Here is a 72,089-nt window from a genome sequence, read left to right as displayed (position 1 = left end):
AAACAGAATATATGACCGTTTGACAGAGTTTTTTTTATTCACACATTTATTTTAAAGTTTCATGTAGAAATAAAATCCCAACACAGATTAACATATTTTATTATCTTTTCATTTTAATTTATTCTAAAATCTTGGGAATATTTAAGTTAACATCATTAAAAAAACACCATTATAAGATTTTAAAATTTATTTTTGATATAATTATTTATAAAAAATACTTTTAACCATCATATTCACCAAAAATATATTTTTAATTAAAATATATTTTAAAAATCTAGTATCAGAATATTTATTATGATTTTAGTTATAATTTTTTATAATCTTTTGATTTAATATTGGATTTCTTTTTATTATAAAACATAGTAAATAAAATCTAAAATCTGTATCAGTTTATTTGATACAAATATTTAATTAATTTTAAGATATAATAAATTTAATATCAAAATATTTATTATAATTTTAGTTATAATTTTTATAATCTTTTGATTTAATATTGGATTTCTTTTGATTATAATATTTTAAAGCATTTTATTTGAAACATAAGTTAACATATTTTATTATCTTTTCATTTAAATTATTGTAAAATAATTATAATATTTAATTATCATTCACTTACTTTATTAAAAAGTGATAAAATATAATTAATTTTTAATTAATTTAATAAAATAAAAACTTTAAAATATATATCTAAAATCTGTAACAATTTTTTAAATACAAATATTTAATTAATTTTAATATATACTAAATTTAATATCATAATATTTATTATGATTTTAGTTATAATTTTTATTATCTTTTGATTTAATATTGGATTACTATACATAATTATTTATTCCCTTTAAACATACAAATAGGTAAAAAGAAAAATACTTAATTTTGTTTTACTAAAATATAGGCAAATCTAATTAAATAAACTTTATTTGATTCTTTTAATAAAAAAAAACTCTATTTGAAATAAATATGATTAAGTATATTTGATATAAAATCTAAAATTTATACACTTCATTAATTTTCTTAATTTTTAAAATTTGTATTTTTACTCACATATTGATAAGTATATGTAAGAATATGATAATTCGATTTCCATATGTTATGTTTCTTAACTAATTTAAAAAGTATTATCTATTTTTTTTTAAAAAACTTAATTTCAAATTGAATTTTTTTGGACATAAAACCCCCCCAAGTTCCCCTAAACCCTAATAACATAACACGCCGCAACAGAACACCACAGAGGGTCCCCTCCTAGACGGGCGTTCATGCTGTTCTGGCCGGCGTCGTCGTTCTGGCCAACCGCCGCAGGCGCCGCCGAAAGCCTCTCAAAGAGGACTTTGGTGCATTCTTCCAGCATTTCGAACTTCTTCCCATTTCCCAGCCCTACCAAATGCAGAACCTCTCCGCTCTAACCTTCGCCATCAAAGACGTGTTCGTTTCTTCCTCCCTCACTTGCTTATTGTTTCAATGTTTGCATCGAATATATGTTTAGTAATTTTTGACGAGTCCTGTGTTCGCGGCAGATTCGATGTGAAAGGCTACGTGACGGGGTTTGGAAACCCTCAGTGGAAGAAGACTCACGGTGAGGCTGGGAAGACTGCGATTGTCATCACTGCTCTTCTCTCCAACGATGCCACCTGCGTTGGCAAGACTGTTATGGATGAATTCTCTTTTGGGTATGTGATTGTAAGTGAAACCCTTCATTATCATTAAGACATGCATTAACCTTTTCCATTCTGAACTTGTTTACTTTACTCACTGTGGGTGCCATCCATCATCCATCGGCATGCCAGGATTTCCGGTGAGAACAAGTTTTATGGAGGATAAAACTTGTTCCTCTCATGCCCTCGTGTATCCCTAGAGGCTCTTCCAGTGGTTCAGCAGTGGCTGTTGCTGCTCGCCTCGTTGATTTTGCCATTGGTGAGTTTAGTTTAGTTTAATAGCTCATATTTCATTTGAAAATGCTGTTCTCTCAATCACTTATTAGCCTGCCTATTCAATGTAACAATCAATCAACACCTCTATTTTGTTTGGGGCATTGGGATTGTTCTTGTGTTCAACTGTATTCCTGGAAAGTGCTTTTTGCTTTTGTGTGTATTACTTGGCCTTTCCTGTAGTTTAAGTCGATTGTACTAATAATTAACTTATGACTTTAGTTCCAACTATTTCTTAAAGGTTAAAAGTAGTATTTCACTCACTGCATTTGTCATGCATAATCCCACCTGGATTAATTTTCAATGAGATGACGAGGTTGCATCTGTCATCTCTATTTTATTGTGTCTTTCTGTTTTATTTGTCTTTTAATGTATTGTTTAGGTATAAAATGATAAGTTCTACCAACCGAGTGATGCATATTCATGATAGGTTATGTTGTTTAACTTGAGTTATTTTTGGTACCTGTTCTTTACTATCAACATCATCTTTTAATTCAAGCTGGTTCACAGAATATTACTAATAGCAGGTGTTTATCATACTTCTGATTCCACCTACTTTATAACAGAACACAGGTTATGTTGGATGCTGCAAAAAAACTCCAGAAGTTATTGCAATGGATGAAGCATCTAAAGGACTAAGAACTCAAGATCAAACAGTGACTAAAGTGGATGGATTAGAAGATTTTTGGAGCAGCAGCACCTTTGCATTAGACCATAGTGCAGCTCAGTCAGAGAGAAGCATTTATGATCCTCAAAGCAGTGGAGGCAGTCAAAGTGGTCCTCCTGAATTTATCAACCATGGCAAGTTTTCTCTTATATGTTTTATTATTTGTTGGATCCTCAATTTTTATTACTTGTTCTCTAAAACTTGGATTGAAGTCTCTGGTTCATCTGCTAGAGATGTTGCAAAGTAGTTAAAGGTAACTAACATGCACTTTTTTGTGAATTTTATTATTTTATTTTCTAACTTTAGTACTTCAATAATATGACAAGAATCTAACTTTTATTATGTGTTCATAATAAAAGTTCACATTGTTTGATAAGCTGTGAGATGTTGCGAGTCTTGTTTCCCACTTAAATTGATGTTGGAAATTTCTACTTAAAACACATGAAGCAGAATAACTAGGATTTAGTCTAAACCTTGACAGCTTTATCATTAACATCAAAAATTTAATAGAAATTATTGGTAATCTAATATATTTATTTTCCTAACATTCATTATTTTTCTATTAGTGTTTATTCTTTTATTATATCTTTCTGTTTCTCTTTGTTAATTATTCCTTCAATTACACCAATGTGCGCTGTTATTTTATTTATATTTTTTGTATTCAAACCTTGACAGCAAAAGTAGAGAGACATGTGTAAATTATGTTATCTACTAATTTTTAATTTCCATTATAGTTTGTAATTTATATGTTTTCTTGTTTTTTGAACTGAATCTGAATCTGAATTTAATTTCCTAAATTATTTTGATTCCAATAATTTGACCTTGTAATAGTTTACAAAGAAAAAGAGCAGGGAGCATAAAAGTAGAAAAATAATGCGACCAGGGTTTTCTACTTTTATGTTCCCTGCTCTTTTTCCTTGTCTCTAGATTAAAAGTAGGGGAATCTTGATAATTCAAAAACTGGAATTGGTGAGTACCTAAGTTGCTGGAGTTTTGTTGTTGTGTTTTTGTATTATTTACTCCGTATATAGTTTTGATTAATTGTACAAATTAAATACGCAAGATCTTGAATCAATAATTGTATCATTAACATACTATAAACGCATTTTTCAATGATTGTTTGCATCTGATAGGATTATATAGCACACTTAGTTACTTGTTATTAAATTTCAGAAGACAAATGTTATTGTTTAGTCCAGAATAATAGGCTCTGGTAATCGATTACAAGACTTGGTAATCGATTACAAAGGGTTAGTTTCAAGTTGTAAAGTTTAAATTCAAATTTGGAATTTTCATCTTCTGGTAATCGATTACAAGAAATGGGTAATCGATTACCAGAGAACCTTTTAATAAGTAAATTTTGAACATATGATTTTCATTGTCTAGTAATCGATTACATGTATAGGTAATCGATTACCAGACTCTTAAAAACAATGGTTTCCTCAAATTTAGTCATCAACAGTTAGTGAGGGATTCATCCCAGTTAGTGACGGATAAAATCCGTCGCAAATTGTGACGGCATTCTGGCGTCGCAAATTGTGACGAATTCTACTTAATTAAAGTCATCACAGTTTGTGACGGATTTAATCCCTCGCAAATTGTGACGGATTCTACTTAATTAAATCATCACAGTTTGTGACGGATTTAATCCCTCACAAATTGCGAGGGATTTAATCCCTCACAAATTGTGACGGATTTTTATTAATTTCTAAACATTTATTATTAGAAATTAGTGACGGAAATTATATTGTTTGTGATGCCTTAATTCCGTCACTAATTGTGACGGAGAAAATAATTCGTCACTAAATATTTTGTGACGCCAAATTTTGTGACGGAATCATTTCCGTCACTAATTCCGTCACTAATTGATTTGTGACGGATTTTATCAAAATTAGTGACGGATTTGTTCCCTCTCTAATTTTAATTTTTCTAGTAGTGTCCCCCACTTGAAATTACATGTCCTAAGAAACTCACCTCCTCAAGCCAAAAATCACACTTAGACAATTTAGCATAAAGTTGTTTCTCCCTGAGGGTTTGTAGTACTACCCTTAACTGTTCTTCATGCTCCTCTTTAGTCTTAGAATAAACTAGTATGTCATCTATGAAGACAACTACAAATTTATCCAAGTACGGATGAAGAATCCGGTTCATGTAATCCATAAAAATTGCAGGAGCATTCGTCACACCAAAAGGCATTACTAGATACTCATAGTGTCCATAACGGGTCCTAAATGCTGTCTTAGGTACATCTTCACTCTTAACTCTAATCTGATGGTACCCTGATCTAAGATCGATTTTACTAAACACACAAGCACCTACCAACTGATCCATAAGATCATCTACACACAACCGCATACTACCATCCTTCTTTTTGACTAGAAGTACGGGTGCTCCCCAAGGTGATACACTAGGCCTCACAAACCCCTTTTTCAACAAGTCTTCTATTTGTTTCTTTAGTTCCACTAACTCTATGGGTGACATCCTGTAAGGTACAATAGAGATAGGTCCTGTTCCTGGAACTAAATCTATGGAAAATTATACTTCTCTTCTGGGTGGTAAGCTAGACACATCAGAAAAGACATCCGAAAAGTCACACACAACAGGCAGTTCATTTACCAAAACATTTTTCTCGAAATTCAGAGAAGCTAACAACATGTACACTTGGGCATCTTCTTGCAAAGTGTGAATAATCAATTTTATCCGAATTCACAAAAACAATGAAATGCACATCTACCATGAAGAGAAGGAATTTCCAAAGTGTGGAGGCAACACCCTATGACAACCAGAGAGTTAAAAAAAAAAAAAAAAGGTGAAGTAGCCCAGAACGGCCGTTCCAAATTTGGAACGGGCCGTTCCAAGTTACAAAAAGACACCACAAACCTAATTGAGAACGGGCCGTTCTGAAATGGGAACGGGCCGTTCCAAGTCAGCAGAAAGGCCTACAACCCTAACCCAGAGTAGGGCGTTTTGATCTTAGAACGGGCAGTTATTTTTTTAGAACGGGCCGTTCCAAATTGGAACGGGCCGTTCTAAATTGGAACAGGCCGTTCTAAGTGACTAACAAGGACCTAAATTCTTTATCTGGAACGGGCCGTTCCAAAATTTAGAACGGCCGTTGCGCGTTTAGAACGGGTCGTTTTGAATTTAGAACGGGCCGTTCCAGATTCACATTTAACACATAACGTCCATTTTCAGAACGGGCCGTTCCGATTTTGGAACGGGCCGTTCTGAGTCAGGTCTGACGTCTATAAATAGACGTCTGGGGCACAGTTTTCAAACCTGAAAAATTTCGTCCAGTACTCTTCAGAACTCAAAATTTTTTTCTCTCTCTTCCCCCTCTCTTTTGTATTTCTTAAAATCTGTGAGACACCTCTGTAGTGTGAAAGGTAGCCAAAAAGTACCTTCTTGATCATCATATTCAAAGATTCAACTCATTTGGTATCGTTTCTTCTCTTAATTTTTCTTTTATTTATTTATTTATTATTATTATTATTTTATTTTTGTTTGTTTGTTTATTTATTTTTGCTTATTGTTTGTATATAGTGAATACGATTTGTTGCCTTTAAGATTATTATTTAAAAAAAATATTTAATATACGACCAATAATAATGTTAATTGAATAACATTTTTATCTTTAACATTATTAGGTCCTGGGGTTTAATGACTAGTCATCATTTGCTAGCTTAAACTCTCATATATGAAATTTCTTTCTAAAGAGTAAAGATCTGTTGCAACCAATAACGTTAATTAAATAACATTTCTATTTTTATTGTTATTGGAGGAGGGATTTATTGATTAGCCATTTGCTAACTTGGATCCTTGTGCAAAATCTATTTCTTTAAATAAAAATATAAACATAATTTTTCTTATGTACATTTATTTTTATGGTTAATGATATTAATTGAGTAGAACTTCTACCCTTTAATATCATGTAAATCATAAAAGTTAATATAATACTTATTCATTGTCCTACACTTTAAACATATTTTAGTATCAACAAATAAAAGTCAATAACATGGATTGAATAGCAATTCTATCTTTCATGTTATTGGAAGGGTTTATTGATTAGCCATTTGCTAACGCAAATCCCTATAATTTCCTAATAATAAAAAATAAAAAAAAGGGGCATCTTAGATTAAAGAAAATATATGTCACATACGTTTTTGAGGAATAAATTAAATATTTATAAATTCATATAATTTTGCGCAATTAATTAAAGGTACTGTTTTTACAGGCGTTGTAGGGTGCTAATACCTTCCCTACACGTAATCGACTCCCGAACCCAACTTTAATTTTAAAGATTATCTTTTAAAGGGTTTTCCAATGTTTTTCCCTTAAAATAAAATATTGGTGGCGGCTCCATTGAAAAATAAAAATGTTAGCGTCATCCCGTCGTTATCCCGGTTACGACAGATGGCGACTCCACTGGGGATGTTTGAGAGTCAGGCCGTATTAAATTAATTGCGCAAAATTATGAATTTATAAATATTAATTTTTTTCCCTTTCCTTTTATTTTATTTTTTATTTATTTATTTGTTTTGTTATTTTTGTTTGCTACGCATGTGTTGTTTGAATTTAAGTTTAAATTATAGTTTTATTTATTTTATTTGCATCTCTACACCCACTAACACTTGTACCTCACACACTTTGGGCTCTATACCCGAGCCTGTGCGAGCATAGAAGAGAAAGTGGCTTGATGACTGTTATTGAGGGGCTTGATGCTCACTTGACCGTTGTTGAGTCACTACTCAGGTTGTTACTAGTAGCATGGGTTAATCATATTGAGAGGGTATGTTCCCTACTTGTGATTGGTTCATGCGCTAGGTCCTTATTTATATGATAAGGGCAACCTGGGGACCAATAATTCTTGAGAAGTTTTTTGATCCACCCACAAAACCATGCACTAATAGGTGGACTTAATGACCTTCCAAAGTAGGGTGTTAACCTTAGAAATTTTCCTTCCCTAGGTTTACCGTAATAGGTCACATCGCAGTACTCTCTATCCCTCTTTTGATATATGTTCATACTAACAAAAAAAATATGTTATACATTCATGCATCATAAATTTATATCCAATATCAATTTTTTAGGTTGTTTTTCTTGCCTAAAATAAATTTTTTAATAAATAAAGGATAGATGATAAAAAGTCATGCATACATGCATATTAGGGGCATAGTAAGTCACATTTTAATTAAGTCTTCATCTCATTTTTTTCTTTTCTTTTAAACCTTAAAATAATTGATAGTATTCAATATGGAGGGGATTCAAAATCATACGAGCAATGCATCAGTGTTAAGCAAGAGTATTAGGATAAATGTGCTAAAATAATAGCACATTTGACTTGATAACTTGTTTTAGACATCATTTATTGAGGAGAGAATTCTCCCTTTAGTGATTGTTAATCACATTTTGATCTTGAAATGATTGATCCTTGTTTGAAAATGTGGTTCGTACTGCTGCATTGCTAGTAAGATGACCTTATCCATTGAGGAGTGAATGCTCCCTTGAAATAAGTGTCAACCGTTGTATAACCTAAGAGATTTTGCCTCTAGCGTTAAGATATGGGGAATCACTCTTTAATTTGAATACAAAACCAATATTTTCAAAAAAATTAAATAAATAATAATAATAATAAATAATAATAATAATAATAATAATAATAATTTGTGTCTTCTTTTTTCTTTTATACTCATAAAAATTTACTTTGTATTTTGAAAGCAATAAAGCAAAAAAACAAAGTGTTTCCTCGGCATCGTTATAGAACACGCTCTCAGGCCAAGATCATGGATGAGATGGAGGAACGCAACGAAGAAATGAGAAATGATATCAATCAACTGAAGGAACAAATGGCCCAAATTATAGAGATGTTGCAATCTATACAAGTGAAAAACATGGAAGGGACCCCTCCAGTAGCTAGAGGAGAATCATCAACCTCTCCTGCGTATCCACTTGGCTTTACCCCAGCCCCAACACAACCATTAACTCTACATCTTAACAATCCCGACCAACATGTTGACCCTCCAGAGGTCCAATGGCCACAATATGGCCTTCCGCCCAACTACACACCTCCAACAATCATGGATCCTCCGGATAAGCACCAACCATTGGTGAACCAGCCGCCTAAACAAATGCCACCAACCCAACATGAGGTTCCACCCATGAATGCCACCTCTTACAAACATCAAGTTCCCTACCAAGCCCAAAATTCTAATTTCACCAACCAAGGGAATCCTCACCAAACTTCTGGGGGATATCAACCAACCTCAGGAATTGAGCATGTTCAGTCTAGCGAAAAGTTACAAATGCTAGAAGAGAGGCTAAAGGTTGTGGAAGGAGGTAGCTATGATATTGGTGAAGCTGTCGATCTTTGTTTGGTTCCAGACATAGAGTTCCCCCCAAAGTTCAAAGTTCCTGAATTTGATAAATATAAAGGAACAAGTTGTCCAAAGAATCACATGACCATGTACTGCAGAAAGATGGCAGCGTATGCTCGCAATGATAAGTTGCTTATTCATTGTTTTCAGGATTCTTTAACTGGGGCAGCTTTAAATTGGTATATGCATCTTGAACGGGCCTATATCCGCTCCTGGAAGGATTTAGCTGATGCTTTCCTTAAACAATATAAGTATAATCTTGACATGGTTCCAGATAGGTTTGAACTACGTAACATGTCTAAAAAAGATGGTGAAACGTTTAAGGAATATGCTCAGAGATGGAGAGAAGTGGCAGCACAAGTGGAACCTCCTTTGTCTGATAGAGAAGCAGTAGCCCTCTTCATTGATACTTTACAAGCACCGTTCTATGATAAAATGATTGGGAATATTGTATCAAATTTCTCTGATATAGTCATCATCGGGGAAAGGATTGAGAATGGCATGAGGAGTGGGAAGATTGCGGTTAACTCTATTGAAATAGCTGGTTTAAGAAAATTTTCAAATGGTGCAGGAAAGAAAAAAGAAGGAGATACAAATGCAGTGACATTCAACTCCCCTAGGTCACCTAACAACCAACCTCCTTATTTTTATACCCCTCACATGGTCTACCCAAATATCACTGCCGTCTCATCACATCCTCAACAACCTATCCATCAAGCTCTGCAAGCTTCACCCACAATACCTACCGCACGACCACCTCAATCTACCCAGCCATGGAACCAAAATTCTAACCATGTGAGGTCACAAAATACCCAAGATCGGAAACCAATTGAGTTTGACCCTATCCCTATGTCCTATACTGAGTTGTTCCCTCTCCTACTACAAAATTCACTAGTAGTACGTTGCCCGATGAAGCCCATAGAACCACCATATCCTAGGGGATACGACGTTAATGCCAAATGTGATTATCATGCGGGAGCTATTGGTCACTCCATTGAAAATTGCAGGGCACTAAAAACCAAGGTACAAAGTTTGACTAAGGCTGGGTGGTTAAACTTTAAAGAGGACAATCCTAACATTGGGAATAACCCTCTACCAGGTCATGGAGGGCCGACAGTTAATTCTATTGAGGAGAGTAGATGGGGTCCCTCTCAGTGATCTGTGAGAAAGCTTTTGGTGTGATGGGTTTGAGTTTCCAAACTCAATAGCTATTGTTGAGCAAGACTCTTGCGAGAATGAACATGCTAGTCTGGTTCACGCTTGTCCACTGAACGTGGAACTTAACAATTAGGAGATTGTCAAGCTGCCTGTTGGTTTTTAATTCAAATTTGAAGTAATTTTCTTGTAATGTCAGTCTTATTGCTCTGCCCAAGGCTTTAAGATTTATTTATTTGAATAATGGCTCATGTATTTCCTTTTAAATATTAAATAAAATGCATTCATTCTTCTTTCATCTCTTACCCTTTCCTTTCTCCTTAATCTCAAAAAAACATTCACTCATCTTTCACCTTTTACCTCTTCCTTTCTCTTTAATCTTTTTATTCAATCTTATTCTAACTTTAAAGAATGCAAAGAAATGCGCTTGAAAGTGATAATGCTAGTGTTGCATCAAATAATTTTGATTGTGCAGTTAATCAGACTTGTGAGGAAATAGAAAATGATTGCTTTAAATACTAGATGTATGCTGATAACATCAATGCTTTGCCAACTTTTCCCACCACCTTGTCCATTTTCAATGTGGGGAATGAATGTATTGGCCCATTGAGCTGAAAGCGTCAAATGGACATCGCTTCATTTTGGTTGCTATTGATAATTTCACCAAATGGGTTGGTTGAAGCTGCTTCATATGCCCATGTGACTCGAAATGTGGTTGCAAAGTTCATTAAAAGGGAATATATTTGTCGTTACGGTATGCCAAGCAGAATCATCACTAATAATAGAACCAACTTGAACAACAAGATGATGACAAAATTATGTGTTGACTTCAAAATTCAGCACCATAACTCTTTCCCATACCGCCTAAAGATGAACGGGGCAGTTGAAGCAGCAAACAAGAACATCAAGAAGATCATTCAGAAAATGGTGGTGACATACAAAGATTGGGATGAGATGCTTCTATTTGTTTTACATGAGCAGCAAACAGGAATATCAAGAGGGTCATCAACTGGGGCAACCCCATTTCCCTTAGCTTATGGAATGGAAGCAGTCCTTCCAATTGATGTTGAAGTTCCATCTTTGAAAGTAGTAACGGAAGCCAAATTAGGAGAAGCAGAACGTGTCTAAACCAGTTTGGATCAAATTAAATCTCATTGAGGAGAAAAGGTTAAATGCAAATTTTCATTGCCAATTATACACAAAAAAAATGCTCGCTAGATTGAAAACCCGAAAGGGTAATCTAGGCAAAAGTTAGAGCGACCCGCTAGATTGAAAACTTGAAAGGGCAATCTAGGCAAAAATTAGGGTCAACAACAAAAAAAAGGGAGGCTCACTAGATTGAAAACTCGAAAGGGCGATCTAGGCAACAGTTAGAGCAGCTCACTAGGTTGAAAACTCAAAAGAGAAATCTAGGCAAAAATTAGGGTCAACAACAAAAAAAAAGGCTCGCTAGATTGAAAACCCGAAAGGGCGATTTAGGCAAAAGTTAGAGCGGCCCGCTAGGTTGAAAACTCAAAAGAGCAATCTAAGCAAAAATTAGGGTAAAAAAAAACAAAAATAAAAATGGTTAGATTGAAAACCTGAAAAGGCGATCTAAGCAAATTGAAAGCGACATGCTAGGTTGAAAACTCGAAAAAGCAATCTAGCAGATAAGCATCATGCCAAATTTCAAGGTATCAATTGGGGCCAGACACGGTAGAGCAAAACAAACTGGGGCAAATACGTTGAATTATCCTCTCAAGTTTATTAGCGAGCAATCAAGGTTATTGAAGTGTAGTACTAGCATTGTTCATCTGGAAAGTTTCACTCACAACAGAGACCTCCTATTGTTACCATTGTACATATTTATCATTCTTGTCATACAATGACTTCTTTTGTAAACACATTCTTACTCTCTTAAATAAGATTATCCTATCTCTTTGTTGCCAATTCTTTTTGCATTTTATGATAATATATTGAAAGGAAATGCATGTTACATCTAAAAAAGAAAAATTCAAGGCATTACAAATTATTTTTATGAGTTTTAAAAGCCACAGTATGCTTGATAATTTCTTGATAAATGTTACAAAGTGCAACCAACAGGATAATGTTGTTTCAACTCATAAGTGTTTACAACAGCTTAAGGGTAACCCACAGGAAGTAGCCAACTATCATTCAAGACGAAAGTATCCAAAGACCTCACTCATCCATGATCCTTGACTGTGTGTCACGATGAGGAATTTCTGAAAAATAAAGCAAAAGCAAAAACAAAAAGGGAAATAAACAAAAGTTTAAGTCTTGAAAGTTGTGTCTCATAACATTTTGCATTATTGCATCACATTTCATTTGCATCTCTTGCTTCCTAGAACTTATGACGTAGAGTTTTTAGGTTAAGCACTTACTTCATATATGACTTCCTTTTTAAAGCCCAGTATCTGCCTGGCACCAGTTATATTTTTCTTTTTTTATAAGCCCAGTACTTACCTGGCACAAGTTACAACTTCTTTTATATAAGCCCAGTACTTACCTGGCACAAGTTACATTTTTCTTTTTAAAGCCCAGTATCTGTCTGGCACCAATCACATTTTTCTTTTAAAGCCCAGTATCTACCTGGCACCAGTTATATTTTTCTTTTAAAGCCCAGTATCTACCTGGCACGAGTTACATTTTTCTTTTGTATAAAGTCCAGTACTTACCTGGCACAAGTTACAATTTCTTTTTATAAGCTCAGTATTTACCTGGCGCGACCCATCGACTAATCCAGCACAAGCATTTGGTCGATCCAATATCAACATTCAATCAACCCAGCACCAGCATTTGATTGAATTGGCACCAACAATCGGTCGATACAGCACAAGCATTCGACCACTCCAGCATTAGCATTCAGTCCATCAACATTCAATCAATCCAGCACCAGCATTTGATTGAATTCGCACCAACATTCAGTCGATCCAACACAAGCATTCGATCACTCCATCAAACACAAATATTCGAGTCATCAAGTACAAGCATTCAACTATTTCAGCATAAGCATTCAGTCGATCCAGCACAAGCATTCGACCATTCCATCAAGCACAAATATTCGGTTGATCAAGCACAAGCATTCAACCACTTCAACATTGGCATTCGGTTGATCAAGCACAAGCATTCAACCCCTCTAGCACAAACATTCAACATTAACATTCGATTGATCCAGCACTAGCACTTGATGATCCCAACACAATATTCTAGCATTGGACTGTTCAAGCAAAAGCATTGAATCTTTCATGAACTTACTCCATCAACAATAGGAGCTATGTCTTGGGTAGTTGGATAAAATTAATTCACATCTTTATTTATTTCTTATCACAAATGATCTAAATTACCTTATTTAGATTATTTAATAAGAAATAAGTAAAGAGGGGCAACTGTGAATAATCAATTTTATCTGAATTCACAAAAACAATGAAATGCACATCTACCATGAAGAGAAGGAATTTCCAAAGTGTGGAGGCAACACCCTATGACAACCAGAGAGTTAAAAAAAAAAAAAAAAGGTGAAGTAGCCCAGAACGGCCGTTCCAAGTTACAAAAAGACACCACAAACCTAATTGAGAACGGGCCGTTCTGAAATGGGAACGGGCCGTTCCAAGTCAGCAGAAAGGCCTACAACCCTAACCCAGAGTAGGGCGTTTTGATCTTAGAACGGGCAGTTATTTTTTTAGAACGGGCCGTTCCAAATTGGAACGGGCCGTTCTAAGTGACTAACAAGGACCTAAATTCCTTATCTGGAACGGGCCGTTCCGAAATTTAGAACGGCCGTTGCGCGTTTAGAACGGGCCGTTTTGAATTTAGAACCGGCCGTTCCAGATTCACATTTAACACATAACGTCCATTTTCAGAACGGGCCGTTCCGATTTTAGAACGGGCCGTTCTGAGTCAGGTCTGACGTCTATAAATAGACGTCTGGGGCACAGTTTTCAAACCTGAAAAATTTCGTCCAGTACTCTTCAGAGCTCGAAATTTTTTTCTCTCTCTTCCCCCTCTCTTTTGTATTTCTTAAAATTTGTGAGACACCTCTGTAGTGTGAAAGGTAGCCAAAAAGCACCTTCTTGATCATCATATTCAAAGATTCAACTCATTTGGTATCGTTTCTTCTCTTAATTTTTCTTTTATTTATTTGTTTATTATTATTATTATTTTATTTTTGTTTGTTTGTTTATTTATTTTTGCTTATTGTTTGTATATAGTGAATACGATTTGTTGCCTTTAAGATTATTATTTAAAAAAAATATTTAATATACGACCAATAATAATGTTAATTGAATAACATTTTTATCTTTAACATTATTAGGTCCTGGGGTTTAATGACTAGTCATCATTTGCTAGCTTAAACTCTCATATATGAAATTTCTTTCTAAAGAGTAAAGATCTGTTGCAACCAATAACGTTAATTAAATAACATTTCTATTTTTATCGTTATTGGAGGGATTTATTGATTAGCCATTTGCTAACTTGGATCCTTGTGCAAAATCTATTTCTTTAAATAAAAATATAAACATAATTTTTCTTATGTACATTTATTTTTATGGTTAATGATATTAATTGAGTAGAACTTCTACCCTTTAATATCATGTAAATCATAAAAGTTAATATAATACTTATTCATTGTCCTACACTTTAAACATATTTTAGTATCAACAAATAAAAGTCAATAACATGGATTGAATAGCAATTCTATCTTTCATGTTATTGGAAGGGTTTATTGATTAGCCATTTGCTAACCCAAATCCCTATAATTTTCTAATAATAAAAAATAAAAAAAAGGGGGCATCTTAGATTAAAGAAAATATATGTCACATACGTTTTTGAGGAATAAATTAAATATTTAAAAATTCATATAATTTTGCGCAATTAATTAAAGGTACTGTTTTTACAGGCATTGTAGGGTGCTAATACCTTCCCTACACATAATCGACTCCCGAACCCAACTTTAATTTTAAAGATTATCTTTTAAAGGGTTTTCCAATGTTTTTCCCTTAAAATAAAATATTGGTGGCGGCTCCATTGAAAAATAAAAATGTTAGCGTCATCCCGTCGTGATCCCGGTTACGACACAAAGATACCTTAACTTGGTTGGCAGTCAAATAATCCTTACTCACTTTTTCAACAGACTCACCAAAAATAATAGATTTACTAGCACAATTCAAAAGGACATGATTGGAAGATAACCAGTCCATACCCAAAATAACATCTAGTTGACTTAGAGGTAAACAAATTAAGTCAACCATGAAATCTCTACCTTCAATAGTCAGAGGACACTTTGAACAGACATCAGAAGTGATTATCGATTCACTAGTGGGTGTTTCGACAATTAACTCAAAAGACAAGGAAGAGACAGGTAATTTTAGTTTAGACACACACGCATGTGATATGAAAGAGTGAGTCGCACCAGAATCATATAAAACGGTTAAAGGAGTTCCATTAATGAAACACATACCCTGAATTAAGTCTTCGGATTGAGTAGCTTCAGCACCACTCAAAGCAAATACTCTTCCTGTGGTTCGAGGTTTGCTAGCGCTCCCTCCAGCCTCTGTTATTTCTTTCCTACTCTGAGGGCATTCACTAGCTTTATGTCCCTCTGCTTTACATTTGAAGCATATCATTATCCTTTGCATCCGACAATCAACTGCCCTATGACCTGGCTTTCCACATTTAAAACAGTTGTTGTGTGGAACAAAACCCACACTTCCCCTTCCAGAAGTTTGGCTAACCATTGGAACTTGGCTTCTTTGTTGCGTAGAACCTTAATGATTCACCTTAGAACTTGAGTCCCCTGCAAACTTGGTATAAGGTTTATTCTTATTAGCTGAACCAAACTTAGTATTTCTCATCGGTCCTCCACTCTTATAATGAGTTACCCTAGCTCGGTTGTCCTCATCAAATACTCTGTACTTGTTTACCAATTCATGGTAGTGAGTAATCCCTTGATAATTGAACACTTGTTTGATCTCAGGGCGAAGACCGCTCACAAACTTCACGCATTTGTCCTCCTCATTGTCTACACCATCATACATAGGGCAGAATCTAACCAAGTCTTCAAATTTAGTCACGTATTCAGCCACAGAATTCTCTCCTTGTTTCAATTCAAGGAATTCCACCTGTTTCTTATGTCTCACATCTCGAGGAAAATATTTCTCCAAGAACAGCCGCTTGAAGTTATCCCAGTTTACTTGAGTTCCCGCAGCCATCATTCTTTGCAAAGCACCTTGCCACCAGATGCCAGCCTCTCCAGAAAGCATAAAAACGGCCAAAGTTACCTTCTGTATCAAAGGACATCCCATAGCTTGGAATATCTTTTCAATTTCAAAAATCCAATTAGCAGCTTGTAGACCCCTAAAATTGTCCGGGTCGGAAATAAGACTCGAAGACTCTCAAAGATCAAAGGAAAGTCAGCCAGAAGGACTCCCAGAAGACCATAGGATGACTATCTGTAGGTTTAGAGGTCTTAGAGTAGCCAAAAATAAGAAAGTGGGAGGTTTGGAGCTCAATACGGCCTCCTTGGAGTTCAGTACGGCCGTACTGCACATTTTGTACTACAATACGGCCGTACTGAAACCAATACGGCCGTATTGAAGTTTCTGTATTTCAATACGGCCGTACTGAATTCAATACGGCCGTATTGAAGTACAAAAACTCAATACGGGCCGTATTGAACCCAGGGGCCGTACTGCGCCTCATCCCTATAAATAGGACGTCATTTGGACGTCATTCCACACTTTTCCACACTTCTTGGACTCTCTCCTTGAGTATTTTGGGGTTTTTGAGCAGTGTTCTGCCCTAGGAATCTCTCCGAGAGCCGATCCGACGAAGTTCTTGAGTTCTAAGCATTTAGCTTGAGAATTCGAACTAGTCGAAGGGAAATCTTTTTGATTTCCATAGTAAAAATTATTTTTTAGGAAGGAGCGAGCGAGCTTGTAGAGGGAGGGAGCGCCAAAAAGCCTCCTAAACTTCATTGATATATAAAAAGCACGCTTCAAGAGGTTTCTTCTCTAAAAATCCCTTCTTTTACCGCTTTCTGATTGTTGCATATTTAAATTCGTCATCATGTAGATATTTAATATATAATCGCTTATAATAAATAGGGGTAATTTAGTAATTTTACGCTATTATTTAATAAATAATCCGTCATAGGGAACCCGAAAGGGGCGTTGTGGGGTGCTAACACCTTCCCCACACGTAACCGACTCCCTTACCCAACTCTGGTTGTAATGGCCAAGGTTGATTTGCGAAAATCAATTGCCTTATCCCTTTTTCCAATGTTTTGAGTAAAACATTGGTGGCGACTCCAAGAACCCTTCTTTTTACGAAAACCACTAATCCATGGAGGGTCCCGCTTGGGATTAACATGGATTGGTGAATCATTTAATAAAATTGTTAGCTCGACAAGGTCTCAGTTTGAGAATAAGTCGTTCTAGCAATCCACCACTTTCAAAACTTTAAAACGAGTCATGACCATCGTCGCGAATGCCAAGGTCCGTTTCGGCGGGTGGCGACAGATGGCGACTCCGCTGGGGAAGCCTCGAGAGTCAGTCCCATTTAGTGATGGATTATTTTTAAAATAATAGTTTAAAATTACTTTATTACCCCTCACTTGTATGATAAAATGTTTTATCTATGTGGCTTTTAATAACTGTTGTATGTTTAAATTTCGCACTTGCTTGAAATAAAAACTGCACACAAACCTTTGCACACAACAGTTCCCTCTATACCCGGGGGCATGAGTGGAAAGCCATAGGGAGTGGATGTTAGTACGGCCGGTTGTCGAATGGGTCTATAGGTGCCCGTAGACCGTTGTCGGAAAACATCACTCAAGGTGATAACCATGAACTCAAGTCCGACAGTGCGTTGGAACTTTCCATCGACTTACGACGAGAGGAATTGGGTCCCTATAATGGGGGCACCTTGGGGGCCTCAGACCGGTGAGAACAGTTAGAACCACCTTGAATATGCACTTTTCTGCAGGATACCCCTACCTCGTGATTCGCTCGTGACTGTTCGTGGATGAGTGAATTGTTTGTGTATTGATTATGTGAAATTGTTTGAGCATACATTGCATTCTTTAAACATACAACATTCCCCTTTTAAAATAAGAATAAATGGGAATAAAAATCTTCCATTACATGGTGTTAACATCTACCTTCATCACATTCATATAGGTAGTTTCCCTTTTCACCCTAAAAATACAAAAAACAAAATACCCAAAGAAAAAATAAAGAAAAATGATATTTACCCAAAACCAAGCAATATCATGCATCATCTTAGGGACATCCCGAAACATGATAATGCTTAGTTCAATAAACACAATGCATGCATATTCAACCTCATCATCTCATATCATGCATATAGATCATGGAGAGATCTAGGAGTCATTCATTTCATACATCTCTCCTAGTAATCCATTAATAACATTAATAAAAAGAAAAAATTAATTGATGCGTATGTTCAAAGAATGGATCGCACGCCGTTCGTTATCAAGTGTAAGCCAACAACCGCGCCAAGCGAACACACGTCAACTCCGTTGTTGGTAATCAAGACAAACAAAGGGGAAGGTCCAACACCATTAAAGATCACCGCTCCAAGGCCTTTCCCTTACGAATCAAATAAGGCTGTGCCGTGGATATACGACATCCACTCTTCTGCCGACAGCGATTTCTCCAACATCGCTGGACTTGGGGGCATGACTAGGAGTGGCAGGATCTACACTCCCGAAGATCTTCATGATAAAGCTCCCAAGAATAAAGGGAAAGAAAAAGAAGAGAAAACCGAGGAAAACAAAGAATCCGAGGAGGAGACCGATGAGCTGTTAAAATTTATCCGACAGAGCGAGTACTCCATCGTGGATCAACTTCATAGAACGCCAGCAAAGATTACTCTGTTGTCGTTGATCCTAAGCTCCGAACCGCATCGGCAAGCTCTGTTGAAAGTCTTGAACGAGGCATATGTGTCGCACACTATCTCCCAAGACAAGTTTGAGGGGATTGTTAGTCACATCACGGCTAGTGATCACCTCTCTTTCACCGATGAAGAGATCCCCGCTGAGGGACCAAATCATAACAAGCCCTTGCACATCTCTGTAAAGTGCAAGGAGTATCACATCGCTAAAGTCTTGGTGGATAACGGATCTTCCTTGAATGTGATGCCAAAAAGAACGCTCGATCAAGTGGCAATCAAGGGAATCCAAATGCGCCCGAGCAACATGATCGTCCGAGCTTTCGACGGTTCTAAAAGAGAAGTGGTGGGAGAAGTCAATCTTCCAATCTAAATTGGACCCACCATCTTCAACGTCGAATTTCAAGTGATGGACATTACTCCCGCATACAGCTGTCCCCTCGGCCGACCTTGGATTCATGATGCAAAAGCTGTTCCTTCTACGCTCCACCAGAAAGTCAAATCCATTATGGGTGACAAGCTGGTGACTGTACAAGCTGAAGACGATATACTCATCAGCAAGCCATCCACCATACCTTACGTGGATGCAGCGGAGGAAGCTTTAGAGACCGCCTTCCAAGCATTGGAAATTGCGAATGTCAAAACGTTTCCCCGAGAGATGAAGAAGGTAGCCTACATGCTCACCAAGAACGGATACTTGCCGGGACAAGGACTTGGCAAGGATTCCCAAGGAATTCCCGAGCTACCCACTATCAAGGATAATCCGGGGAAACAAGGGTTAGGATACAACCCTAATAAAGATCAAAGGACGAAGAGGAACCAAGATCCTTCTCGACGTTCCTTAAGCCAGATCTTTAGGAAGGCCGGTTCACAAGCGCCAAGGCCGGTCGTCGTCATCAAGTGTTCTTCTCCTTCCGATAGGGATGTATAAACCTGATGACTATTAGAGATTACTCCTCGGGGACAGCCCGACCCCCGAGCCTCGATAGGGCACATGTTTCCATTATGATTATAATAAAATCATTCTTTATTATTTCTTATTGCTTCTTTTCTTGCTTGCAATAAATCTCTAGACCACATTATTTTAACCCTGTTTGAATAAGCATGAATGAGGTTAAAATTGTCTTAATAACAATAAACCCACATCATTTTTATGTGGAAGTGTGTGTGACAACTTAGAACACCTTCCCTTGGCCTCGACAAGTGCCATCATGGATAAAAAGAAATCCTTTAAAATAAAAAAAGCTCGGCAGGAAACCCAAAAAGAGGGCTGCGCAAAAATAAGAGCAAAAGACCCGCTAGGAATCCCACGAAAGGGTGACCTAGGCAAAAGTTAGGGTTGCAAAAATGAACAAAAACAAAAGTCCGCTAAAACGCCACAAAAGGGTATTTTAGGCAAAAATAAGGACAATCAAAAAACAAAAGAAATCCATGATGGTACCATAAGCCGAATTCAAAAAAGAAAGGTTCAAGGGGAGCTATCTAAGTTGTCAAAATCACAACGTCAATAAACAAGATTTTATTAACTTCATAAGTGTTTAATCAAACAAGCCTAAACACATAAGCCTACCTTGGCCAGCCATTCTTACAAAAACCATTTTTCAAAATAAAAATAAAACCCCTCTAAAACACAAACTTTCGAAAAATATCCTTCCTTTCTTTTCTCTCTTGTCCCAAACGATTTTAGGATAATCTAGTGGAAACATGGAGATATAGTGGTCAATAGGAGGGTTGACATGTCTTCTAAAGGAAGGGAAGAATCACTGGGTTGATGACGCCCATAACACGCATCATTCCTCGGTTACAGAAATCGGCAGCGCACAGCCCGTCTGGAGGAATGACAAAATTCAAACAGAGAAACGCATCGGTTAATTCTTTTGAAAAGTGAATCAAATAGAATTAGGTGCATCATACCGCATACATGCATACAGATGATAGGTGTACTGGAAGATCACTTATTCTCTGTTTATTGAAAAAACCAAAAATAAAAAAAAAATCAAACTTCAGAAAAAACAATGCGCCCGTACCATGTTCAGTACACCCGTACTAAAAATAGGGTTATGAACAAATTTTCAACTCAATACGGGCGTACTGAAATGGATATGGCCGTATTGGCCACAAAGAAATTTTCAAAGACCTCTTCATGAGGCAATTACATAAAATAGAAAAATAGGAAAAATTGCTTGTGTATGGCAACGGTCTACAGAAAAAGCCAAAAATCAACAAAAAAGGCAAAAATACAGAAAAGCCGAAATCAACGAAAAAAGGCAAAAGATTTAGAAAATCAACCGCATCGTACAGAATAACTGAGCCTGGAGAGGCTTGCCGAAACAATACTCATACAGAATAACTGAGCCTGGAGAGGCTTGCCGAAACAATACTCATACAGAATAACTGAGCCTGGAGAGGCTTGCCGAAACAATACTCATACAGAATAACTGAGCCTGGAGAGGCTTGCCGAAATAATACTCTCTCAGAATAATTGAGCCTGGAGAGGCTTGCCGAAATAATACTCTCTCAGAATAATTGAGCCTGGAGAGGCTTGCCGAAATAATACTCTCTCAAAATAACTGAGCCTGGAGAGGCTTGCCGAAATAATACTCCCACAGAATAATTGAGCCTGGAGAGGCTTGCCGAAATAATACTCGTACAGAATAATTGAGCCTGGAGAGGCTTGCCGAAACAATACTCCCACAGAATAAGTGAGCCTGGAGAGGCTCGTCGAAATAATACTCAACAAATTGTACAGAATAATTGAGCCTGGAGAGGCTCGCCGAAATAATACTCCCCAGAGATACCTCAGCTTCCACTCACGGGCCAAATTCCCCAGTGAAAGCTATCAAACCAAGATCAGCAAGATTTCCCAAGGAGGGTTTGATCGTCTAAACAGAATATCCGAGTCGAAAGGACTATGACCTCCTCAGTGGAGGATAGCTTTCCAACTCAAGCGATGAGTGAAGCTAAGCCTGAAGAGGCTTTCTAAATAATACTTTGGGATATATAAACTTTAAATCCCCACTCGCCTACTCAGAGGCACCTCTTCAAAAAGCAAAAAAATCAAAAAAACATCAATAACCATTCCCCAAGCGGAATCCGGCACTCAGCCGAACACCGAACATCAAGATCATTCGCCTACTCAGAGGCACTCCTTCAAAAAGAGAAAAAATCGAAAAGATCAATAATCATTCCCCAAGCGAAATTCGGCATCGAGCTAATCATCAAGCGTCAAAGATGATCTGCCTAACAGAAGAGGCTAATCACAACAAAACGACAAAATCCCCCAGTGGATAACAGCCTACGCAGAGGCAACAAAACCGGAAAATCAAAAGAGTCACCGGAATAAGGATAACCGGGATACTCCACCAACGTCGAAAGGACGTCAGCCAATCATAAGGCACCGCTCATCTCAGAAAGAGCATCTTTGTGTCTACACCCCAAGGAATCAGAAATTCTCCATTGGGCACCAACTACGCAATGGAAAGTTGGGGCACAAAAACCTATGAATGACTGCACATCCCCTAGACGGATCCCTGCGTTATCCAGCCCTCAGCGGCACAAAATCAGAAAAACAAACCGTCGAAGCAGCATTGTGGACTGTGGAGACAAACTTATCTCAAAACCCTGGAGAGGGCAAACTCAGCTGCCCATGTTGAGAGGCAAAACCCTGGAGAGGGCAAACTCAGCTGCCCATGTTGAGAGGCAAAACCCTGGAGAGGGCAAACTCAGCTGCCCATGTTGAGAGGCAAAACCCTGGAGAGGCGACGACTAATACTCACCCTGGAGAGGGCAAACTCACCCTGGAGAGGGCAAACTCACCCTGGAGAGGGCAAACTCACCCTGGAGAGGGCAAGACTCACGCTACCAAAGTGATCAGAAGCACTGAGGTATGCACAAGCCTGGAGAGGCGACGACTAATACTCACCCTGGAGAGGGCAAACTCACCCTGGAGAGGGCAAACTCACCCTGGAGAGGGCAAACTCACCCTGGAGAGGGCAAGACTCACGCTACCAAAGTGATCAGAAGCACTGAGGTATGCACGAGCCTGGAGAGGCGACGACTAATACTCACCCTGGAGAGGGCAAACTCACCCTGGAGAGGGCAAGACTCACGCTACCAAAGTGACTAGAAGCGCGGAGGTATGCACGAGCCTGGAGAGGCGACGACTAATACTCACCCTGGAGAGGGCAAGACTCACGCTACCAAAGTGACTAGAAGCGCGGAGGTATGCACGAGCCTGGAGAGGCGACGACTAATACTCACCCTGGAGAGGGCAAACTCAACCTGGAGAGGCTACTCAACAATTTTCCCACCTGAAGATACTACAAGTCGGAAGGATGGCTTATTCCCCGGACAATTGGGTCAACTCCTTTACTTATCAAACGGTACACCAAAAGGCCGTTTGACTAAGTAAAGGGGGGGCAGCTGTAGACCCCTAAAATTGTCCGGGTCGGAAATAAGACTCGAAGACTCTCAAAGATCAAAGGAAAGTCAGCCAGAAGGACTCCCAGAAGACCATAGGATGACTATCTGTAGGTTTAGAGGTCTTAGAGTAGCCAAAAATAAGAAAGTGGGAGGTTTGGAGCTCAATACGGCCTCCTTGGAGTTCAGTACGGCCGTACTGCACATTTTGTACTACAATACGGCCGTACTGAAACCAATACGGCCGTATTGAAGTTTCTGTATTTCAATACGGCTGTACTGAATTCAATACGGCCGTATTGAAGTACAAAAACTCAATACGGGCCGTATTGAACCCAGGGGCCGTACTGCGCCTCATCCCTATAAATAGGACGTCATTTGGACGTCATTCCACACTTTTCCACACTTCTTGGACTCTCTCCTTGAGTATTTTGGGGTTTTTGAGCAGTGTTCTGCCCTAGGAATCTCTCCGAGAGCCGATCCGACGAAGTTCTTGAGTTCTAAGCATTTAGCTTGAGAATTCGAACTAGTCGAAGGGAAATCTTTTTGATTTCCATAGTAAAAATTATTTTTTAGGAAGGAGCGAGCGAGCTTGTAGAGGGAGGGAGCGCCAAAAAGCCTCCTAAACTTCATTGATATATAAAAAGCACGCTTCAAGAGGTTTCTTCTCTAAAAATCCCTTCTTTTACCGCTTTCTGATTGTTGCATATTTAAATTCGTCATCATGTAGATATTTAATATATAATCGCTTATAATAAATAGGGGTAATTTAGTAATTTTACGCTATTATTTAATAAATAATCCGTCATAGGGAACCCGAAAGGGGCGTTGTGGGGTGCTAACACCTTCCCCACACGTAACCGACTCCCTTACCCAACTCTGGTTGTAATGGCCAAGGTTGATTTGCGAAAATCAATTGCCTTATCCCTTTTTCCAATGTTTTGAGTAAAACATTGGTGGCGACTCCAAGAACCCTTCTTTTTACGAAAACCACTAATCCATGGAGGGTCCCGCTTGGGATTAACATGGATTGGTGAATCATTTAATAAAATTGTTAGCTCGACAAGGTCTCAGTTTGAGAATAAGTCGTTCTAGCAATCCACCACTTTCAAAACTTTAAAACGAGTCATGACCATCGTCGCGAATGCCAAGGTCCGTTTCGGCGGGTGGCGACACAGCTCCATCAGGATTATAGCCTCCACGAAAGCTTGGCGGATTATTTCGCTGAAATCTCTCTAGCCAATCTATCTCTGGTCGTTGGTTCAGATTACCAATAGCCTGAGCCATCGCTTGCAGAGCATCAGCGATTGCACGATCGTTTCTACCTCCTGCCATTGTTTTTCTGTCCTCCCAGAAAAGCTAACAATCATACTCTAAAACAACAAATTTAATCAACCGTCGTTATATCAATAAATTCAACAATCAATTTACTACACCATTCATCTACCAAACAAGCATAGCAGACTCATAACTTACGGCCGATTGAATCGACCTGCTCTGATACCACTAAATGTGACACCCTTACTACCCCAACACATATATTGTAATAAATCTTTCAATTACAGTAAAAGGGTTCACATGAGAAACTTCGAACAACAACATTAATAGAAATATAAAACATAACACACAAGAGTTTTTACAAATTATTTTCAAAATAATATTACAGTACCAAATTCACACGAATATTTCGTCCTAAACATCCTTTGCCCTGATGTCACAATATCAGAGCATTTCCCAAAATAAAACTGTTGGCATCCTATATGCCACTTGCAGCCGGATCCTCTCCACCTAAAATATCCACAATTTATACGGTGAGAAAAGAAGATATCTATATGCAAAGTACATCCAAACACACCATGTTAAAATCTCATCATATTTCTTTATTTAATAAAATATTTACGAGCATGTATCATAATTTATCAATCCATCACAATCCATTTAGATTTTATAATTAACATTATCATTTTTACCTTTCCTCATTCACATCAATATAACAATTATCTCAACATCTATAATTCATGCCAATTTCACAATTAACACTATGCCAAGACCTCGCCATATCTGACACAAGTGATACAGGTTAATTGCCTCACTCAACCCACACCAGACCAGGGTCATGCCCTCCCTGTAGCATCACTTACTCAGGGGCCATGCCATCCCTAGTCATTTGATGTGAGGAAACACAATCACATTACAATCAATACAATCTCTTGCAATTAACCCTATGTCAGGGCTGCCATAAACGACATAAGTGGTGTGTGTTAATTGTCTTGCTCATCCCACACCATGCTAGGGTCACGCCCTCCCTGTAGCATCACATACCCAGGGGCCGTGCCATCCCTAGTCATCGATGTGAGGCACCACAATCACAGTCAAAATCACATTCATACATCATCTCATCTTATAACTCAAATTCATATCACGTACGCAATTCCATATCACATACATAACAGATAAGCTCAATAAAATAGGGTTTACATACCCCTCAAGCAATTCACATCAATATCATTAATTCTTAACAAGTAATATAGCAATAACTTTCATTAATATAATAATCAATAGAATAATTAATATAAACAGTAAAACCCCTCATTATTCCAAAATCTAGCTCACCGCATTTTCCTTACAATTCATTCTTCTTCACAGATCATCATTCCTACACTTAGGCATATTTATAAACCTCAACACAGATAATTTTAATAGAACCAATAATTCTCCAAATCAAATAATTGTAAAATCAATCATAATCCTAAGGAATTCTTCCTCTACCCAATTCCCTCATGTACTATACATATAAATAATCCCCTTTTCCCCCGTACCTGGATAGATAGGAACTTGGGTAGAACTTCCTCCTCTCTTTCCTTAAACAGTAACTGGAACTAGGGCAGAACCTCCACTTCTCTCCTTAAACAATAACCGGAACTAGGGCAGAACCTCCACTTCTCTCCTTAAACAATAACCGGAACTAGGACAGAATCTCCTCCTCAAGATTCCTCTTTCTCTCACTCCTCTTTCTCTCTCTCTCTCTCTCTCTCTCTAAAATTTTTCACCCTTCACAGTTATAATTTTTCACCCCCCATGCCTCCTATTTATAGGCAATCTGGGTTACCCGGAACTGCCCGTACTGATTTCGGAACGGCCCGTTCTGGAACCTTCGAATCTGTACAAAATTTTCAACTGGAACGGCCCGTTCTAAAACCAGAACGGCCCGTTCTCACTCTCAGCAGAACGGCCCGTTCTCCCTCCGGAACGGCCCGTTCTCCTACCGGAACGGCCCGTTCTCCTACCGGAACGGCCCGTTCTGGGCCCGTTCCCAACTTAAAATTTCAGTATCCTTTTATTGCTTGGAACGACCCGTTCCAACTTTGGAACAGCCCGTTCCAAGTTACCCATTTACCCCTCAAACTTTAATAAAACTGCAAAAATGCCATTAATATTTACAAAAATACCCCTAAAACTTAATAAATTTACGAAAAGACTCAATAATAATATTAAAATAATAGGGTGTTACAATAATCAGCTTGGGGGCATGAGTATCATTTTAGACAGTGATGTTTGGTGGTGTGAACTGTGAACGCCTCCTTTCCTATGCATAACAAATTATGAACAAAGTGATGGCACGAGGACTGCATAAAAGTCGCAACTTTCCGCGTAAGAAAACAAAACCCGTATTAACCACGGTTCAAATTATGAACAAAGTGATGGCACGAGGACTGCATAAAAGTCGCAACTTTTCGCGTAAGAAAACAAAACCCGTATTAACCACGGTTCATATATCAGCTTTTGTTATCATATGCTTCTCTAATAAAACAAACCTTATACACTACTAGAATTTCTCTTATTACATGCAACTTTTCCTGCGAATTTTTTATAAAAATTTGCAGGAAACGTTGTTCCTGCAAATTTTTCTGCGAAATTTTATTTGCAGGTAATACCTTCGTGGATAATATATTTTTGCGAATTTTAAAATTCGCAGGAAATTTTCCTGCGAAAAAAATTCCAGGAAAGTTTCCTGCAAAAAAAAATTTGCAAGAAATTTTCCTGCAAAAAAAAAATCGCAGGAAAATTCGCAGGAAACTTTCTTGCGAATTTTTTCGCAAGAAATTCTGCAGGAATATTTTTTACGAAAAAATTAAAAAAAATTATTATAAATTCTATATTTTAAGAATTCATAATCTTTTATTTTAATGCCTCATACATAATCTTTTAAATTCTAAGGTTGTAGATTACAAGTCTAACACTCAACCATACAATTCAACTTGTAAGGTAAGTGTTATTCCAACTTATATACTCTTTAATTGTTTTATTTTCAATCGATGTGGGACTTGAAGATTTATTAAAATATTAATCTTATTAATTTAAATATATTTTTTATTTTTCCTGCAAATTAAAATTTGCAAGAAAATCCGCAGGAAAAGTTACCTGCAAAATTTTTCTACCATTTAGGAAACATTACTTGCAAATTTATTTTTGCAAGAAAATCTGCAAGAAACAAAATAAAATTCTTACAATATTTTCTGCAAATTTTTACCATGAAATTTTTTTTTTCCATGATTATTAAAATTGTAGCAAAATTTGAAAGAAATATCTGTAAATTATTTTTTGTAGGAAAATTCGCAAAAAATTTTTGCGAATATTTTTTTGTAGGAAAATTCGCAAAAAATTTTCTGCAAATATTTTTTTGCAGGAAAATTCGCAAAAATTTTCTGCAAATATTTTTTTGCAAGAAAATTTGCAAAAAAATAACACTTTTCTAGTAGTGATACTCCTTCATCACAACAATAACATTATTTTTTTTATTAGTAGACAATGTATCGCGGTATTAAATTTCGAATTTCAAATTTGAGAATGAAATTATTCTAACTAATTCTCCATTTTTATATATTAAATATGAATTTTTATACTATATAAATATGTTTTTAAATTTTTTAATCAGAGAGTTCATTATTTAATTTAAATTTCATTTATCATAATTATTTAATAATTAAATATTAATATATTAAAATAAATTATTAATAAATAAAAATAATTTTTTTGTTATAATATAAATTATTTATCATAAATCTAAAATATAATTTATATGTTTATAGAATATTTATGTATACTAATTTTAAATATAATTTATACATCCAAACATAGTATTTAATTATATATATATATATATTATAAATTTTAATTAAACTTATATATAATTAAAATTTATAATATATATATATAATGTGACAAATAATTTTAATTTTTAAATATTTAATTTAATAAATATGATTCTTTTTTGCAAATTTTTATTAGTTTTGTATCTAGCAACATTATATTTATTTAAAGTCAAAATCTTTTCTAAGTTTTTATTATTATAATATCCTTTTAATATTTTATTATTTATTTTTATGCTTATAATGTTAATACACTATTATTTTATAGTATTATTTCTAATTTAAATAGTATTATTTCACAGTATCTTTTATTCTATATTGTCATAATATCATTTCATTTTATCACAATATATTGCTCTTTTTCTTATTTCATTCTATTATTATTATTATTATTATTATTGTTCCAATCTTAATATGTATGTTGTATGCTTATATATGAGAAGTTTTTCCCAAATGCCTCAGTTTTGTCTCTTGTTCTTCTAACATAATCTTAATAACATGAATTGTTTGAATATATGATCAATTGTATATTTTGGATTATAACTGTATGATCTGAGAGATGTGATTTTTAAGGAGGAAGATTGCATTCTTGCTTAGTAATGAGATGTGTTAGGTTGCTCAACGAGGAGCCTCAAGAGGCTTAGCTCACTCAGTTAAATGTTGGTCGCTTAGCGAGGATCCCTAGGGGACTCAACTTGTTCAATTAGATGGTGGTTGCTCAGTAAGAAACCTCAGGGGTTTTAGCTTGTTCAGCTAGATGTTGGTCGCTCAACAAGAAAGGAATGAGCTTACTCAACTAGATGTAGGTGGCTCACCTAGATGTTAGCCTTTCAATGTGAGGCTTTAAGTAGCTCAACGAGGTAACATTCGCTCAATAATTGGTAGTTGGTTATTTTACCCTTGTGATCTTGATACTACCTTTTTACTAATGACTAGTTGATGTATTTGAGAATGTACATAGGATATATGAGGTGATATGAGGAATATATGATATGTGAAGTGAGATCATGTGTATGTTATAACATCGAGTTTGTTTGACATGTATCATTTGCATAAAAATGTGTTTTAAGGGTACGATATGAAATACACCGCTAGAGAAAGCCCATTGTGTAAAAGCTTGAGGATCAATCATTGGGAATAACTTAGTTTGAAAGTCCCAATCTTGCCCTTGTGTGCATGGGATGCAACTTAGCTATCCTGACTAGACCTTGGTAGTATGTCCTCCTAATGAGATTATGTAAAGGGTGTGACCTGACATGTATTCCTAGGATACTCTATGTATTGTTAGTGGTAATGCACAAATGTAATATTTTTAATGATGTCACATACATAATAATATGTAGGTTGTGTCCATTACATATGCATTATAATGTTAACTGTTATTGTTTATTATGACATAAATGAATAACCAAGCATGATAATGAAATTATTTGTGTATGTTATGTCTTGTCGTATGCCTTGTTTGTGTTTGACTATTCGCTTTGCATTTTTGATCGCATATGTTTGATACTCTTTTTGTTTGTTGTTGCTCTTGTGTTGGTTATGCAAGTAATGATTAACATGATGTTGAAAATGTTGGTGCGATGAAGCTTAGGATTTATCTTGTATTGCTCTAATAAGACATATGACATCGAGACATAGTTAAGACTAATTTAGAGTTTACAATATTGACTGGGCTAGTTAGATTTTTGACTAGGCTAGTTAGAGAGGCAACACAAAAAAAACTATTCTCTGGCATATCAGTGGGTTCACACAGTGAACCAGTTGACATTTTACAATATGCTGATGACACCATATTCATTGGTGAAGATAACCTTGACAATGTTAAAACCTTGAAAGTCATCCTTAGGTGCTTCAAATTAGCCAGCGGACTGAAAGTTAACTTTGCAAAGAGCAGTCTCGGGGGGATTGGTGTGAATAGGGAGGTATTGATATCATATGCTGAAACGTTACATTGTAAGTTGTCACCTATACCATTTCAGTACTTTGGTATTCCAATAGGTGTGAATCCTAGCAGGTTCGAGACATGGCAGCCTATTATTAAGAAGTTCTCAAAAAAGTTATCGGCCTGGAGAGCAAGAACACTATCCATTGATGGAAGAGTATGTTTGATTAATGTTGTCTTAACATCCTACCACTGTACTTCATGTCATTCTACCGGATGCCGAGAATGGTGGTAAAACAACTTACCAAGTTGCAAAGGAACTTCTTCTGGGGGGCTAAGAATGAGGAATCTAAAATGGCGTGGGTTTCTTGGAAGAAAATTACCATACCTAAAGAGGATGGCGGACTTGGCATTAAAAGACTGGACTTATTTAATGATGCTCTACTTGCAAAGTGGAGATGAACATTATATCATGAACCAAATTCCTTGTGGGGCAGAATCTTGATATCCAAATATGGACCTACAACTACTGTACAAGGAGGATCACAGAAACAAATGATGTCTCTGTGGTGGCGAGATATAATGTTGGCATCAGGTGGGGAGCATAATAGCAACTGGTTTATGGATGCAGTAGATTGGAAAATGGGGGTGGACAAAGAACCAGATTTTGGCTTAACTCGTGGGCATTAGAGGATCCACTTGCAGCGAGGTTTAGGAGACTTTTTTCTGTTTTGACACAGCAACAAAATCCGGTGGCTAGCATGGGTCAATGGAGTAATGGAAGATGGCAATGGAGTTTAGAATGGCAAAGACCTTGGTTCACTTGGGAACTGGAATATGTGGAAGAATTAAAGGGAATCTTAGAATCTGCTTCCCTAAGGGAGGATAGGACGAACCAATGGGAATGAGTGCGTGAGGGGAGTGGTGTGTTCTTTGTAAGGTCTGCATATAGGGCTTTATAGCACAAGCACCAGGAAACCCACAAATAAGGTTTATAGCGGTGGTATGGAAGATCAAAATCCCACCAAAGATTAAAATCTTTATATGGAGGGTATTCTTGGATGCTTTACCCACAAAGGAGAATTTACTGAATAGAAATGTGGCACTAGAGATTGATCAACGGAGCTTCCATTCTGTATGGAGGCACTAGAAACAATTCAGCATGTCTTATTCTCATGTAGGCGTGCAGACAGTGTGTTGAAAAAGTGGTTGGAGCTATTGGCGAGCCCGACACCTTTATGCAACTGTGCATTCTCTAACTTCTTGGCTACACCCTCCATCATATCCTCCAAAGAGCAAACACAAAGATGGAGGGTACTTTGGGCTACTACGAGTTGGTGTATATGGAAAATGAGGAATGGTTTCATTTTCGAACAAGGGGTCTTTGATGAACAGAAGCTGACACAACAGGTATTGTTATTCTCATGGTCGTGGTTGGCAACTTTGAATAACCTATTCTCTTATTCCTTTACTCAATGGCAATCAAATTCGGGCCTCTATATACTTGGATGATGATCCTCTAACAATAGGGATAGTCATGTGGCAGTTTATAGAGGTGTTAGATGTTGTTATTAAAAGGGGTGGCAGATTAGGGGGTTGAGGGATTTCTAGGTTACTGTTGGGTGGAGTATTTTGGTCTTAAGGTATCATGGATAGGTGGACACTTGGTTGACACGTCCTCTATAAGGATGATGATATGTTGGTGTTAATGGTGAAGGATGAGGAGGTGATGGTAATTATGAGTTCGATGGAAGTAAATGGACTATATAGGTGAAGCAACATCTCGGTTTCTATTGAATATGTGGAAAGGTCTAAGTGTGCACGAGCTATATTGATAAACACGCAGCAAGCTGTTGGTTGATATGTATTATAATCTACACGTGCGAGAAGCCTACGATGACATCTCTCACAGGGCAACCATGTCGACCTTAATTTACTACTACAATACATATGGAGTGGCACTTAAGTGGTCAAACAGCTAGAAAATGTGCATGAGGCTAGCGCAAGACATGGTAAACGATGCGGGACAAGATAGATAGTGGTAAACATTTGCGTGAAAATTGTAGTTGGTGATTAATGTAGTAAATCTACTATATTAATACCAACTTTAATAGTCATAATCTTGTACATTGGGTGTTGGTAACCCTTATACCAGTATATTATATAAATATATATATATATATACCTCTGGTATTAGAGCCTGATGGGGAAGTAGGAATTTATTGTTGGATCTAAGGTTGCTTTTAATATTAAAATTATGATGTAAGATTATTCTGTTCTAGATCTATAAATTGATCTTTACCCTTTGCATATGTATTTCAATTCTGTTGTTGTAATTATACTGTTTCGTTCTCGTTGGGTAACGATCCATGGTGTTTCTGGAATAGGGCGTGAGGCAGTAAGGCCTATGGAGAGGCAGTAAGTCCAGGAGTTTATACGCTGACCGTAGATCACCATAAATAATTACCTGATGTTTGTAATATAAAAAAAGTTTTCTTGGGTAAAATCAGTTGATAATCTTTAACTCAGAGATAACCTTATATGATGATTTTTTTGTTAAAAATGACTTAGATCCTGTTATAACTTCTTTACTAATCCAAATGAAGGCGATGATATATTGGGTATTATTTCTATTATTTGTTTACACCATCTCTCTACTCTTCTCCTTCTCCTCTCTCCCTTCCAATTATGTTTAATTCTTTTGTTTCCAAGTTCACCTGCAAATCTTCCAACCCTGGATCTTCATCGCTCTGTGAGCAACAATCAAAACCCCAATCTTCAAACATTTTTTATGAAGAATTTTGTTTTGAAAACCACAATCAGGAACTTGATAACTGAAAACTCCCAAAACTCTCTGCTAATGAGATCTATAAACTTGACGGTGGACGGTTTAAACAGACTGATTATATCGTCAAAACCACTGAAAAACAAATTCCTCTCTCTAATGAGGAAGAAGAATTCCATCTGCTTGATGAACAATCTCTTAAAGAACAGGCCAAAAAATACAACTACGTTCACATAGGTTGTATTCAAGTAGCCATAAAACCTTTAGGCATCGAAGGCCTGGACAGCTCAATTCTATGTTGTCTCCGTGATCTTAGACACCTTAGGTTCAATCAATCCCTCATAGGAACTGTTGAAACTTCCTTAGCTAAGGGTCTAATCTTTTTCAATTGTTTCCCCAACCGTACCATCAGCCTCAAAGATCGCAATATCCTTGATGCTCTCTATCTTCAAATCCAAACCAGGGGTCTCCATATGAAACCTGGATCTATTCCTTTAGCTCTTATATATAGGATTCAGTACAAGGTTATGAATTCTATCAGCTCAAAAGTTTACCAACCTCCAGAAGTAGGTACGACAACCCTTTTCCTCACGGACTTTAGCAAAGCTAATGTTGTTGTCCCTGTTTCCATCAACTGGGAAGATGTTACTCTCCCCGAAAGTTGGACTGTAACTAAGGCGGTTACTCCTGCTCCTCGACCAACTCCTGAGATATAGGAAATCAATCAACACCTCGCTGGAGAAGTTACTATCACCTTTAATAGGCGTAATTCTTTCAGCTCCGCTAGATCCTTTTGATCCAATTTTGTTAGATCTGACAATTTTAGGTCCTAGAAAATCCTTCTCTGCAACCCATTCTACGTTTAACCTCCAAGGCTTAGACAATTCATCTTCCATTCCTAGAACTATTTATAATAGGACTGAGGAAGAAACTTCAACCGAGATCCATTCTCCTACCCAATCCGAAATGCAGTATGGTCAACTATGAATAGTTACACCATAGACAAGCCTACCCTTCATAAGGAATTCTACTCTGATGACTGGACATCTAAGAGGAAATGGTTTCTTAGCAACTTTAAGGGTGATCGCAGGTCAAAAATCATAGATTCATTCTATACTTTCCTTGACAACGTCCAAACCCATGTTTGTTTCTTTGATTGGTTTAATGTCTACCTTCTTAGGAATAAGGTTAATCCTCCTTGGGCAATCACTATCACAAAAGACCTTTCTGTTAATACCCTTATTGTTTGGCACCGAAAGTATGGTAGATTAGTCAAGTCTGACCTTCCCCCGTCCAACAGTTATTTCATCCCCAACTTAGAGGAAAAGTATTTGTCTTCGCCCTTTAAGTATAAATCAGATGAAACCATAGGCACCCAAGACATTAAAGCCCTTATGGAACAAAACAATTATACCAACAAGTACCTCCAAGTTTTAGGAGAAAACCTTGTAGGAAAAGCTTCACCCTTTGGTATTAAGGATAATAAAGCCCAATCGGTTACCAAACCTTTGTTCAAACCTTTTAGTTTGACTAACCAGACTAGAAGCAAGTTTAGAGCCATCCACCAAAATGGGACGAGCTCTTTAGAAGACTCCAACAAGGATAACTCTATTATCATCCCTGAAACTCCTAGCACTTCTCAGGTAGGATCCGTTAAGACAGGACCAATCACTAGGAGTGTTTCCCAAAAAGACCAATCTCTCAGGATTAACAATTTAGGAACTTCTTCTCTAGGTTCTGATTCAGATGATATCGAATGTAGCAGTAAGTCTGTTCTTCAGGTTAATCCTGTTATCAACAAGGCTCTCAACTAGAAGCAGCCTTCCAAACTCTACTACCATCATGCAACTGCCCCTGATCTCTTGATCGAAGAAAAGAATGATCAAAGTTTTCGGTCATTCAGTGCCATTTACATCTATGAGTGCAACATATATGGTTTAACTGAGTATAATATTCTTAATACTCTCCAACACATGACTATGGTTTCTACGGCATATCAAACTGCTTTGGATAGTGCTGATGAAGCTATTGTTGAAATCCTGACATCAGGATTTTCTGGACAACTCAAAGGTTGGTGGGATAATTATGTTTCTAAGACAGAGAAACATGAAATCCTTACTGCGGTCAAAACTGACGCCGAGGGCAACATCATCACTGTTAAAGGTGAATTCATCCCTGATGCTGTTAATACCCTCATTATGGCTATTGTTAAACATTTCATAGGAGATCCTAGTATTTGAAAAGACCGATCTGGAGAACTCTTATCCAACCTTAAGTGTAGAACCTTAGGAGATTTTAGGTGGTATAAGGACACCTTCCTCACTAGAGTCTACACCCGAGACGATAGTAATCAACCATTCTGGAAAGAAAAGTTCCTAGCTGGACTCCTGAAATTCTTAGGAGACAAAGTTAGGGAAAAAATCCGATCTCATTTTAATGGCGACATCCCTTACGACCAGTTAAGTTATGGTAATCTTATAGCTTATGTCCAAAGGGTAGCCCTTAAAATTTGCCAGGATGACAATATCCAGAAACAATTGGTCAAAGAAAAAGCCCAGAATCGCAAAGATTTGGGGAATTTTTGCCAGCAATTTGGTCTTCCTTGTTCTAAGAACCCCGTTAAGACCAAACCCAAGAAATCCTCTCAGGATCAGTTGAGTAAAACCCAAAAGCCTAGAACAAAAATCTCTAGATTTAAATCTAGGCAAACTAGTACCAAACATAGTAGACCTTCAGCTACTAAAATCTCCCCTCAGGGCCCCAATCTTGCCAATAATTCTAGGGAAACCAGGACTTGTTTCAAATGTGGTCGGCAAGGTCACTTAGCCAAATACTGTAGGATCTCCTCTAAGGTTATAGAACTCAACCTTGACCCTACAATCCATGACCAGCTTAACAATCTTTTGATAAATTCTTCTGATAGCGACGAAGAAGAAGAAGAATAGATGTCTTCTGATGACATTCATGCAGATGATGATCTTTCCTCTTTCAGCGATGAAAGCTTTGACTCTCCTCTCATCAATGTCATTCACAATGATGAGCAGGATCTTTTACTTGATGCTTTAAAAACTATTCAAGATCCTGATGAAAGGGATGAGTATCTTGAAAAACTCAAGCAAATCCTTCACAAGCCTAAACAGACTCGTTCTGATAATAGGTTTGTTAACAACAAGTTTGATCTTACCCAAACTCTCAAACGTCTTGAAAAATCTTCAGCTAAACCAGTTACTACACAGGACCTCTAGGCTAAAATTAGTTCGCTTAAATCTGAGGTTCGTGACCTTAAAAAGAAGCAACAGTTGCATGAGACTTTTATATATTTTTCTAATGATATGGTGCAGCATAACCATGATAGTCTCAGTCAGGAGCATGATTCTGATCAAAACTCTGCAGATGATGATAATCTCTTCACTGCCCTTATCAATCAGTGTAGCATTCAAAAATTCCATATTGATGTTATCATTCTTATTGAAGATTTTGTCTTAAAAACAATCGCTCTGTTTGATACTGGAGCCGATTCCAATTGTATTTTGGAAGGACTTGTTCCGACCAAATACTTCCATAAAACTTCCGAGAAGCTTAGGACTGCTAGTAGTTCACGGCTTGAAATCCAGTATAAGCTTCCTTCGGCAATCATCATGAATGATAACCTCTAGGTGGAAATCCCGTTTCTCTTAGTTAAAAATCTCAAGAACGAGGTAATCTTGGGAACACCATTCATTAAATCAATTTTCCCTATCAATATTTCTGGTGAAGGTATCTCTACCTAGTATTTAGGGAAAACCATTATGTTCAAATTTCTCAACAAGCCTCTCCATCGAAGTATCAATCAAATTGATCATAAACTTAATTAGATCAATTTCCTCAAAGAAGAAATTTCCTTCAAACATATTGAAAGCCAGCTTTCTTAATCTCATATCAAACAATGTATTATGAGCCTTCATGATCGTTTTCAAAATATCATATGTTCTGATCTTCCTAATGCTTTTTGGGAAAGAAAAAGGCATATGGTAAATCTTCCTTATGAAAAGGACTTTACTGATCGACAAATCCCGACTAAAGCTCGGCCTATCCAGATGAGTCATGAACTTGTCACTCATTGCCAAAAAGAAATCAAAGATCTTCTATCCAAAGGATTAATTAGCAAGAGCAAGAGTCCTTGGTCTTGCGCAACTTTCTATGTCAATAAAGCTTCTGAAATCGAGCGTGGTGCTCCACGGTTGGTTATCAATTACAAACCTCTAAATCAAGCCCTTCAATGGATTAGATATCCTATTCCCAATAAGAAGGACCTTCTTGCCCGACTCCATTCGACAAAAATCTTTTCCAAATTTGACATGAAATCTGGATTTTGGCAGATCCAAATCAATCCTAGTGATCGTTATAAGACAGCTTTCACTATACCGTTTGGGCAATACGAATGGAACGTAATGCCTTTCGGTCTTAAAAATGCTCCTTCAGAGTTTCAGAATATCATGAATGATATTTTCAATTCTTATTCGAATTTCTGCATTGTCTATATAAATGATGTTCTTGTCTTTTCAAACTCCATTGATCAGCATTTCAAACATCTTGAAATATTTTTCAAAGTCATTAAACGAAATGGTCTTGCCATTTCTAAAACCAAAATCTGTCTCGTTCAGAAAAAAAAATCAAATTCCTTGGTCATACAATCTCTCAAGGTACTATCCAGCCTATCTGTCGAGTCATTGAACTTGCTGATAAATTCCCTAATCAAATTCTTGACAAAACGCAACTCCAAAGATTTTTAGGTTGCTTAAATTATGTTGCTGATTTCTTCCCTCAGCTCAGCAACATTATTAAACCCCTTCATGATAGGCTTAAGAAATCTCCCTCTCCATGGACTGATGTTCACACTAATATTGTCAAACAAATCAAACTCCAGGTTAAGGTTTTACCATGCTTATACTTACCAAATCCCAGCATCCCTAAGATTGTTAAAACTGATGCCTCTGACATTGGTTATGGTGGTGTTCTCAAACAACGCATGCATAACACTGAAAATTGCATTGCTTTTACATCAAAGCATTGGAACAAGGCACAACAAAATTATTCTACCATTAAAAAGGAATTTTTAGCCATTGTTCTATGCATTACAAAATTTCAATCTGATTTATTAAATAAATTTTTTTTGGTTAGGGTTGATTGTAAATCAACCAAAGAAATTTTACAAAAGGATGTTAAAAATCTAGCATCAAAACAAATTTTCGCCAGATGGCAAACAATCTTAAGTGTATTTGATTTTGAAATTGAATATATCAAAGGCACATGAAACACTTTACCTGACTATCTTACCCGTGAATTTCTTCAGGGACATAGATAGTGAGATGATGCCGATATTACGGCTCAGAACAGCCTCTTCCAGAGGAAGATGGAAAGGAGTTACCCTGGGCAAATCCTCCTGCTCAGGAAAATCAGCATCCTCAGCTGAGGATATTCAATCTATCAAGGCCTCCTCGGAGACTTCTAAGAAAGGGTCATCTACCCAAAAGATAACAAAATCTGGGTCATCTACCCAATCAATAACCAAATCTGGGTTATCTACCCAAGCTGGGTCATCTACTCAGCAAGCCACCGTTGTAACCGAGCCATCTGACTATGCGATGGCACTACCAACTCTTCAGGCACTTCAGAATGTTGGGCTTACCAACCTTCCTTCCAAATCATGGAAACAAATCTTTTCAGAAGAACCTGATAACCTCTTCTGGGGACAAAACCTGAAATCCATTATTTCAGAAATAACCAACTCCAAAATAACCCTACAACCAAAAGAATTGGTTGAGCAGCCTCAGCCAATCTCCCAAAACCAGCCTTCTTCCTATCATCAAAAGGAAGGAAGATTCTATCCAACAATCCAAATGGAGCCCGAATTCTAGGATCCAAATCCAAAAAAAATTTGCGAAAAAATATTTCCACCAACTTTTCTTTTCAAACCCCTTAGTCCTAATAAGATAAGGAAATTTTACGAATTTATCTTGGTGGATTCAAAATTTGTTTCAATAAAACACAATTTTGATAAAAGGGATAACCAGCTTATCACCCATTCAGCTCTTCAAATCCTTAAAATTAATTTTAACTTTTAAAGATTTTGAAATAAATCCTAATCAAGTCAAAAAAATTTCCCAGCCTTTTGACCCAATTGGTTATAATTACTGGGATTATCTTAATGCTTGGACAAATGTTTTTTGGTTCCAGAATAAAAATCACAGGCATTCATGGTTGATCTACTTCAAAAGGAATGTCCGATACTTCTTCCCTCAATGGTTCGCCGAATGGTGGGAACTTTTTGGACCAATCCAAAATATTCTTCCCCAAGAAATCAAGGAAGGATATAACCAATTCAAATCAAGATTTGAAGAAGGGACCAGTCCGTTCCATTCCTCTCTTCATTTCTTTTCAAAATTTTCGCTAGCTTGGATCTTTGCCTGACAACACCAGTACAAGAAGAACTCCAAGCTTCTTCCAATCTTGGGCAAATAAGCCTCTGTCAAATGGTGGGATCAGTTTGATGCATCCCGAGAAAATACCCAAGGGGTGGCTTTATGGTTTCAAAAGAATCCCAAGAGCCTCAAAGCAGCCGACCCAGAAACCTGCCGGTTTCTCAATCGGAAAGCCAAAATCGCAGCAGCACTTGCAGCATCAACCAGTGATGAAACTTTGACTACAAATCTTCATCAAATTCTTGATCTCCTACAAACGGACTCAAAATCAAATTCGTCCAAAGGAAAAACAAAAAAGGAAGTTTCCTCTCCTTCTTCATCCGGATCATATTTCCAGAATGAAGACGACTGCTTCGGTATTAATTTCGAAGAAGTAGATACTAAGGAAGATTAACCCAATCACTGTTCATTTTGCAGAAGTGTACTGTTCACTGTAGCGGAATTTTTCATTTTACTTTTGTAATAGTAAATATTGTTTATTTTTCGCTATAAATATCAATCACTGCCCATGATGTTAGGGGATTCGAATTGAAGAGAGAACTAGAGTTAGAGTGAGAACCTCCCCCTTCTCTCTTGCCTTTGTAATTCTCTCAATCATTACAACACTTTTGTATTAATCAATTTTTCTCTTCTCTTCACTCTTGCCCCTCTCGTCGGCTCTGCCGCACTGGGGTTATAACTGTTTATATGCTTTAAGTTTACTTTCACTTTTTTATTAATCAATTTTTCTCTTCTCTTCCCTCTCGCCCCTCTCGTCGGCTCTGCCGCATTGGGGTTATAACCTTTTATTTATATGCTTTAAGTTTACTTTCGCCTTTAATTTTCTGCACTTTATTTTATTTTCACTTCCACTGCACACACTTGCATGGTAGTCTGACTACTGCCTACTTCCTTCCGCCTTTCCCGTGATCCTCCCCTAGGCTTTTTTACATACCTCTGGTATCAGAGTTTCAGAATATCATGAATGATATTTTCAATTCTTATTCGAATTTCTGCATTGTCTATATAGATGTTGTTCTTGTCTTTTCAAACTCCATTAATCAACATTTCAAACATCTTGAAATATTTTTCAAAGTCATTAAACGAAATGGTACTCTTGCCGTTTCTAAAACCAAAATCTATCTCTTTCAGATAAAAATCAAATTCCTTGGTCATACAATCTCTCAAGGTACTATCCGGCGTATCTGTCGAGTCATTGAATTTGCTGATAAATTCCCCAATCAAATTCTTGAGAAGATGCAACTCCAAAGATTTTTAGGTTGCTTAAATTATGTTGCTGATTTCTTCCCTCAGCTCAGCAACATTATTAAACCCCTTCACGATAGGCTTAAGAAATCTCCCCCTCCGTTGACTGTAAAAGCAATGCAATTTTCAGTGTTATGCATGCATTGTTTGAGAACACCACCATAACCAATGTCAGAGGCGTCAGTTTCAACAATCTTAGGGAGGTTGGGATTTGGTAAGTATAAGCAGGGTATATATATATGTATATATATATATATATATATATATATATATATATATATATTGCTTTGCTGTTAAAAAAAAAAAGACTAATTTAGAACTTTGTTTTTGTTGATTCATTTGAAAAACATCATTTTTTAGTTTCTTTGTAATTATTTCAGTTATGTTATGTTATTTGTTTAAGATACAATATGATTCTCTCAATTTGTAAGAATTTTGAGTTATTTTATTATATTAAGATTATTTAGTTTTTTTTATATATTTTTATTTGTTATAACATACAGATAAAGAGTCTCACATATATTATATATTTACTCACTTATTGTTAACTTCTAGTAACAAATTTTATTTTTCATTAAAAGTTATCTTTTTAAGAGTTGAATTGATAAAAAAAAGTTATATTTTATAAAAAGTTAATATTTTCCGAAGTGTGACTCAATTGATCATATCCCATCCCACGTATATCTTTTCTAAACTTTCAAAACCAACAAAAAAATAAGACAAATGGAACAGGTCAAGATAGGACCATAAATGGGAGAAAATGGTGGTGGGATTGTCCAACAAATGTGGATCTTAATTTGTTAGTGTTGGTTGGTGATAAGCATTGTACGATAGGGGTGGTCGACGTATGAAGCGTTGGTGGAACATTGGGACAACCGAACACAATGCTAAACGTTGGTGTTGGTTCCCAAAGGCAAAACTACAACACAAAACACATTGCAAACACCACGATGCTTAATTTGATAATCTATATAATTTGGGTTATTTTAATTACTTGAGATAATCTTTTTTCCTTCTATTAATTATTAATGCCGAGGGACCCTTTGGAACCAGACTTCTTAAATGGTCCATTATGCTATCACGTGGTGTTTTGTCGTTGGGACGTTCAAGTGGAACTGTGGAAGCTACGAGGAAAGAAAGAGAATAAGAACTTTCTTTACATTAGAAAAAGAAATAATCAACTTATAAGTTCCTTCAAAATCGGTATTAAAAAGCATGCAAGTTGGCTCTATGACTTATAAAACCAGCAAATTTATGGTCACATATATCTTCAGACACATACAATTACCTCTCTCTAGCTAAAAGTATAGGTCAAAAAAATGGTGTCACTCGAAATCTACGAGAAACTTGACTAGATATGTATAAAAATTATAAATTAATTAATCATGAAAAAAAAAATTACGTATATGCGTGCAGAATTATAACAAAAATGTTGATATGATATGACACATTATTTATTTAGGAAAAACAAAATTATTTTGTGGGACCTATCAATGTAATCATCCAACCTTAGGAAAGATATTTACTCATGGTTGGACCCAGCATAGGGTCAAATGTGGGCGAGTTTTGTGGTACATCACATAATAGCTATGACAGAGATCAAAGGAAACACATGTGGATATAGGTATTAGTTTCTATGTCATGTGCACCCAAAGAAAAGGTGCAAAGTCTCAATTTGGCCTCTGCTGCCTGCCACATTAAAATTCATTATGTATTTTGATATTATTATTTTTACTATATAAAAATATAACATATATAAATTATATAATTAAATAGTTTTATTTTGATATATTATTAGTTTAAAGAATTTTATACTGCAAATTAATTAAAAACTAAATTAAATTTGATTTTTAAACTAATTATTTTAAAAGTTGACGGTTTTTAATTATATGACAATTCATAATTGAATGGTAAAAAAAAAATGTATTATAGATTTATTTTTAATTAAATTTACGCTTAAAGTATAAATGAGAATACAGAGACTTAGAGAATTTGAATCTCACAATCTTCTTACTTTCTCAGAGATGTGCTGTTATTTTGTATCAATTAGAGATGTATTTTTTTTTTCTTCATTTTTAACATCATAATCTACTTAATTGGTCATCTAGTGTGAAATATTAGATTGTGTAACCCATTTATTTAGCGGATGCTCCTGTTAGATTGTGTAACCCAATTATTTAAGGTGGATGCATTTGTTAGATTGTGTAATCTATTTATTAAAACTCACACCACACCACACCATTTAACGTATCTCAAACATACAAGTTATGCTCTATATCACATTTAATATATTAGTGTTAAAGCCAATTATTTATATCACTATTTAATAACTTATATAGCTCGTGTTTTTAATTTTATTTGCATGTGATACTATAATTTCTAACATGGCCAAATATACTAAGTGATCATCTTAATTCACTCTCAATTAGGAAAAGATCTATTAGAATTTAATTAAGATATTACAATTGGGGATAATAAGTAAACTTATACTCGTAAATAATACTTGAACTTGTTTCAATTTTGACGAGAAATATTTGGTTTGATCAGTATAGGTACTAGTATAGGTAACATCTAATTTAAATTTATTAAATTAAGTACAAAGATGAGGATGAGTATACACATACCTGTCCCGTACCCGTACTTATAATCACTTTAAATTTTTAGAAACTTAATTTATCTTTTTTAAAAAAAATTATTTGATATTTGTGTAATTCTTTCTCTATTTTAAATTTATGTCAAATGAAATATTAATATAATTTTTAATTATTACTCTATGTTAATTTTTTTAATATATTTTTAAAAAAATATTTAATTAATTTTTTGGTGGATACAAGTATACCTAAAACCTAACAAAGACAGGAATGGGGACACAAATCCCATACCTATTGAGTATGGGGATGAGGATGCATATATGATACAAGAACGAGAATAGTGATAAATAATTTCGTACTCATCTTATCCAATCATCATCCCTAATTACAATTGATTATGGTCACTTCCTGTACTCATTAAATGTTCCTTGCCATAAAGCCCCTATGACCAAGGTAAAAGATTACAAAAAAAACCTTTCATAAATTCACACTACCTTAAAAAAAATTATGCATGAATATTTGGGCTCTCAAACCACATCATCAAACACAACAATTAATGCAATTATATTCAACATTAATATCATCAACTTGCCAAACCACTGTATCTAGACTTCTCCAAAAGATCAAATCTCCATCTAGATTTTCTCATCTTATCACCAACATCATCTCTTTACTCTTATTATTTCATCTTTATCATCATACATACGTTTTATCTTTAATTACTCCATTATGATTGTACTCTATCTCTTCTCATCTTTTTCTCAAATTATGGTTGCAACAACACTTAATTTGCTTTCTTATATAAAACCCAAAAAATTACTTTCAGTTCATGCATTCTGAATTCAATTATTATACTTTTTCTAATTAAAACCAAATTAAATTAATTAATCGTACCTCGAGTCTACGTGGGTGATACTTGAATATCTGTTCGTTTACTATTTTTAATAATAATTGAAATACTTGCTAAAAGTCTAACAAGTTAACAATGTTGTTCTCGAGGACTTGCAACCTATCTACAAGCACTACAACAAAATTTGTTATTAGTGACAATTATTTAATGGAAATAATTTAATTGCCGCCATATGTAAAAATATTAATGGCTAATATATAATAGCTACTAAAAATATATTTATATTACACTAAAGTTTACTATTAGCGACAATTATTTATTAAAAAAAACTTAAGTCCCACATCGATTAGAGATAAGATAATTAAATAGTATATAAGTGAGTAATAACTATCACCTTACAAGTTCATTTTATAGGATTGACTCCTAATTCATTATTCTAAATTGGTATCAAATCACTCATTGTTACAAGTTCAATAGTGCTATAAAACAATTAGATAGTAACTTTCACCTTATAAATCTCACATCTCTTAAAATACAAGACAATTAAAAAATATATAAATAAAAGACAACTCTCATCTTACAAATCTCACATCGAGTAGAGATAAAAATGTATATAAGTTATGAATTTAGAAAATGAAATTATAGGAATAAATTATTTAAAGTAAAGGAGACAATTGAAGAAAATAACTTTTAATAGCATTTAAAATGACTACTAGAATTTCCACTAAAAAAATAAGTTTTTTCGACAATTTATTAGATCTTTACCGGCATTTTATATAAATGCCGGTAATAGTATTAGCGACACTGGATACACCAGCCATTAGTTAAATGCTGGTAAAAAAAATAATGACCATTTATATGGTCGCTAAATAATAAATTAATTGCCAAAAAAACTAATTTTGGTGTAGTGAAGTCTAACAGGTATACAATTAATGTAAAATGTCTTATCTATATTAATAGTGTCAGGTTGAAATTACTTTTTTTGAGGTCAAGTTGATCAAAATGATCTTTGCAAACAATTGAGAAAGAGCCTTTTTGAACCATTTATTATTATCTTTAATTTAAAAAAATTATGAATGAATTGGATATTTATTTATTTAAAAAATATATTAATGAGTAAATTAGACGATTTTCTTTTTCTTTGTTTTTTATAAATGGATCATGGATTGATTGGATTTTTTTAATAAGATTTTAATGAACATAAATAAATTAATAAATTACTTTTATTTAATCCATTATAATTCGATTAAAAATTTATCTAATTTATCTATTTGCCACCCTAAAAGAAAGAAAAAAGGGAAAAGCGTGAAAAGAATGTGCCTCATCACGTTAAAGCACAAAAAAGGCTTCTGCAACTTGGGCTGCTGTGTTACTAGAACACACGACATACATACAGATCAATTTATTTAGGAAATGAGAAACATATACCCCCTTTTGAGGGGTGTATGAGCGGAAAAAAGAAATCAATTAAAAGAAGGATAATACGAAAATGAAAAAAATATATGATAAACAATGTAACTAGAAAAGAAGAGGAATTAAAATAAAATAGAGTGAAATAAAGATTAAAAACAAAGTTTATATTAATAATAAGTTAATAACTGTTTATACTCTTTTGTAAAAGAATAATATTGATAAGCGTCACTACAACAAATGTTATATATAATAACATAAAAAATATTACTATATGTACAATATATGTAGGTATATATCTATTTGACGTATAATTATACATAATTTTAGTTAATTTTAAATAAGATTTAATAACATATTTTGTGTGTTACTATAGTCTATACTTATACTTTTTAATAATATATTAACATATATTATAGTTATTATGTAGGTAAAAATAATTTTTAGTGATATATAGTATTATTATATAGTGTGTATAATTTTGTTATAGTTCATATATCCTACATAAGGTTTGTATTAGTAACCTACAGTTATTTGTATTTCTTTTATAATATAAACTTAATATTTGAAATGTCAAAATCTATGCAGTTTCATAGCGTGTTTGGATACGCGATTGGAAATCTAGACGCGCGTATTTTTGTGCAAAAACGTGATTTTTCTTGTTGAATAAATGTTTGGATTTTTTTTCATCACATAATTTTAAGGGTGAAAATTAATTTTGGCTGAAGCTGAAAAAAATGACTTCTGCATCCACCAAATTGATTTTAGTAAATCAATTTTTCAAAGGCAAATCCAAACACACACTCAAAAACAATTGTAGAGGATCTAAATCCAATACAAGTGGGGGTGTACATGAAGCTTTCTTTTGCACAAAGGATAAGTGCCAATTGATTTAACTTTTAAAATTTATGTGCATACAAATTTTCTGTATAATATTATTTTTGTACGCGGAAAATCATAAATATAATGCAAAAATATACAGTAGCATAACTTATCCATAAAGAATATTGTGATGGAGTATTTCCAATGTTTTATATATAGAAATTAATAGTTAAATACTAATTTAGCATTGAGGACCATCTGGTTCAGAATTTTCTTCATTTGCATTCTACATCTATAAAGTAATATGTGTTTGGTTAAATTTTATTTTTGTTTCAAAAGTGTAGTGTGTGTCTTAAAATATTCGTTTTTTTTTTTAATATAATTTGATTATTATTTATGTGACCTCAGCTCACAGGAACTTGGCTGCAAGTTGATCATATGCATTTGGGAGCAGTTAGGGCATTAGAGACTTCCTGTCCGGAGAAATTACCAAACTGCCATTCAGTTTGACAATGACATGAATGGTGTCCCATGATGCACAATGTCCACAATACCCTTCCACCTTATAACGATTAACATATATATAGGCCAAGAAGGATGGATCATGTATCGATTAAATTAAGTGAAGCATTAGTAACATAATTTTTTAATATATTATTTTAAGATATTTTTTTATTATTGATTAAAATTATAAAATAAAAAAGATATGCGTTGAAAGTATAAAATTGTTTTACATTGTTATCTAATTATCAATAATATTGTATTGTGAGTTTGTTGATTTTTATAAAAATTATCTTAAAAATTATACTAACAATAATTTTTTATTAATTTATGTAAAAAAATTATATTAACTTATTAAACCCAATTATAAAATAAAACTCAATGAAGAAATGAAATATATAAAAACCTTACAATTTTGAATAAATTTAAACTAATAATAAAAGTGTAATGAAAAGAGTATTAAAATTATTATTAGTATTTATGTTAAACGTTGAGTCATGATAAACTCTCACTTAGGGATGACAAACATACCCGTACCCGCGAGTAATACCTGAACCCGTCCCGACTTTGACGGGGAATACCCAGTTTGACCGGGTACGGGTACGGGTATGGGTAAAACCCGATATATTAAATCGGGTACGGGTATGGGTATGGATATGTACTTACCCGTCCCGTACCTGTACCCGTACCCGTTCCCGTTCTCATTTTTAATTTAATACTCACTTTCAATTTAATTATATTAAAAAAATTTAATATTTTTTTATGTATGATTATTTATTATAATATAAGATAAAGAAATAACTTAATTATAATTATAATATAATAAAAAAAATAATTTAAAAATATCATTTTTTTATAAAAATAAAAAATAAAAAAATTGACGGGTACGGGGATGAGTTTAACTCGCGGGGACGGGGACGGGTATCATGAAACCCGTACCCGCCCCGCCCCGTTGCCATCCCTACTCTCACTTGCATAATAACCAAAGGAAAACAATATTAAAAGAAAGAGAGTGAGAAATATTTAACTCTGGTTCATGGTTTAGGAATGTACACCGAATAGTCCAACACAACCAAGACATGTATATTTACATAACATACACAAATTAATTATAATATCACACTTCACTTATTGTTAAGTCTCATTTATGCTCATTTTTTAGATAGGAATTATCGAACAATTCCACTCATCTCATGCACTCTTGCAATATAATTGCTCTCTTTTGATTAATTTTTGTGGTTGAAGACCCGTTGGATTGGAAATTAAAAGAGCTAAAGAGCAGGAGAAACATCATTGCGCCGGGCGCAGACTACCCGCACGAGGCTTGAGAAAAACAAAGAGCATTCAAAACTCTGTAGAAGACATTGCGCCGGGCGTAGGAGTATCCGTGCCGGGCGTGATTCGAGACAGAGAGTAATTACCTCTCTGGAAGACCCTGCACCGGGCGCGAAGTATAATGCGCCGGGCGTGTAAACCCTATCCTATCTCACCCAACTTGTATTTGATCAAGTCTTCGAGGCTCATTCCCTCATTCACACATTGGGCGACTTCTAGGAGTTATGGAAGGGATTCCTAGTGCTTGGAACCGTTCGTGTGTGGGTCTTTCCTTCGGTTCTTCCATCTCTATTTTTGTTTCACCCTCATTATTTTGAGCGGTTTTACCCATTATTTTATGGGGTTAGATGTAACCAACTTAACTCTTATGTAATCTTCATGTTATCAATGATAAATATATATATATATATATATATATATATATGTTGTTTCATTCACTGTTGTGTTATGTTTCTATTCTTCATGCTTGCTTTGGATTAATTCTCCTTTGCTTGATATAGAGTCCATTGGGTATTGGAAAATAACCTTTGAAACTAGCTCTGAAACAAATGCCTAGTGAGAAATGTATCTAGGAATGGAGTTTGGTCCATTAGTAGTATTAAACCCTAACCTGTAATGCAGGTGTATGTATTGGATACTCAAGGAATTGATATTCATTACCTGCACCTAGGTTCTTGCTCTAAGAGATTAGGTTTGAGTAAACTTATGAGTTGACTAAGCAATGAATGTAATAAGAGAATAAAGATTCATCAATGTGAAGTTCGGTGATGTCTGACCCCACAATCTTACAAAATGACAATACCATTTCTTATCCCTTCGACACACACACAAAGTATATTATATGTTTGAAATTCCAATAGTCATGACCTTTATTTGAATTGCATGACAATCTATTAAAAATTAGAATTATTCTTTAGTCACAAATAGTCAATAAATGCTTATTTTACCTACTAGTCCCTGTGGATACGATTTAAATTTACTACTTGAACGACTGATATACTTGTCGTGTTTGAGTCCATTGATAGAATAAAAATGATTTATAACAAAGACAGAAACTAATGTCAATGGAAATCTCAACACTCATCCATGACATAAAAATTAATTAACATATCACATTACAATGCGTATGTAATGGACACAGACTATATATATTATCATGCATGTGGTGTCAGTAAAACATCACATGGTGCATTACTACTAGCAACACACATAGAGTAGTCTAAGAGTACATGCCGGGTCACACTCTCTGCACACTCTTACTAGAAGAACATACTACCAAGGTTTGGTCGGATAACTAAGCCGCGCAAGATACATCCCATGCACACAATAGGCGAGACTGGGACTTACAAACCGAGCTATCCCCAAGGACTGATCTCAAGCTTTTACACAAGGGGACATTCCCTAGTAGTGTATTTCAGATCGTACCTTTAAAAACATTCATGCAAATGATGCATGTAAATCAAGACTCTATACATTATTTTATCACATTATCATGTCTCATTATCATATAACCTCATCATGTCATCTCAATCATATCAATTTATCTCACATCGTATAATCATCAAGTATATTCATTTAAGGATAACATTGAATAACACAAGAAATTCTCATCACTTCTAATCATAGATCACACGAGAGAAGTAACATAAGATTCACATTACACCAATAGAATTCATCAAACAAAGAAGGAAAGAAGCATACCAGGCAATTGGCGCCCAACCCCAAATTGGGTGCCCAATGCAAGGCTTCTAGAGTGTAACCTTAATTAACTCTTTGGTTAAGCCAGGCTTAGCGTGGGCCACGCTCAACCTGAGGGTCCCAGACAACATTGGTAGCTCTCTACTACCTTGATGCTCAACGTTAGAATTGGCACTCAGCGTGGTTTTTGCGATAAAAAACTTTGAAATTTGCGATTTTTACATTTTGCATTCAAATCATCAATCTCTTCATACAATCGATGAAAGTGTCCTAAATTATGAAAAAAAATAATATTAAAAGTAGTATGATTTACTCATACAATTATATCTTCAAATAATCCTCTTATACAACTACCAATGTATCCCTTTAGGATTTTCCATAGGAACCCATAGAAACACCAAAATAAATCTGCAATCACAAACTAAACACAAACACTACTCATACATACATACTAATTACATTAATTAGAACATTCAAGAAGAAATAGAGAAGAAAAAGATACATTTGGGGAAAACCCCTCACACAGGCATACAACAGAGACAGAGACAAGATTAGGAGCCAATCCCACTATTTAATATACATTCCTACACCCAGAGTGAGGTTTCTTACTCTTCCCACGTTATTGAGCAGAAAAAGATGCATGATCGACTTTGGGGTGGTTTCTTCCTCCTTCAAGTTCTCTGAACTTTGAAGCTTAAATGTGTACGTGAAAAAAATGTAAAGTGTAAAAATTGGTTAGCTTTTTTTTTTTTTTTTTTTTTTTTTTTTTTTTTTTTAAAGAAAACTTAACCTCCCTTCAAACCTTTAGTAAAAAATGTGAACAATGGTTATCTTAAGAATATTCTTTCCCTTATTTAATAAATAATTAAATAATATAACATTTAATTATAAAACATCACAATATATTCATATGAAAATAATTTCCAATAGTTACTAAAATCAACATATTTAATTATTATACTAAATATGATAATTAATAATAAAATAGACATTAATCAACTCTCATTTATAAAATAAAAATACTAAAATTATTAATAAAATACTTATATTATATTTTATAAAAATGAGATGTTACATATGATGTGTGAAAAGGTTAGATTTGTGAGACTAAATCAACTTAATTATGACTAAGTTGACATATATGTCCATATTTAGAGTGACATTAGATATCTTTTAAACCTATGTTTAATTTAAAGCTACATTTTCTCGTTAAAGATGATAGTTAAATATATTTATTTTTCATAATTTTATAAATAAAATATACATCATATTTATTAAAATATTATTAATTATATTTATCGTAGGTATTGTCTTCACTTATTGTATTGAAAATATTTTTGGATTAAAAGTAGTAAATAAAGTTTAATTTGTTGAAATTTATCTATATTTGAGTTAAAAAAATTTAAAAATATTTTACTTATATATAGGTTCACAGAGTACTATTATTAAGTGAAAAAAAAATTATTTTAACTTAGAATGAGATAGCTATCTTCACCTCATAATTTCATTCCTAAAATATAAATTATACTATATTGTAGAGGAATTTTGGATCCGATCGACAAAATCCACTGCGTACATTTTTCGTACATTAATCACTAATAACAATTTGAATTCAAAATTCACCTAAATATATAGCTGCACGGATTTTTATTTGTTTATTTATTTACCTATATGCTGTAAAATTTTATAGAACTACTCGATCGATCGGTTATTTCTAATACAAATTATTGAGATCTGAGCATGAAGAATTTTCTTTAATTTGACAAAAATAAATCATCTTAACTGATTTAATATGATATAATTATTTTTTCAGTAGACGCTTTAAGAATTTATATAAGATAGACTTCAACGTTCAAAGATCTTATGAATTTACTTCCAAATTGTAATATTTGGCCCTTTTTCTAAAGGCGGGCCCTCTATTTTTTTTTCCTTCTTTTCCCTATAGTTGACAATGTACATATCCTTCAGAAATAGAGGAAGGATACCCGCTTGAAATTCACAAATATGTCACATTCGTACAACAATAACGTTTTTCATTATCAATTACATGTCACATATTTTATAAATAATCTTATTCATTAAATATATTATACGTCATTAGTCCAATTTCTAGAATATATATATATATATATATATATATATATATATATATATATATATATTGAAATGTTTGTTGAGATAAATTAATTTATCATGTAGGGAACATGATGACTAATGAGATAGATATAAATATATCATAAGACAATCTCTTTGAAATTTAACATTTAAGGAATGATCTCCTCTTAACATATTTATTTTTATTAGTTATAATTTATTAAAAATTATAAAATCAAGAGAAAAAAAAAATAAACAAAATATGAAATTTGTTAAATTATATATATATATATATATATATATATATATATATATATATATATATATTAATGATATTCAATCAATAAAAAATATTGTATATGTTAAGATTTTTCTTTGACACTTTTTTTATATACTAATTAATTGTTAAAGTCTTTATAATTTAAATTGTATACACTAGACAATATTTTGTACATATTTCGAATCCTATACAAGGTCGGTGTCGGATATAATAAATTGAAAGGTTTTTAGATTAAAGATTTTATTTTAGATACTCTAATATTTTACAACAGTAGTTTTTCTCTCTTGTCATAATATATTACCAGTTATATCAATTAATTATCTCTCATCTTTTTCTATCTTTCTAAAGGTGGACTATACTTGCAAGTGTCTAAAAATCTTTTTCTTTAAATTAGCTTTAATTATGGGTTTTATGTTAGAATTTTCATGATAGAAGAAGTATTATTGGAAAACAAATTAAAGATCCTAAATTACATGTATTCCCTCTGGATAAATTATTTATAATTGTTAATAATAAGTTATAGTAAATTCAGGTTTACGCTTAGGAACCCACCATTAAGACTTTGACTTTAAAATGATGCTCGATCCCCTAAGCTCTCTGACCAAAAAATAAAAACCTTTTCAAACCCTCAAATTTTAGGCTTTGAAATTGAAAGAGGGCAAAATCGGTAATCATATAGGTTCATTTATTCGACACATGCAAGTGGGGTTTACTACAACCTCGTAGTTTTACTTGAAATGCAAGAACCCCATTTTGGTAAATTAAACTCGACCAACTTGTCCCATATTTTAATACGTCCCCCACATGAACTTCATTTAACCTTTCATCTTTTGAAAACCCTACCCCACCACCCTCTCTCTCTCTCTCTCTTTCTTACTATGTTCAACCTTGTATCTACTACAACTATATATAACCCTAACCACAATACCAAACCCAAACTTCACTCATTTTTTCCCTTCTCTTAAAAAAAACCCAAAACCCTATTAATACCACAACATCAACTAATATCATCACCGTTGTGTTCATAATGCCACCAAATCCACCCAAGTCATCCCTCCTGCTCCACCGGATCAACCACAACGGCTTTCATGTAAAGCCCTCCGCAGCGGTGCCAGACGCTGTGGCACGCTTCCACACCCATACCGTAGCGCCGCACCAGTGTTACTCTGCGGTGGCGCAGGAGATCTCAGCCTCCGTCGCCACCGTGTGGTCAGTGGTGCGGCGCTTCGACAACCCGCAGGGGTACAAACACTTTGTGAAGAGCTGCCACGTCATCGGCGGTGACGGCGACGTGGGCACGCTCCGGGAAGTCCACGTCATCTCCGGACTCCCTGCGGCACGGAGCACGGAGCGGCTGGAGATCCTGGACGACGAGCGCCACGTCATCAGCTTCAGCGTGGTCGGCGGGGACCACCGCCTGGAGAACTACCGCTCCGTCACCACGCTCCACGCAGCTGCCGCAGACGACGGCGCCGGAACGGTGGTGGTGGAGTCGTACGTGGTGGACGTGCCGCACGGGAACACGCGGGAAGACACGCGCGTGTTCGTGGACACCATCGTGAAATGCAACCTTCAGTCGCTGGCGCAAACTGCGGAGAGCTTAACGCAACGAATCAACAACGATTACAAGTGCTGTTCCTAATTTTCCCATTTTTACCTTTTTTTTTTCTTCTTCTTCTACGATTTATGGATCAATAATATATATATATATATATATGGTGTTTGTTAATTGAGTATTGTATATGTGTATATTGTGATTATTACTGGATTGCTGTTTCATATTTTTCGCTGAAAAAGTGAAAATTAGAACAGGGTTTTTGTAAGGCCGGTACTATATCTCTCATTGTAGTATGTTCATAAAATCAAGGAGTAATATTTCCTTTTTATACTCTTTGTTCTTTTTTTTTTATAATAGGCAAAAATATGTTTTTAATCTTTTATTTCATTAAAAATTCGTTTTTTAATCTTTTAATAGATTTATTTTGATTCTTTAATTTTATTTAATATTATACTTTTAAAATAATAATAATTTTTTATTTTAAAACTGAATTTTAATTGTGTGTTTTTGTATTTTACAAGTTTCATCGATCAATTTATAAGTTAGTTTTATTCTATGAATATAGTTTATTTTCATTAGTTAATTGAAATAATTTTTTAAAATAATTTTTTTATAAATTAATTGACTACATTTTATTTTCTTATTTTTATTATTAAATAAATAAATAAATATGTCATTTTACAATAATCAGCTAATTATCAAGTAATTTTATTAAATATTTTCAATTCAATCAAATAATTTATAAGCTTTTAATTTTCAGCTTCTAAAACTTTTAACTTATAAGTTTTAGTGCTAAACACCAAATATTTTTTTATTGATTTAAAATGTGAAGTTTATCGTATTAGTTCACCCAATAAAATTTACGGAACCCAACTTATGTAGATTTTAAACATGGTAAAAAATTTATATGAAAAGTGGGTTCCAAGCAGCTAAAAAACTAAAATAATCTAATATTATTTTCGATTTTCAGTAGATTATGAGACTCAATTTTCATGCGTTTTTTTTAATATAAAAAATAAAAATGTACTTTAGCCTTTATAATGTCATATTAGTAATTACATTTTTTTTATTTTCACTATTTTTTTTACCATGTCCATATATCATTTTCCAATAGCAAAACCTAGCTTACTCAGATTTAATATTCATAAAAACTATTATGCAATTCATGGGCAATGAATTAAATCTCCATTTTTTTTATTAAATGATATTTTTTCAAAATTAATTTTTTTTTAATTGTCTAAAAAGATGTGTTAAGTAAATTGGTATTTTTTTTTGTTTAGATATTTTGTAATTTAATTATATTTTTGTAGTTTACTGTTTACCTGTATTTATAAATACTTTTATGAATCGATCACGAGATACTTGCTGGTGATTCAATTAAAAAATATTGGTGACATATTGCTAATTTGAATGGTTATTGTTAAAGTTAATGTGGGTGGGAATCCAACTGGGGCCTCTTCCTACTTTTATTAATCAATTTAGTGGAGATAGTGATAATACGAAGATAATTGCACTAAGTATATACTATGTTTGATAAATTAATTGATATGAGTTTGTGAATTGAGTATATTATGCGTCATGAATTACAAGTTCTAACTATGAAATATTATGAACCTTTTTAGATTGAGTTCCCAGAAGTTAAGGCGAAATGAAGATGAATATTATTGTGATTCAGTTTGCTGTATGGATTCTGTTGGTGTTATATATGAGTACTGTGGGTATATATGTCCACACTTCATCGTGTATCATAATGTAAAGCTGTGGGGTATATTCACATTTAAATTCACCTTGGCCTATATATATTATAAATAAGAAAGATAAATAGAGAAGACCATATAACAAAACAAAAATATTCAATGGGAATAGCATATTAAAGAGTATATACTATGTATCTAACAACCTGTCGTTAGCTGTAACGTAAACATATCTAATTAATGTTGATGATGTATATGCACACACAAACACAAAGAAAGTTGCAACCAATGAACCATGCACGGGTCCATCAAAATATTATTGTTTACGCAAAGAGAAGAAATTAAAGTATATTATACAAAAGATAATGCAAGTTGCAGTATAATAGTACCAAGTTAGTAGTACAAGGTGTATGCGCAGATCTCACTCATTTGAATTATTTAAATATAATTCAATTTGTACGCGAGAGAGAGATATGCGATATACTTGACCAACGGAAAGTGAAAGAAATGAAATGAAATGAAAAGGAGGCAAATTGAAGAAAAAAAAGGGTGGCACACGTTTGTTTTGTTGGAGTGTGAAGGATGAATAGTGTACGTCGTCGGTTTGTGCAAGTTGGTGAGCAAGTGGGAGAAAAGAGACACAAGGCAGGATGGAGGAAAGAGAGATGCTCTTGATTATCCCGCGTGCATCACCACGCACCCTTTTGGTTTGTCCACTTTTCGAGTTTTGATGTTGTACATTGAACATTTCAACATTTAATATTTTTTTTTTTTGAGATCTAGATATCTTTCGTTGCTCGAGAATAATATTGATCAAATTGGGTAAGGTTAATATGAGTGGTAATTTTTTTCATTTCTAAATATTTAATATAGTTCTAGACCTAAAATTTAAACTTATATTAGTAATTAAACTCAAATAATTTTATCTGAGATTAACTCACATACTTACTAGTATTTTTCTTTTTAGTAACTATCTTATTAATATGAATTATTTATTGGTCTTGTTGATTATAAACACGGGTGAAAAGCATCATATTATAATGTGTTATCAATGTCGATTATGTCACATCCAACATAGTAAAAAATATGGTGACATTTTTGTAAATAATGTAAATTCTACAATGTTGCTTGTTGCAAAATTGATGTATCTTGTGCCATTTTACTTTGTGTTTAGGAACAGTCGACATAGAAGTCCTTTTATATTATGCCTTGTAACACTGTAATTTTTTTTGTTAATTATTGTCTTTTAATAATAATTATGTATTGAGTTGTTTTGGAGGTGTGATTGAGAAACTCTATAAGTTAAGGAACTCCTAAGGAGTGTTTGGGGGATTTTGAGGATTTCTTTGGTCAGAGGTCCAGCTTGACTCTAAGTAAGAAGTATATAAGGTGTCTATTAAGAATTGAACTTTATGAGTTCAGTTCTTAATAACCTTGGAGAAATAAGTTAGAGAGAAAAGTTATGGAGTTCTGATCCTTCTTTTACTTTCTAGATTTCCCAGACGTGTAGGATCATCACTGATTAGTTAAGTGGGTGATTCAAGATTGTTGGAGCTAAGAATCAATGATAGTGTGGAGTCTCAGAGCTCGACCTCCATTTCTCGTTCTTCTTCTTCTTCTTCTTCCTCAGTTCTTTTCGAATAGGAGGTAAGAGAAGCTAGAATTGATTTCATGTTGAATTGTTGAGTGGTTGTGTATGAATTGGGTGCTGATTGGGTACAATGGTGTTGTTGATTTGCATGAATTTTATGATAGAAGTTGAACTTGGGTGTTTTTGGTTTTCAAGAGAAGGACATGGTGAACTTGAATAAATTATTGTTGCATGTGTTATTTCTTGCTGGAAATGAGTGATTCATGATTTGTATATGTGAATTATATTGTTACATGCTTGGTTTGCTTGAGTTTCAGATGGCCTTTGAGCCAAATTTTGAGTCTGTTATGTGTAGAACTCATCATCACGCTATGGTGTGCCTTCATAGCATCATATGTTGTATCAATTAATAAGGATCTCTATCTTGCTCACGTCGAGCGTAAGATTGGTAGTGTTCGGTATGAGGAGAGAGAATTGTCTCAAGTTGAAATGATGTCGGGTGTGGTTTGGATGGCGTCGGGTGTGAGGTGAGAGAATTGACTTTGCCTAGTTTGACGTTGGGCAGGAGGAAAAAGAATCATCTTTGCCTGATTTGGGGTTAGGTATGAGATTTTGCCACTCGAAACGTGAGAGCCTAGGGGTCTTTACCTAATCCACGTTGGGCGTGGGTTGAACGGCGTCAGGCATGGGTGGTAAAGAGCTCCTTGCCTCACTGGCGTCAGGCGCAAGGTGGATAACGAACTAGGCATAATTTACTTTGAAAAATCTTTTTTTCTGATTTGTGATATAGTGAACATGGATAGGTTAGGTGAATCTATTTCATGTTTTATATTGATTGGTGATATTTTTCTATGTATATTAATTTGGGATAATATTTATAGATGCTTAAAATGTTGTCTTGATATATTCTTGAGGTATGATATTGAGAATACTTTAGGCATTTGGGAATGTTGTGTTAATACACTGTTGAGGTGTGATGTTGATGAGAATGTTATAGACATTAAGGCATGTTGATTAACTTAGGACTAAAAGAGAGGTTGTTTTCAAAATTTGGACATCCCATTGTGTGGATAGAGTGGTGCTCTACAAGCCTAGTTGTTGAAAATCCTCCTTAAATAGGTGTTAGTGGATTTTTGAGTTTTCTCTAGGACCTTAGTTGATATGGTATGTGGGTTAGGCCAAGGCATACTATTTACAAGTGACTAATGTTGACCTGTATGTAGACAAGGTCGAGACATACGTGTATAAAATGCCAATTGAGTAAAGTACAAGGTTGAGGATGTCCCTAACTGAGTACTAAAGAGGCATCGTATTTGGAGGGTATCTAGTGGACTAATTCCATAGGGGGCTTAGTATTGTAAGTTAATGTCATGGTAAGCTTGTAACAGCCCAATTTTCACTGGCCAAGAGCTCAATTAAGCTGGTTTAGTAGGCCGGAACGGACCGTTCCAAAATTGGAACGGGTCGTTCCGAATTACTAAATAGACTTACTTTTGGTAGCCCGGAACGGGCCGTTTCAGAATTGGAACAGGCGGTTCCAAAATACAAAAATTATCTACAAATTTTAGATGGGAACGGGGCGTTCCCAAATTGAGAACGGGTCGTTCCAGAGTTGAGAACGGGCCGTTCCAAAATATGACCGTTGTGAGTATTAAATGCACCTCAGAACTATGCCACTCCCAAAAAGCACACCTCTCATTTTCTGAGTTCTTTTCTTCTTTTCTCTCTTCTCTTCTTTTGCACTCTCTGAAGACCGAGGGGAACCCAGCGGAGGAGATCAACCAGATCCTTAGTTTCAGCCACTGTTTATCCAGGTACGGGAGAAAAGAGGATTATTTATGTGTAGAGTTACATGATGGAATTGGGTAGAGGAAGAGTCCTTAGGATTAGGAGTAATTTTATAATTATTTCTGTTTGGAGAATTATTGATTTATATGATTCTGTATGTGTTAAGGATTATGAATATATGATTAGTTTGTACAAATGATGATCTGGGAGAGAGAACGAAATCGTAGAAAAGTGTCTGTGAGTTAGGTTTTGGAAAAATTGGGGGTTTTATTGTTTGGGTTAAGATTATATTAAATTGGCGATTTAATTTGGTTTTATATTAATTTATAAATATTATTATTACATAATTTGGTAAAATTGATGATAAATATTATTATTACATGATTTGGTAAAATTGATGATCTAGATGAGGATGAGGATTCATGGTGAATTCCTTGAGGGGTATGTGAACCACTATTTTGTGTGGATTGTGTGTGTATTGTGGAATTGAGATGTGGATGTATTGTGGAATTGAGATGTGGATGTATTGTGGAATTGAGATGTGGATGTGGATGTGAATGTGATTGTGGTTCCTCACACTTGTGACCAGGGGTGGCACGACCTTAGACAAGAGATGCTATAGGCGTGACCTTGGCATAGTATGGTGGGTGATTCCTCATGCTTATGTCGGGAGTGGCACGACCTCGAGCAAGAGATGTTGCAGGCGTAACCTTGACACAATGTAAGATGTGTGATTTCTCATGCTTATGTCGGGGGTGGCACGACCTTGGACAAGAGATGCTACAGGCGTGACCTTGGCATAGGGTGGGATGTGTGAGGCAATTAATGCTTATGTCGGGGGTGGCACGACCTCCAGCAAGAGATGCTTCAGGCGTGACCTTAGCATAGGGTTAATCGCAAGATTTTTGATGGATTGATGTGATTGTGAATTGTGAAGATGTTGCGTGATTGATAGAATTAGGATAGATAGAAATGCTTGTAAATACTTTAATAAATAACGAGTTATGATGAGACGATATTGTGGATTTTCTTGTGTGCTTTTCATATAGATGTTTTCTTTTCTCACCGTATAATTTGTGGATGTTTTAGGTGAGGAAGATTCGGCTATGAGTGGCATCTAGAATGCCAACAGTTGAGTTATGGGTATGCTCTGATATTGTGACATCGGGGCAGAGGACTTCTTGGACATGGAATTTATTTGTAAATGGAGTTGTACTTATTATTTTGAAAATATTTTATAACCTCTTATGTTTTATTTTCCAAGTTTCATTTTCAAAATATTTTGGATATCGAAGAATGTTTCTAAAGGTTTTTATGTGAACCCGTTTACCAACATTGAAAGTTTATTTTTCTTAATTTAATTACATTATTACAATGTATGTGTTGGGGTAGTAAGGGTGTCACAAAGCTCATACCCAAATTGTTTTATCCAGATAGGAATACTAGACTTCCTAGTTTAAATGGTGACAGTTGAGAAATCATGTTGTTAGGAATTAATATCCCAATTTAGTTGTTGACCTAGCAGGTGTAAAAAGGCCGTGTTGGTTTAGTAGGGTCAAACTACTTAGATTGTTCACCTTGTTGTAGGAGATCTCTGTAGATGAATGCATGATGACGCATTAGTTAAGGTTTATGCATATGATGTGGGTGCGGTTTGGTGTTGTTCATATTCTTTGGTGATTCTATAGTTGAATGACATGGTTGTGGTGTAAGCTTAATATGCTTGAGTTGTTTGTCTTTCAAACTTCTTGATGCCATTTTGAGGTGTTTTGTTGTGATGATATTTTGTGAATCATGAGGTGTTTTATTGTTGGTTTACATGTTGGTATTGGTGATTAATATTGTCGTCTTTACTTCTATACTTGCTATATGTATATTATTTTGAAATTTAGCTTACCTTTGCATGTTTTCTGGTATTTAGACTACGATAATCATGTTTTCATAGGAGTAAGACAAGGTTAACTAGAGGCAAGTTGTGAGTTTTATGAGGCCATGCTAGTGGATGTAACTAATTGTATAGGTGTTCCTTGACTTATTAGAGAAAAAGGAGGACACCCTAGAGGGTAGGTAGCAATCTTTTGCAATCTCGAAGATTCTTTTTTTATTCTTTTCTCTTTCTTTTCTACAATTATTTTATTTTCATTGGTCAATATATAACAAATTCTATTAGGTTAATTGTCCCCTCGTGTGTATATATTGAGGATAACACTATTCCTCCTTCATGAATGAAAATACAAAAAATATTTCATATCATTTTTGCTCTTTTTCTATGGTATCAGAGCTATGAAATTCAAAGCTTTGTTTGCTACATTCATCAATGAGTATTGACCTTTCTCAAGATCCCACCTCACCATACTATCTTCATCCATCAGAAAACCAGGAATGACAAATAAACTTGTACCATTCCCGACTTTGATGAGGAATACCCAGTTTAACCAGGTACAGGTACGGGTACGGGCAGGGACGGATACACATGTATCCTAGTGGGGGCACTTGCCCCCACTAACATTTTTCTATATTTTATTAGTTTAAATATATATATATATATATATATATATATATATATTATATTAAAATTTAAATGTGTTTTTATTCCTTTAATTGTAAAATTATTGTTTTTAGTTTTTATAATTTTTTAAAAATTTTGTTTTAGTCTCTCAAGTCAATCAATTCCATATATAAAAATGACATATTAAGATAGTAATGTAGTTTCAATTGGATTTGATATGATGTTTTCACGGATAAAGATATCAATAGATAGATTTTAGACAACAATATTTGATAGATTTCCTGACAAAATTTGAGTATAAAAATTGAAACAAGATTTTCTAAAAATTACAAGGATTAAAAAGATCAATTTTTAATTTGAGGGACTAAAGACAAATTTACCTTAAATTTGAGATATTAAAACATATTTAAGTCTATTATAAATTTATAATAATTGCTCACACTTGTCATGTTAAAAACTAAGTGCTCTCACTCTTTTCTATATTTTTATTTTGCTAAAATAGTCAAAGTTAATATATTGTTTTTGAAAAAAATAAATCTTAAAATAAGTGTCATGTTAGTTTTTCAATATAATATTAATTATCTTTTGTTTGTCATTTATACCCATCATAATATTTTTTAGAAAGTGAATATTGTATTGTATTATTTATAGTAAAGAAGATTAATTATAAGTTTTTTACTTCTAGTTTGTATGAAACAACTTAAAATGATACTTATTATAAGATAAAGGGAGTACTAGTTATAGTTAAATCAAGCCAGTAAAGGAATTAAGAAGTGATAATTGATCTAAATTCATATTATACTATTTTTAAAATGAAATAAGGTCAAAATTTTGATACAAGATATAGAAAGAGATATTTTTGAAAGTGTTAAAAATGAAAAAATCATTCAATGTTTTTAAAATATGAAATCTCATAGAGAATAATTTAATGTATATTTATATTTAAAAAAAATGTAAAATTATATATTTAATACTATAAATTTATGTATTAATATTGTCCCTACTATTTAAAATTTCTTGATCTGTCACTGGGTATGGGTAAAACCCGATATATTAAACCGGGTATGTGTATATACTTACCCACCCCGTACCCGTCCCCGTCTCCATCCCTGGTTTAATACCCACCCCCGATTTAATTGTGTTAAAGAATTTTAATATTTTATTATATGTAATTATTTATTATAATGTTAAACATTTATAATTATTTAATTATTAAGAAGTCTCTTGATTAAAATATAAGATAGAGAAACAACCTAATTATAATTGTAATATAATGGAAAAATAATTTAAAAATATTGTGTCTTTTTTTTTTTGCAAAAAATAAAATAAAATATTTTTTTACAGGTACAGGTACCGGTACGGATACGGGTATACCCAACACCCGATGGGGACGGGGATGAGAACGAAAATTATATATCTGACGGGTAGGGGTACGTGGATGGGTTTGAGTCGCGGGGACGAGGACTGGTATGTTGGGATACAAATAAGTCCCATATCGATAAAATAAGTTAAGAAATAACAACTTATATAACACAATCATACTTCAATGAAGAGAGGCCTTTTGAATATCTCATCATTGTGGAGTATGCTTGTGTAATAACCTTATAAAAATAACCCTCATAAAATATTCTCTCAGACAAATATCATAAAATAACCCCAACAGGTATCATGAAACTTGTACTCAACCCGCCCCGTTGCCATCCCTACAGAAAACCCTTCATTATTTCTTGTTTCTTTTATTCTTGATGGACCAAATTATCATCAATGGTCATGTTCTTTTTGTATGAGTCTTGTTTCTGAGAACAAGCTTGGTTTCATTGATGGAACCATTATTGCTCCTGCTCGTTCCAATACTCTTTTTCCAACTTGGGAAAGAGCCAACATGATGGTCGTATCTTGGATCATTCGGTCACTCTCATCATCCATTGCATAGAGTGTTATTTGGAGAGACACTACCTTCAACATTTGGTCAAACCTACAAGAGAGATTCTCTCATGGTGACCTGTTCCGGGTTGCTAACCTACAGGACACTATCTCATCCCTTAAACAAGGAGAGTTAAGTGTTACTAATTATTTAACAGAGTTGAAAATCCTTTGGGATGAGCTAGAAATTTTTTGACCATTACCTATTTGTTATTATGCTATCAAATGCTCTTGTACTGCCAATGTCAATGTTAACAAGTATAAGGTTCAGGATCAGGTGATCAAATTTCTTAGAGGGCTGAATGAAAGTTACTCTACTATAAAATCCCAAATCATGCTCTTGGACCCATTGCCACCTATCAACTGTGTTTTTTCTTTGGTGGTTCAACAAAAAAGGAAAATGTTTGGTGACATAGTTGAGCAGTTTAAGATGATGGTTGTTGCTGGTAAAGGAGGCAGAGGAAATAGTGGTAAAGGTAATAGCAACAAAATTTGCAGTCATTGTGGAAAATTAGGACACACAGTGGATACATGCTACAAGAAACACGAATTTCCACCTCATTTCAAATTTACAAAACAAAATCAAAATAAGAGGTGTATGTGAATGCTTTAGTCCATAATGATGATGCAGATCGAAAGGAATCTGGGCTACTGGGACATCAGCAATTTGGTTTCATTGAGGAACAATATCAAGGCTTAATAGCACTCTTGTAGTAGTCACAAATTTCTAACAATAGTCATGTGTCAAACCAAGTCTCAGCCACACCTGGACCTTTTAATGATTTTGGACAAATTGGTAATACCTATTCTTTTTTTAGTTCTTGGGTTTTGGATAGTGGTGTTATTGACCACACTTGTTACTGTTTGTCTCATTTTACCTCTTATCATAAAATTAAACCCATTCATGTCACATTACCAAATGGAAACAAGGTTGTTGCTAATTATTCTGGTAGTGTGTTTTTGACCTTAGATCATATTCTTCATAATGTCTTATACATTCCTAGTTTTAGTTTTAATTTACTATCTATTGGAAAATTAACTGCTAGGCTTTCCTTTATTCTCACATTTGATTCTACTCATTTTCAAATCTAGGACAAGATTACCTTGAAGACGATTAGTATAGCTAACATTATTGATAGCCTTTACATACTCAGGGCCCCTTCTCATCAATTGTTACTATATACTCAGAATCTATCCCATACAACAACCATTGTTGTTAACTTGGCTTCTATTGATGGTTCCACTCTTTGGCATTTTCTTCTTGGTCATGTTTCAAATAAATGTCTTGATGTGATAAAGGGTATGTTCCCTCATCTGAACCATGAAAAATCTTATGTTTGTGACATTTGCCATTTGGCTAAACAAAGAAAACTTCCTTTCCCTGTTAACAATTCTGTTTCAGATAAATGTTTTGATCTTATTCGTGTTGATTTATAGGGACCTTACTCCATTCCATCTGGTCATGGACACAAGTACTTCTTGACCATTGTTGATGACCATTCACGATATACTTGGAACTTTCCTTTAAAGCTAAAATTTGAAACATAAAAAATTCTACAAAATTTTGTTTCATTGAGTAAAACATAATTTGATTCAGTTATAAAAGTCATAAGTGATAATGGAATTGAGTTTTGTATGAATGATTTTTATGCTTCTAAAAGAATAATTCATCACACTTCTTGTGCTTATACCCCTGAACAGAATGACATTGTGGAGAGGAAACATGGTCATTTATTGAATGTAGCCAGGGCTTTGATGCTTCAATCTAATTTGCCAAAAATATATTGGTCATATGTTGTTATCCATGTTGCCCACATCATCAACATGTTACCTACTCCAATTTTAAAGAATTCTTCCCCACATAAAATGCTTTATAAAACTGAACCCGATTTTTCTCAATGAAAAGTTTTTGGTTCATTGTGTTTTGCAAGTAGCTCTTCTGTTCATAGAACAAAATTTGATCCAAGAGCATGCAAGTGTGTTTTTCTTGGTTTCAAGACAAGGACTAAAGGATTTGTGTTGTTAAATGTTCAAACTAGAGAATTTCTTGTATCAAGAAAAGTAATATTTCATGAACTCGTGTTTCCTTATTTTGATTTGAAAACGAAAAATGATCAAGTTAACAACATTCCCCAAGAATAGAGCCATTCTCCAATTTTTGACCTTGAACCAATCACTTGTGCTCATCATCCCACTGATGATGGGACTAATATATCTTCTTCTCCTCAACACCCAAACACACCCGTGGTTGTTTCATCCAATGAAGCTATCTTTTCATTAGATTATGGTTCTAATAATAACTCTGTTGATATTGCCATACCAATCACAAATAACCCTCAAACTAATATTAGAATGAGAGGACCACCTAGGTATTTAAGAGACTATTATTGTAATGTTAGCACTATTTCATCTTCACAAAAATTTTATCCAATTTCTTCTATTTTATCCTATAAATGTCTGTCACCCACTTACACATCTTACATCATGTCTTTGTCTTCTCATGTTGAGCCAAGGGATTATAATGAAGTTGTTATACATGACTGTTGGAAGAATGCTATTCAAGCTGAACTATTGGCTCTCAATGCAAATCAGACTTGGACTGTCACAAATTTACCACAAGGAAAGATCCCTATTGGTTGCAAATGGGTATTCAAGATCAAATACAAGGAAGATGGAACCATTGAAAGGTATAAAGCTCATTTGGTGGCAAAAGGGTATACTCAAATTCGAGGTATCAACTATTTGGATACTTTTTCTCCTATTGCAAAAATAACAACAGTAAGATTGATCTTGTCTCTTGCTTTTGTGCTTAACTGGAAACTTCAACAACTAGACATTAATAATTCTTTTTTGCATGGAGATTTGAAGGAAGAAGTCTATATGATAGCTCCCCCTGGACTAGCTTCTATTTTGCCAGGACAAGTCTGTAAACATAACAAGGCATTGTGTGGTCTTAAACAGGCAAGTAAGGAATGGTTTTCTAAATTATCATCATTCTTACTTGTTTCTGGATTTGTTCAATCTTCTCATTATTATTCGTTATTTATCAAATCTTCTCATAATTCTTTCACAACACTCTTAGTGTATGTGGATGACGTTATTTTAGCTGGGAATGATGATCAAGAAATTTCAGTTATTAAACGAGCTCTTGATAATTCTTTTCATATAAAATATTTGGGAGAATTGATATTTTTTCTTGGTTTTGAGATAGCAAGAACCAAGCAAGGAATATTGATGTATTAGAGGAAATATGCATTAGAGTTGCTAGCTGAAGTTGGACTTCTAGGATGAAAACCAACACCTACTCCTATTGACAATGCCAAGAGACTTTCATCTACTATAGGGGAACCTTTCTTTGATATTCTTGCTTATAGACGTCTCCTTGGACGACTTATGTTTCCAACAAACACAAGACCATATATCATGTTCTTTGTCCACCACTTAGCATAGTTTTTCTCTAAACCATTGATTGCTCACTATGATGCAGCCTTGAGAATTCTTTGTTATGTCAAGAATGCTCCTGGTCTTGGATTGTTTTTTCCTTTGGATTCTTCTCTTCAATTAAAGGCATACAATGACAGTGATTAGGCTTCATGTTCAGAGACTAGAAGATCAATCATAAGATATAGTGTGTATCTTGGTTCTTCTCTCATATCTTGGAAGTCCAAGAAACAAAACACAATATCAAGAAACTCTTGTGAAGCTGAGTACAGGGCAATGACATCTGTTACTTGTGAGATTCAGTGGCTGACTTTTCTTTTACAAGATCTACAAATTCCTTTCAAGGCTCCAGCTCTCCTATATTGTGACAACCAATCTGCAATACACATTGCTACAAACCCTGTTTTCCATGAGCGAACAAAACACATCGAATTGGATTGTCACATTGTAAGAGAAAAGGCACAACATGAGCTACTAAGGCTACTCCCCATTCCTTCCTCTTGTCAACTAGCAGACATCTACTCCAAAGCTTTGGGTCCTCGTCAGTTTCGTTCCCTTGTTTCCAAGCTGAGAATTCTTAACATTTACTCCCCAGCATGCAGGGGGATATTAGAGAAAAAGGAGGACACCCTCGAAGGTGCATAACAATCTTTTGCAATCCTAAAGATTTCTATTTTATTCTTTTCTCTTTCTTTTCTACAATTATTTTATTTTTCATTGGTCAATATGTAACAAATTCTATTAGGTTAATTGTCCCCTCGTATGTATATATTGAGGATAACAATGTTCCTCCTTCATGAATGAAAATAAAAACACTAGTGCAAAAATTAGTTTTAAAATTGAGGTTTTAAGATTGGTTAAAAAGGTGACAGATCTTAAAAGTGACGTGGTGACAATTTTGTAAATAATGTGAACACTTGTAAGATCGGTTAAATTTTAACCGATCTTAAAAGTACTTTTAAGATCGGTTAAAATTTAACTGATCTTAAAAGTATTGTAACTATTTAAAAATTATAAAGTATAATTAGTCATACCAAGTGTGTTTAAGTCTTTCAAATGATCAAGTTTGTAAGTAGAGGAAATCACATTTTCTGTCAAAACCAAAAAGAAAAGTAAGATTGTAGAAAAAAGAAAGATATGAATAAATAAAAATATTCAATAGAATTAGTTTCCATGCTTTTCACATTGTTCTAATTTCAACCTTCAAAATAGATGAAATTAGCAGGTGATCATAAGAAGTCTCACCATTCAAAATAAGTTCTCAGAGGCTAGCAAGTGGCATGATTGGTTCAATAGTTTTAAGCTTATTTTTTCTTGCATTCAACACCTGATTCACACATGCATATAAAAGTGACTCCTAAATTCTCATGTAACAACCCTATATAACTCCAAAACTTGTTACATTCATAATAGTAAGAATTCTAAATTATAGCTTATAAACTCTAACGATATGCACTTAAACCAAAATTCAAAACCTAACAAGAAACCATTCAAACACACAATATTCAATCACTCAAAATCATCAAAACTCAACAAAAAGAAACAAAGAAGACTAGGAATCAATTGTCACAACCTAAACAAGAACAAACATATATATACACACACAAATTCAACCATAATTGTTCACGAAAATGTAGAATCATGACAAACACAAACACTAGAATGATTGGAGAAGAAGTACAGTGAGTGAAAAAGAGAGAGAGCTCAAGAGAGATAAACACAGGCAGGAGAAACAACTTGAGGTTGAAGAGAGAATGAGAGAGCTTGAGACTCGAGATTGATGATGAACACAACAAAAAAGAGTGAACGAGTGCGAAATTTTTTTTACTTTCTCCTCTTAAAAAAAATTAAATTATAACATTCTCCCTTAGTCATTCTTCCTCGCAGGCGCCTCTCTTAGTCATATTTTAAGATGAATAAATATATTAAGTTAATTAATAATTTATTTAAAATGTTAAAATTTAATTTATAAATTAATATTTTAAAAGAGAAGGGTTATAATAACACCGATGTAACTTTTACTAAGTATTACACCACTCAATAACTTTATATTAAATGTGAATTTTATAAATTCAACCGTTAGATTGAAAAAGTTTTACTCTTAGCTCATATATACAAAATTTTATATTAATTCAAGATGATTTGATACTTCATTCTTATAAAACAAAATTGACGTAATATATACATTTATATACTAAAATATGAACACTTTGATTACCTTCAAGTTGTTGTTCAATTTTAAAAAAATTTGATATAAACATATAAAGTGATATGAACCTTCAATCTAACGGTTGGATTTACAAAATTTACATTTAATATAAAGTTATTGAGTGGTGTAATACTTAGTAAAAGTTACACCGATGTTATTATGACCCTTATCATTTTAAAATATATAAATTATTATTTAAACTTTTAAATTTATAATAAATAATTTAAATTGTATCATAATATTAATTTTAAATAGAAATAAGTAGATTGTTAATTATACAAGTAAGTATATATATATATATATATATAAATAAAGATTAATTAAATATAATATAATTATTATTATTGGTAATATAATTATTATATAATTGTTATATTTTTATAGCGGTCTAGACACACCAAAATAAGAGGAATCCAAAAATAATATAAGTATGAGATTGTATAGTTGAGGATGACTTAAATGAATTAATTTGTACTACTTATACTAACAACATGCATTTTCTTTTCGGTAGCTTATCTCATTAGAATTTCACAGTTAAGTGTGCTTGACTTGGAGTAATATAAGAATGGGTGACCTTCAGGGAAGTTTTCTAGAAAATGTGCAATAAGGATAAAACACGTTGAAAAATAAAGTATCGTGAAATAACATCCTTGAGAGGCCAAATATGAGCATTGTTATATTAATAAATTTATTAAAATTAAACCTGACTAACACTACAAAAAATAATTATTGGGGGTTATTTTCTGGCGGTCTCAATAAACCCCCAGAAAATGTTAACTTTATGAAACCAATATTAATCATCACAAGTTATCACATTTTCTAGCGATTTCAAACCGTCAATATTCAATTCCTTTTTAATCTTGTCACAGTCAGCTATCTTCCACGTGACGAATGTGTTCCTTTGATTAAATTAAAAATTAAAAGAAAACTAATAAGTTAATTTGAAAGAAAATTAATATAAAAAAAAATTCTTTAAAAAATTATTTACCCTATAACAAAATTGAAACGCATTTTGTGAACCTACACACATTTCATTTTCCACTGAGAAATCGCTAACGAGACATGATGAAAAATATTTGAAGCTCGCTTGTAAAACTCGTACGCGTAGTTTCTGGTCATTCCATTTTCAATATTCATGTGTGCATTTGTTCAAAAATTCATTGAAAGTGAATTTTCAAATATCTAATTGGATTGAGTTTGCTCTGTTTTCATTGATTTCATTTTGTGCAGGTTTTAAATTTTTTATAGATCCTATTAATATTTTCAAAGCTTTCTTTAGGTTCAATAACAAATGCTTCTGCACTTGCAGGAATCCAATTAGCATGAACAGCGGGATCGTGGCTGCGTAGGGCACCGACGATGTCTGGAACAACGTCGTTGTCAAACTCGGCACCGACGCACTGTACCCCATCGCGAGAGGGGTGCAATCGACGGCGGTGGCGTTGAAAATCAAAATGGGATCAAGAATTACTACCATAGGAATCATTTTTCTGAAACCAATCTCAATGATACCAATCCACGTCAATTTGCCTCCGCGTTGCAGGCTAGAAGTCCAAAGTATATATCTTTACTCAATTATCTTTGCATTTACATACCTGGGGTAAGTTGGATTCAATAATTATCGCTCATTGTCTTCTTTCTCAATCTGTTTGTTCTCTTTCTCTAAATATTGGTGAAATTAAAATTTTTCAAGTTATAATTCACCAAAAAAAAATGGGAATAATACATTTTTATTAGGTTTGGCAAAGAATCTTGTATTGTATGTGATTTTTATATTTTATAGTGTATAGTGAGTGAATGAAACTTGAAATGAATGATTGACCTAAGACCTTAGAACATGGCTTCTATACTGACCCAGTCCAAGCTAAATATTATCTGTTAATAGATTCTACATTTTAAGCTCATAAAAGCTTCTTAACTGCATAGAAATGTGTCATTATCTAGTTGTCCATTGATGGGTTTTTAATAGTATTTGTTCTCCCCTTGTTATTTTAACCCCTGTATTTTTATCTTAAAGTTTTCCTTTGACAGGTTATGAGTGTCAACGCTCTTGGAATTGCCATAAAGTTAACACTGTCTGGGATGAATTAGCTAATTTTCCCGCAAACTTGGGCATTCACTCTAGTTGTGACTGTTTGTGTTCTTACTCAAATGAATTATTTAAATAAGGTACTCTAGTTTTTCTTGTTACTTCCTTTAACATTATTTTTATTTGATGTACTTCCTTTTCTCAATATTTAACAAGATGTGGTGTGCCTCTTTTTGGTTAACAAGTATCATGTACATGGAAATGGTTTGATTGAATTTCCATTACCATTCAGTGAAATCTGTGAAAGTATCATGTTTATGTTTCTCCTTTAAATACTTTTTGTTTTTTTTAAACATTTTATGTATGAAATATTTTCTTGTTTGTGTTGAGAAAAATATAAAACTGTCCAAGTGCTTTTAAAATAATTTTCAATCTATTTTTTAAAATAATAAAAATGCATCGATATAATGTTGAATGAAATGTATTAGTTGATGATTTAAAACTGGCAGAAAATGTGAGAAAAAAAAGTAATTTTGTGGCCGTTAAAAACACCCAGAAATGTTAAAATGAGTGTTTACAATATATACGCCACAAACCGTTTTTGGCGACCAAAACCGCCACAAAGTGATTGAATTTTCTAGCGCCCAAAACCAGCGTTTACAATATATACGCCACAAACCGTTTTTGGCGACCGTGGACCTGGTGGTCATTGATGACGCCGGTAATGCGATTTGTGACAGTTTTTAACCACCCGAAACTCCCAAAATAACCGCCACAAATCACATATTTT

General features: G+C 34.3%; 5 protein-coding genes and 1 long non-coding RNA gene across 8 annotated transcripts in view; all 6 read left to right on the top strand.

Moving 5' to 3' along the window:
• LOC145955519 (uncharacterized) overlaps positions 1-13,230 on the top strand; it is a 13,306-nt gene extending 76 nt beyond the window's left edge. The window contains exons 1-4 of one of the 2 annotated variants that reach the window (XM_083070354.1): positions 1-1,422; positions 1,515-1,677; positions 1,785-1,911; positions 2,492-13,230. The exon at positions 1-1,422 is cut by the window's left edge and continues 76 nt beyond it. In XM_083070354.1, the coding sequence (XP_082926480.1) occupies positions 8,376-10,124 (1,749 nt within the window). In that variant the 5' untranslated portion in view covers positions 1-1,422; positions 1,515-1,677; positions 1,785-1,911; positions 2,492-8,375 and the 3' untranslated portion in view covers positions 10,125-13,230. The remainder of the gene's footprint in view (positions 1,423-1,514; positions 1,678-1,784; positions 1,912-2,491) is intronic. The other variant, XM_083070353.1, reaches the window with a different exon arrangement.
• LOC145956029 (uncharacterized) lies at positions 10,746-11,249 on the top strand. The gene has a single exon (XM_083071584.1). The coding sequence runs from the start codon at positions 10,746-10,748 to the stop codon at positions 11,247-11,249; it is 504 nt and encodes a 167-aa protein (XP_082927710.1).
• Positions 13,231-30,761: 17,531 nt separating the features above from the next.
• Positions 30,762-31,175, top strand: LOC145956028 (putative mitochondrial protein AtMg00310). The gene is made up of 2 exons (XM_083071583.1): positions 30,762-30,937; positions 30,983-31,175. The coding sequence occupies exons 1-2, from the start codon at positions 30,762-30,764 to the stop codon at positions 31,173-31,175; spliced, it is 369 nt and encodes a 122-aa protein (XP_082927709.1).
• Positions 31,176-35,249: 4,074 nt separating this feature from the next.
• On the top strand, positions 35,250-36,215 carry LOC145956027 (uncharacterized). Its single transcript, XM_083071582.1, has 2 exons — positions 35,250-35,502; positions 35,770-36,215. The coding sequence occupies exons 1-2, from the start codon at positions 35,250-35,252 to the stop codon at positions 36,213-36,215; spliced, it is 699 nt and encodes a 232-aa protein (XP_082927708.1).
• A 17,208-nt stretch (positions 36,216-53,423) lies between these two features.
• Positions 53,424-54,445, top strand: LOC109792727 (abscisic acid receptor PYL4). The gene has a single exon (XM_020352161.3). It carries the CDS (start codon positions 53,585-53,587, stop codon positions 54,197-54,199), a length of 615 nt encoding a protein of 204 aa, XP_020207750.2. The 5' UTR covers positions 53,424-53,584; the 3' UTR covers positions 54,200-54,445.
• A 15,351-nt stretch (positions 54,446-69,796) lies between these two features.
• On the top strand, positions 69,797-71,696 carry LOC145956502 (uncharacterized). Of its 2 annotated transcripts, none has more exons than XR_014432764.1 (3): positions 69,797-70,368; positions 70,580-70,870; positions 71,302-71,696. It is a non-coding gene; the product is annotated as an uncharacterized LOC145956502 (long non-coding RNA). The 2 variants fall into 2 exon arrangements; XR_014432765.1 differs by lacking the exon at positions 69,797-70,368 and adding an exon at positions 70,390-70,500.
• Positions 71,697-72,089: the final 393 nt, after the last annotated feature.

The sequence above is a fragment of the Cajanus cajan genome, chromosome 3 (genome assembly GCF_000230855.2).
Source record: "Cajanus cajan strain Asha chromosome 3, NIPB_CcT2T_4, whole genome shotgun sequence".
Lineage (NCBI taxonomy): Eukaryota > Viridiplantae > Streptophyta > Magnoliopsida > Fabales > Fabaceae > Cajanus > Cajanus cajan.
Note: the sequence above shows the minus strand (reverse complement) of the source record. Positions and strands in the feature narration are given on the sequence as shown.

Bases quoted from the DNA above. Each gene is read 5' to 3' on its own strand.
- LOC145956027 (XM_083071582.1), top strand. From the start codon at position 35,250: ATGGTTTCTACGGCATATCAAACTGCTTTGGATAGTGCTGATGAAGCT. The intron at 35,503-35,769 runs GTATTTGAAAAG...TCCAAAGGGTAG, and splicing joins ACATTTCATAGGAGATCCTA to CCCTTAAAATTTGCCAGGAT.
- LOC145956029 (XM_083071584.1), top strand. From the start codon at position 10,746: ATGGACATCGCTTCATTTTGGTTGCTATTGATAATTTCACCAAATGGG.
- LOC145956028 (XM_083071583.1), top strand. From the start codon at position 30,762: ATGCCGAGAATGGTGGTAAAACAACTTACCAAGTTGCAAAGGAACTTC. The intron at 30,938-30,982 runs GTGGAGATGAAC...CTTGTGGGGCAG, and splicing joins AATGATGCTCTACTTGCAAA to AATCTTGATATCCAAATATG.
- LOC109792727 (XM_020352161.3), top strand. From the start codon at position 53,585: ATGCCACCAAATCCACCCAAGTCATCCCTCCTGCTCCACCGGATCAAC.